The sequence below is a fragment of the Haliotis asinina genome, chromosome 11 (assembly GCF_037392515.1).
Source record: "Haliotis asinina isolate JCU_RB_2024 chromosome 11, JCU_Hal_asi_v2, whole genome shotgun sequence".
In the NCBI taxonomy this organism is placed as follows: domain Eukaryota; kingdom Metazoa; phylum Mollusca; class Gastropoda; order Lepetellida; family Haliotidae; genus Haliotis; species Haliotis asinina.
Window position 1 is genome coordinate 44581264 of NC_090290.1, and position 61212 is coordinate 44642475.

The 61212-nt window shown below is 39.2% G+C and overlaps 1 protein-coding gene across 4 annotated transcripts; it reads left to right on the plus strand.

Moving 5' to 3' along the window:
* The first annotated feature begins 7677 nt into the window (after positions 1–7677).
* LOC137256529 (lysosomal cholesterol signaling protein-like) lies at positions 7678–57462 on the plus strand. 4 transcript variants are annotated; one of them, XR_010954564.1, is made up of 17 exons: positions 7688–7973; positions 10503–10984; positions 22149–22436; positions 26372–26486; positions 27402–27567; positions 27868–28023; positions 29989–30072; positions 31108–31316; positions 35526–35619; positions 40491–40728; positions 41378–41700; positions 42608–42703; positions 43483–43547; positions 45710–45763; positions 49094–49135; positions 51108–51248; positions 53377–53608. XR_010954564.1 is itself a non-coding variant. In XM_067794370.1 (17 exons), the coding sequence occupies exons 2-17, from the start codon at positions 10591–10593 to the stop codon at positions 53591–53593; spliced, it is 2676 nt and encodes an 891-aa protein (XP_067650471.1). In that variant the 5' UTR covers positions 7688–7973; positions 10503–10590; the 3' UTR covers positions 53594–57462. The 4 variants fall into 4 exon arrangements, 2 of the variants coding, with proteins under 2 accessions (XP_067650472.1, XP_067650471.1); XR_010954563.1 differs by lacking the exon at positions 53377–53608 and adding an exon at positions 37977–38024 and having other exon boundaries at positions 51108–51218; XM_067794370.1 differs by lacking the exon at positions 45710–45763 and adding an exon at positions 37977–38024 and having other exon boundaries at positions 53377–57462.
* The last annotated feature ends 3750 nt before the right edge of the window (positions 57463–61212 follow it).

The following is a 61212-nucleotide window of genomic DNA, read 5'->3' on the forward strand; positions in this document are numbered from 1 at the left end:
CTAGATCCTTGTCGTGAGACGCGACTAACGGAATCGTGTGGACTCGGTTACTTTGTTGACGTTTTGGCCATCGTATCCCAATCAATGCTCATGCTGTTGATCACTGGACTGTCTGCTCCAGACTCGATTATGTACATGTCTGGGCGACTGGAGTACTACTGAGTGCGGCGTTAAACAACAAACCAACCAGCGAAACACTCTGCAAGAGGTGACTAACGGGATTGGGTGCATGGTCTGGCTCGCGGACTTGGTTGATACATGTTATGGTATCCTAGTTGTGTAGATCGATGCACATGCCATTGATTACTGGATTGTCTGGTCCAAATTCAGTTATTTACTGACCGACAGAATATTGCTGAGTGCGGAATATAAAGACACACTGACAACACTTCACTCTCCAGCACTCCTTGATAAAGTGAGTGAGTTTAGTTTCACGCCGAACTCAGCAATGTTCCAGTTACATGGCGGCAATCTGTAAATATTCCTGATCACCTAATCCCGTTAGTCGCCTCTTACGACTGGCAGAGTCGCGTTTCATGACAAGCATGGGTTGCTGAAGGCCTGTTCTGCTCGGACCTTCACGGGTCGTCTTGATCAAGTCATAGGTTGCCATGTTAATGCAGTTAAACTGTTTTAGAGGCACTTCAGAAGGTGCTCATGTTGTCTTCAAACATTGTTTTGTCAACCTGGATGTGTAGGGAGTTAGTGAGTGAATTGGTGCGTTAGTGAGTATGGTTTGGGCAACTTTATCGCCTATTTTACCTATACAGGTATTCCGGCAGAGGACACCAGAAATGATCTTCACACATATGGGGAATCTGTCACGTGACGAGCGACCCTTTAACCACTTGACTACCCCATTGCCCAGACAGTAATTCAGATGTTTAGCGGAAGATTGTACCCCTGGTTACTTCAAACATCCCACGAAAAGGTTTATCTGTGTACACGTTAAGTCACCACTTATCATGAACATATAGCGTCACATGTGCGCCCTCGCTGACACAGCCATAGATAACACCTTGACGCCGTGACAAACATGACCTAGATAATGCATGAATAGAAACACTCGATACATCTCACTGTATGGTCTCTTGCTCCTTTTTCCTTTAATTTGTGGTGGGTTTGATTGGACCAGGCAATCCAGTGATCAACAACATTTGTGCGCTAACGCGCTATCTTTTAAAACAAACTAAACATGAATAGGAATATGTTTCATGGATAGAAAAGTTGTTTATTGTAACAGATGCGGTCTTCATCATACCAGCCTCTAAATGCCACTTTTGTGTAGTTTATTACATATTTTTTACTGAAGGTCAGTAAATTAATATTGAATTTTCATTGTGATAATAGGCTGGGCAAGTTTGTTTCTCTTTCGAAGGAAGAGATGCTTTGAGTCTCGGCTCTGACCTTTGCTCTGGTATTTCAGAATTCCGAAAATTCCCAATCGTCACCATTCGAGCTTTTACGGAAGTAGCATTCGTCACCGCTCGCCCCTATCCATAACCAGCAAGAAGCTCGCCTTTTGTTGCCATCCGCCCATGTCTGTAACCTTCAGATCTCACTATACGGCTAGTCCCGGAAAAACCGAGCCGGTATTAAGTGCTGAAATTCCCACACAGCGATACTGTGTTGAAATGTTCATTTTGGGCGCGCAGTATGTTTTAATAAATACAAGGAAGTGGGCGCCATAAACCAAAAGCGGTAGTCACGTGTAAGGCTGACGTGATGACTTGCCCAGAACTCCTCGTTTCGAATACAAGCGCGTGATGTTTAACAAAATTAGCCTATCATAGTTAAAATATGTATCTGCATTACTTTCTCTACTCAAATGCATCGCCTCAGTTGTCTTTTGGGTGGAGCCCATTTGTGAGATCCTGGTTCGATTCCCAGCCGCGACACATCAAAAGACGTTAAAAGTTGGTACTTGTTGATGCCCTTCCTGGCGCTGGAATAAACCATGGCAACTGAACAAGGCCTGGTTGGCTAGGATTCATTGTATGCTGAACGACAAAAGAAACGCAAGTTTCGAAAAGATGAAATCTCATAATAGTTGCGTTTCTTTTGTTAGATAAATATGTATATATGGGTTAGGGTCGATGACTTGGTTTGAACGCTTGTCGTCGTACTCTGATGCAGAGGATGGTTGCTCACAATATCAATCACTTGTTTGTCTGGTCCAAATATTTACAGCAGACTATAATATATCTATAACATATTGTCAATCAATACCTGTGTGTGACCACCCATGATAACCCGCGTTAGAAATGGTCTTCATCAAGCCACGCTTGTCATCGTATCCTTCATGTGCTGGTCGATGCTCGTGATGTCGATCACTGGGTTTTCTGGGCCAGGCTCTTCAGGTTTGTTTTTGTAGAGTGCAGCTTTAAACAACGAACAAAGAACCAGTACGTTTTCGTTTGGTACTATGAAATCCCCTCTGAATGCCGAACTGGCACAGTGCGAAACTGCGTTTTGACCCCCATTTAATCCAGATTTGACCCCGATCCGTCCCTCATTTGACCTCGATTTGAACCTGATGTGGCCCCTAATTTGAACTCTATTCAGCCCTCATTTGACCCCGATTTGGTACTGGTTTGACCCCAATTTGGTCCTGATTTGACCCCGATTTGACCCACAAGTGGTTTGTTGTCTTGTTACACTGTTTCAGTTGCAACTATTGATTTTGATAAGTAATAAAAAAAACATTTACATTTTATAAAATTCCTTTTGTTTGTATAATGAAATATTGACAACCAACGCTATCTATTTCAAACATTTAGTTTCGACATGTGTTGGCAATCAAAATTAGGTCAGTGAGGAAAGGAAGCGATGGCACAAAGTTATGGGAAATCCCTGCACTTTACAAACCTCGTTACAACTCATGAACCATGTGATAATATTAATCACATGACGATGTGTTTAATTTCTACATCTTCCTCTTTCAAAACAACTCTGTTATACTATAGCATCGCTGGAACGACTAACGGTAGGTGAGACATTGATTAACATGGGCGGATTCAAAGGGGTGTGGGTGAGTGGGGTGTTCGGGTAGGGGTGCGCACCCTCTTTTGACCTTTTGTTTATTACATGACACTTATGTGAAAGAGAAGTGCGTACCCCTATCTGGCATTGAGGGTACAGGGTCTGCTTGCAAAACACTAAGCGCTAAGACCACTGTCAGTCTACACTCAAGTAAGGGAAATTATCTTCGCACGGGAAGATATTTTCGCGCATGTTGAGATAATGGCTTCCCAATACCCACGTTTAAAAGCAAATCCAACTAAAATGGGCATCTGTTGGATACAATTCTGGATTCAATGATTCTATTATGCTATCATCAAAGCGGGTACGACCTATACTCGAATAATACACGTTTAGGTTAACGTCACGGACGTCCAGCTCAGACTACAGCTGTGTATCAATGACTGCATGCGTCGTAAAAGAACGTGCGTTCACTAACGTGGAAGTCTTGCTCATACTACAGCCGTGTATCAATGACTGCATGCGTCGTAAAAGAACATGCGTTCACTAACGTGGAAGTCTTGCTCAGACTACAGCTGTCTATCAATGACTGCAGCTGCCTATCTGGGTTGGTGTCTTTAACAACATGCACTCACTCAGGTGGAAGTCGAGTTCAGACTACAGCTGTCTATCAATGACTGCAGCTGCCTATCTGGGTTGGTGTCTTTAACAACATGCACTCACTCAGGTGGAAGTCGAGTTCAGGCTACAACTGTCTATCAATGATTGCAGCTGCCTATCAGTGTTGGTGTCTTTAACAACATGCACTCACTCAGGTGGAAGTCGAGTTCAGGCTACAACTGTCTATCAATGACTGCAGCTGCCTATCAGTGTTGGTGTCTTTAACAACATGCACTCACTCAGGTGGAAGTCGAGTTCAGGCTACAACCGTCTATCAATGACTGCAGCTGCCTATCAGTGTTGGTGTCTTTAACAACATGCACTCACTCAGGTGGAAGTCGAGTTCAGGCTACAACTGTCTATCAATGACTGCAGCTGCCTATCAGTGTTGGTGTCTTTAACAACATGCACTCACTCAGGTGGAAGTCGAGTTCAGGCTACAACCGTCTATCAATGACTGCAGCTGCCTATCAGTGTTGGTGTCTTTAACAACATGCATTCACTCAGGTGGAAGTCGAGTTCAGGCTACAACTGTCTATCAATGACTGCAGCTGCCTATCAGTGTTGGTGTCTTTAACAACATGCACTCACTCAGGTGGAAGTCGAGTTCAGGTTACAACCGTCTATCAATGACGGTGTCGTAAGTGCCATGACAAGACGACAGCTGCACTTCAATGACGGTGTCGTAAAATAACATGCGTTCACTCACGTGGATGTCGAGCTGAGGCTACAGGTGTATATCAGTGACTGCGTCGTAAAATGGCATACATTCAGTCACTGTTGTAAGATAAGTAGCTGTTTGGAATATTGGTTTTTTTCAACTCCACATGTAGCAATGGTAAAGTTATGGCTTTCGTAAATGCAGTCTGGACCAGAGAAACCAGGTAGGCACGTCAGTTCTACCCGGCATCACCAAGCCTATCCGACCGGGGGCGGATACAGCTTATTGAGACGGGGGTGCGGGTAGGGTTGGGGTGGGGTGAGGCGGGGGGTGCGGGTTGGGGGTTGTACACTTCATTCCCGAGCTTCAATGACCATGTAACAAAATTTCAGGACAACTTGCAACCCATAACACACAACCGACCCTACCCACCACGCCCCACCCCCTACTCCGATACCCCATCCACTTCTGGATCCGCCTACAACTCAAGTTCATCTCCGTGCTTTACAAGCACGTGTCCTTGGGCGCAAGGGGCATAAAGGAGACCTCGGTGGTATTTTCACAATCTCCACCTGACGTTAGTTATGGGCGGTGAAGGTTATGAACACGGCGACCAAGGCATCTTAATGGCCAGCAATGGGTTGGAGGCGAGACTTACGTAAACCGGTGCAATTTTACACGTGTAGCCCCACGTGTACCTCCACGTGTACCTCCATGTGTGGACAGAAACGATGTTTACCTGAGACTTCTTAGGAATTGAAATACGATGACATCAGTGAACCAAGTTACCTTACTTTAACCACCCTATCTTGTTACTACCCTCTCGGTCACGGTTTCTGACGATGTATTTATGCTAGCATTCACGCACGCAAACACACACGCGTGCACAAACGCTCCCATATATACATCATCAGACGACACACACACGTGCATGTGCGTCTGTACACGTACGCGTGTACGCACGACGATAAAGCCCACACAATCGCGTGCTCGCGTCCATATGATACAAGATCGATCTCTCACTCTGTGTGTGTGTGTGTGTGTGTCTGTCTGTCTCTCTCTCTCTCTCACTCACACACACAACACACACACACACACACACACACACACACACACACACACACACACACACACCTGCATGCACCGCCATTGCACACATCATGAAAACTCCGTTTAATGACGTTCCACATCACCATCTCTAGATAACATATACTAGTACGCAGAATTAATACCTACCACATAAGCATATCCTGTTATTTAGCCCTCGCTTTGTTCCTATACAATCCATGTGCAATATATACACGAACATCTGTTCTTGTGTATTGACCAGTGTTCGCGGCTGTTCTCCCTATACTCACCAACCATATCAAAAACACGTCAAATCAAGGTTGCTTTGCAACATCTGTGCTTAGTAAAATATGCTGTCAGTACTTTTTAAACCATAAATATGTTCACAGGTTGAATGCAACTGTGAAAGACACGGATTGGATGAGGACTGTATGTATGTATGCATGTGTGTGTGTGTGCGTGCGTGCGTGCGTGCGTGCGTGCATGCATGCATGTATGACCCGTGAAGGTCCCTGTGTAGAATAGGCCTTCAGCAACCCACGCTTGCCATAACAGGTGACTATGCTTGTTGTAAGAAGCGACTAACGGGATCGGGTGGTCAGACTCGCCGGCTTGGTTGACACATGTCGGTTCCCAATTGCGCAGATCGATGCTCATGTTGTTGATCACTGGATTGTCTGGTCCAGACTCGATTATTTACAGACCGCCGCCATATAGTTGGAATATTACTACGACTTAAGTTAAATTCGTTATAACGGTACCTCGTTATTGCCGAGTTTCGTTATGAGCATTGCCACTAAAACATACAAGTCGCCGTGAAATAACTCTCCGTTTATCCATTAGTTCGTTATAAGCGAGTTCCTTATAAGCGTAGTATTGTGTGTATGTGCTTAACCATTTCACTGAGGTATAAATGCCATTTGCCTTCTGTGTGCATTTCTGTAAGCAACTGAAGGCAAGTTTGTTATGTTATACATAAATACGATAACAGCCATATTTGTCAGTGTTTATGATGTCAGATTGAAAACGGTTTCTGGGTTCCAGTTTGTTCTTGTCGTCCTTGCCCCCAATATAGTGTGAGATATAATACTCTAGATAATCGAAAGTGGGAGTAAATCTGGTTGATGTCATACTGTCACACATATATCAGGTATACACTGTCAGTTCTCCTGAATTCACACAGAACAAGTGTGTGCACACACAAAAGACGTGATATGTTCATATAAGGTTAACTGAGGTCTATGAGAGTGGGACGAGAATATTTCACAAGGCGTCTATGACGTACGAATAAATTTTGTGATTCAGTACATTAAAGAAAACAAGCGAAATATGTTTACATAACGTTTATCATTAGCTGATTTTATTCTTGCATTTTATTTTAATTCAGATATACTTTGTCATTGTGTTTTTAATATTACACTGAATCACATCGTGACTAATTAACCGTTAATGCCGATTCCGTTTAATGTATATTGTCCGTAGCTTGGGGCTGTGTGTAAACAGTTATATATATAACGTGTATTTTTAAATCCTATTTTGACACCTTGTAATCGAACTTATTGAAGAGATGGGGAGGAATGTCGATTGTGAACAGGCCGAGATGAAGTCTGCTGCTACAACGATATCATGTTTTTTTTCTTCGTGACATATAAGAAAGTATAGGATAACACCACGCGAACTGCCCTATTAAATCATATTGCGAGTTACAAAACGGTCTTTCCACATTTTCGATTTTACTGCATTCAATATGGCAATTCTGACACATTAGATCAAAACCAAATCTGCTAAAACCCTAGAGGTGAAAGAAGAAAAAATAGGATCAACCTTAAAATATATAAATCACCAGGCGTAAATTATCATCCTGATGTGCGCTTCAGAATTGCGCCATTAATTGACCACTAGCCACAGTCTTGATATAACAGGTTCAGATCAAAGGATCTCCCTTTCGGTTTAAATTAAATTTGTTTGTTAATTAAATTAATTTGTTTCTATCGAAATTTTATAGATTCGTAGACGTACCGTTTGCCTAGCTACTAACTGAAGCCTCACGGAACTGACGAGTTGTAGACTGTTTTCAGTCTCTTAAGAGAGCTTTGGCAATATACAATAATCATTACCTATGATACTTAGACATTTTCTCTTAACGGTGTAGCTAACTTGAATTGGAGTAATATATTCCAATGATACATGCGACATATATTTGGGTTATGTTTTAAAGAGTTTTATTCAGTAATATTTAAATATATACGACACAAGTCAAATTAATATGCGACCAAAGTACGAGCAAGTCACCATTGATTACCTCGCCAGCGCCTCGTAGCGGCGAGCATGCGAACTAGCCAGCATGTGCCCTTACGCTTGTCAGAGGAGAGAGATAAGAACCTGACTGCATGTCAAAATTCTCAATGATCAGATGGTTTACAAAATCCCAACTAGGTAAAATAGTCATAGGGCCTGACGAACGCGTTCCTTCAAGGGCACGTTTCTTTGCTGGCACATATTGTCTGCTTCGTTGAAAACGAGTGATTTGGCCTATGGACCTTTCCTCGCCACACGCAAGCACTAGCAGAGTCTTCAGTCGCTACTGGACCATGTTGATGATGTGAGTTGATATGATACCTGATCTATTTGATAATGTTACTGTTTTGACACTCTTATGTAAGTAATACACGTATTTTCCACAACCTTTGTGAATAGTTACACCGAAACCAGTGTAATTTTGACAGACGATTTTTGTGTTGTTATGACAATGTCTAATTATTTATCATCTTCTTTGCCTTTCACTTCATAGAGAACAACCACATTCGTTTTTATTATGTCTGTGACGTGATTATGCGATGTGTTTTTAAAAAAGCGAAAAACGCCTGACAGTGGTAATTTAACAGTTTTCATCTCCCATATTTCAGCCTTAAAAAATCCCATCTTTCTATACTGTATAGTTTCATTATTTAAGACTTCAGGATTGCATGCTTTTAAAAATCTGCATCAGATCTATTACCTGTCTTTTGCGAAAAGGAGACCGACTGAAATTAACTTTTATTCAAGAGGGGAACATGTCTTTTTTTGTTGTTTATTTCCACAAACCTACTGCAGTGATGTCTGGTTTATGAATGAAAAAGACATGGAGATACATGACGTATGCTGAAAGAATTACACATGTCCATAAAACAGAACAACCCTGTATTTCACCTGTGCTTGGTGGAATTATTAAACCTGCTACAGTGTGCTGAACAGATTGTCATTTGAAATTTCATCAGCTCTTACAATTTATTAAAAAAATAAAGCTAAAAAAACCCCAAAAAGATGAAAAACCCAGAAAAGAAAACAGCTGAAAAAAAGCATTTTCTTCACAGTGTTCATATTATCTGCCAGTCCAACCGCCAAGAACAGGTTATTTTCAACACAGACTGCCAGATTCTCAAATTCACCTGCCCGAAGTTTGGGTTACAATTTAGATGTGTATATGAAGATATAAATCATATTTCAGGATACTATATCTTTATTAGGCCTACCTTTAGAATAGAGCACCACAAACTTTAAAACATGTCATAATACACTTTCTCGTAATTGATAAGGGATAGGGTAAGTGTTAGGGTTAGGTTAGGTTTGGTTAGGTTAACCCTAATGTCCTCATGAGAAGTTGTGGTGCTGTATTCTAAACGTGCTTCCATTATGAATTCATTCATTAAAATGAAAGATGGATCACAAGAGGAAGATAAACTATGTCACTTGTTAAACCTAAATTAATTGTGTAAAGGTAAGTCTTTGTCAGGGCTGGCAAATTTTACATCTAACCAACCCTGTGGTCTTGCTGAAAGTTTTAGGCATTTCATACCAATATTACCATGATGTTCATGATGTATTCAGTAATGCAGCTGCCTCTCCCCCGGTAAGAGTTCTGCCTGTACCCCCACTCCAATCAGAAACCAACATTACAAACTGACATGCACACTTCATCCTGAATATACATTCAATAAACTAGAACAGGTATAAAAAAACAATCAGTGAACTTATTTCAGGGTTGAAAGATTACACAGGGAAAGGTAAAAATATGATATGTAAAAAGAACTCTTCCACCCCCACCCCCCACCCTCCACCCCCCAATATAAAGTCACTTATGTGGTCTGTTCTTTAGTTCATGTAAGTCATCTCGACAGTCCCCTCCGGATTATTGCTATGAAAGTAAGTTAAAAACTGTACTACCACCCCACTTCTTTATCAAGAATGACCTAAATTGACTTCAGCCCTCTTTACTTATTGCATGCAGGTCATAAAGACCTTGTCTTACTTTTTTCTGTAGTATTGATACTGGTCGCATCCCATGGAAATAGCTTTGTCACAGACATATTGGGGTATTAATTTTTTGGTCAGTGTAAGTTTATATGTCCAAATTTGTTTATGGTTGCATCAAATTCTTGGTTGTATTTTTTCTTATAATTAAATATATATATATCAATCAGAATGTTTTTAGTTAAATTACGTTCTGTGTCAAACAAAAAAACATACGTGAAGTAAAAGTATAATTTTGGTTTAATAGTTTGAGATGAGGTTAGTAGGGGGATTACAGACAAACACAAAATAATTCTAGTTGGTGCTTCAACTAGTTCAAGGTGATACCAGTTTGTTACTTTTCAGGATTTTAGGAGATTTTTCAGTTTTCTCTCATTTCCATATCTGAAAATTGATGAAGAGCACAGGTCTGATAACTCCTGTGATTCAGTGAGAATAGGTTAAAATAGTGTCCTGTGCATCTCCTCTTTTAATGATTTTGCTTTTTGTTGAGAAAAGGAAACCTTTTAGTCCTATTAATTGTATTCTTCACCTCTCATTCTTTACAGGTATAATGTTTGTTGTTCTTCTGTCCAGCTTTCATTCACATAGTTGTGTGCTACCTGTCATCTACAACCTGTCGCTATCAGTGTTTATATAGAGCTTATCACCTGTCATGCACATAAAGCCAGTATTTCTTGGTTTGAGTCATTCCAGCCTGGTAAGTGAGTACTACTAGACCCAGGTCATCGTGTTCTTCATAATACACTAAAGACGCCGACATCCTAAAAGTTTCCTCCTTTCAACTAGACGTTCTCGAAAAGTCATATATTTTCACATACGTTTCTTTTTTCTGTTCCAGAATCCATGTGCCTCGGATGACTTCCACTCCAGCCTCATCCTGAACCTGTCACCGAACATTTCAAGACGTGTAAATCAAAATTCTGAAAATGAATTCAACAAATCATACTGGAAACTCAACCGGACCCATTGAGGTGTCCTTTGACAACCTATACCCAGCCATTCTGCAGTGTTTTGTCATCATCCTTGGCGGTTACATCGCAGGTCGTACAAGCATTATAACCAGCACGCAGGGTAAAGGCATTGGGGCGTTCGTCTCCAACTTTTGCCTCCCAGCTCTCCTCTTCAAGAGCATGTGTGAGCTGAACTTCGGGTCTGTCAACTGGACGTTTCTCTGGAGTATCTTGATTGCCAAGACTGTCGTGTTTGTCGTCGTGGTTCTTGTGACCATGGTTGTAAAGCGACCTCTAAATTTGGGCTGTGCAGGACTGTATGGTATATTCAGCACACAGAGTAATGACTTCGCTGTGGGATACCCCATATGTAAGTGTTAGCAGGGACAGTCAAACACTGTTATGTTAAAACTTTGATCTCTCAGGCTCATGGTTATCGCAAAGTACAAACCTTCTCCATTTGTATCGTATCTTTATTGAACATTTTTTGGTTGTGGAGATACTGTTGAATCTCCACTCGAAGTATTTAAGTTCATCCCTGCAGCTTTGACAAAACAGTGTTTGACAGTAATCAAAATCAATCCAATATGATATTGCACAGTTGTTCTTTCAGTAAAATCTGAGACAGTGATTTTCAGGGTAACATGAGCCTGAATTCTAATCAAGCCAGCTGACACCACTGTAGGTTACCTTGTTTGGTTTGTGTGTTATTTAGTGCTGCACTCACCAATATTGCAGCTATGTCCTTTGTATTGTGGCGGTCTGTAAACAATGGAATCTGGACAAGACAGTCCAGTGATCAACAGCATATGTATTGATTTACTCAACTGGGAAGGATGATGTGTCAACAAAGTCAGTGAGCGTGACCACCCGATCCCGTTGGTATGCATGAGTTGGTGAAAAATCAATTCTAATCGGATCTCCATAGGTCTCAATACCTCAGCTGATTTTGTTTCTTTTTGTACATAAATCAAAACCCTGAATCCTTTTTTATAATTAAATGAATATGTGGTGTATGGAAGAGAAGAAAGTATAGGCATTGAGGGCTTGCTGACTTTAATACTTATTGTAAATAACTGGGAAATACCAGAAAATTTGGACATGTTGGTTATTGATCAGTTTTTGTCCCTATTGATGTGTTTGCACCAATTTATCAAATAATGTATCACCTTCATCATGATACAGGTGATATATATATTGTATCATGGACCTCATATTGCCATACAATAGTCATGATAGTGTATAGCCATATCTATAATATTAGTAATAAGCTCCAAGAGCACCTGTTTGTTAATTGTCTGGCTATTCATATTGATCACATTGATTGATAAGTAGGCTGTCCTCTGTTTGTATCATCTCGCACTTCTACTGAACAGATGGCCTACTGTGAAGGGTAATATAAGCTATGTATCACCCATCCATTCCATATCAATCAATATTTATTGGCTCCAGCTGTCCAGCTTGTCTACGGGGACAAGATGGATATCAGTGAAGTATTCCAGTGGTTCCTATTGTTGCAGTTTAGTAAAATGTTATCTTTTCTACTTGCACAACTGACCCCAAAACTGGTTTCTTGCTTGCTTCAAGGGACTCCTTTACTAAGGTTAACCTTAACGCTCATTTTCTAGCAGTATCATTCCACTAAGGTTACCTTAGTGACTTATCACCTTAATGCTTTATGAAAGGTGGCTCAGGAGTTGCAAGGTAGTTTTTGTAAACATGTTGACATATATAGTTGTTCCAAACGGTTAATTCCAACCAGGGGCAGTTGGGCAACCAAGTGGTTTAAAGTGTTCAGTCATCATGCTGAAGGCCCAGGTTTGATTCCCTAAATGGGTACAATGCTGGAAGCCCATTTCTGGTTTCCCCAGCTGTGGTTATGCAGGAATATTGCTAAAAGTGGCATAAATCCATAGACATGTGTCTGACCTTAGATTCAGGATCTTTCTTTTCAACTCTAGTGTTCCCCCTAGGGTTCGGAAAGGGCAGGGTAAATTCATGGAAAAGGGCACTTCATAATCTCAAAGGGCAGAGGGTGAGGATTATTGAAAAAACAACAAAATGTATAAGAAATCAAATTGCCTTATGACTTCAATTCTAAAGTTCGTTTTTACTCTTCTTAGTTTGTATTTTAAGATTAGAATTTGAAAAAAGCATTTCAAATCTGGAAAACACACATTCGTCATAGTAAACGACTGCGATTGAGGCGAAAAAGGGCAGGGCGCAAAAGTCAAAGGGCAGGGCGCTGCGCCCTCCTAAATGTGCCAAGGGGAAACACTAAACTCCAAGGGCACAAAACCCTTTTTATTGATCTGTCATCGTCACCTTGACATTCTTGGTGCTATTTTCTCTTTTTGTTCACTTAATATTCAAAATGACTGACAATACTTTATTTGATTTCATACTGATGTGTTGGTGCCCTTATTTTGAGGTTCTATGTGAGGTTGACCTCAGCGGTCATGTGGACAGACTCTGAGCTTGGAGTGTCCAAATCTAATGCTGCTGCTGTAGATTTGTTGTATTTCCTTATGATTATAGCGTTGTGGGATAGTCCAGTGGGTAAAGTGTTAGCTCATCATGCTGAACAACCAAATTCGATTTTATATGTAGTTACAATGTTTGAAGCCCATTTCTGATGTCCCTATTCATGATCTTTTTTGAATATTGTTGAGCAGTATCAAAACTAACTTTGATACTCGACACTTTGGGGCTCGCAGACTTAGTTGACATATGTCATCGGTTCCCAATTGCGCAAATCGATGCTCATGTTGTTGGTCATTGGATTGTCTGGTCCAGACTCAATTATTCACAGACCGCCGCCATATAGCTGGAATATTGCTGAGTGTGGCGTAAAACTAAACTCACTCACTCACTCACTCACTCACTCACTCACTCACTCACTCACTCACTCACTCACTCACTCATTATTAATGAACATAATTAAGCCTAATTTGAAGAGGCACTTACACTTAGAGGGTTAAATACTGAAAGAAGTACATGATGACAGGTTTCTGACCAAACTTGGACCTTCTCTAACACTTTTACCAGTTTCATATTTATTACTGAAAAATTACAGACCACGACTGAAAAGAGCTGTCAGAAGTCGTGCCCATAGTAGGAAATAGTTATTTTGAATTGTCCGTACAGAGGAAATTGTTTTGTGCATAGTGTAAATGATATGGGTACAGAGGGGTCCAGCAATGTGACTCTAAATGATTATGTAATCTTGTAAGCAGAGTGTTGGATAGAGAACTTCGACAATGGGCCATTTCCTGGATTTAGAATGGGCCACTACCCTTGTATCAATAGTAAAGTTCAAGAATTCTAATGGGCCATTTTTTATTCTTATGTACAAAATGGCCTCTGGTTCCTGCCTTTCCCAACCCCTGTGTGAGTGAACATTTTGTGATATTACCAACTAAACAAAGTTTATTCTCTTTATTTCTTTGCCACATATAAAGTTTAATAGCTGAAACATTGTTTGAATGAATAACGAACCACATCACCAACTCACACAAAAACATGTCAGTACACTTTCAGATTTCTCAGTACACCTCCACTTGCAATCTGAGATGTAAGGTCACCTACACCCCAAAAAGTCATCTGGAGCCCTGGATCCCATTCCTTAAAGCAATCATAGAAATGATCGTGAATCTTTAACATAGACTTAGAACAGTTGTTGCACAACAGTCACATTGAGGAAACGGCCCAGGTGTCTAATGTTCTAGCTACATGTGACACCTAATGTCACAGTGTGAACCAGTGTTTTGTATCCAGCTGACAAACTATGTGGCTTATGGATGAAGGACATGCCTGGTTGTGACATTTAGAAAATTTGAAATATGATAAGGTCACTGATCAGCAGAACTAGTTCACACAACATATATTCAGATGTGTTTTCTTGGAAATTGCATGTTTACAATAAATAGAAATTTATGGTTTGACAGCATTCCAAGAAGCTGGATGATATGCTTCATGAAGATTTCTCCACTGAAGAATCATGATAGAATAGGCCTTTAGAAACCCCAGGGATTGGGAAAGAGAACAATGGGCCATTTTCAGGATTATTAGCCATTTCCAAAATTTTGCATGGTCCACTGCCCTTGTATCAGTAGTAAACTTCCAAATGTTAATGGGCCATTTTCCATTCTAATGTGCAAAATGGCCCATGGCCCCTGCCTTTCCCAATCACTGCTTCATGAAGATTTCTCTTCAGAAGAATCATGATAGAATAGGCCTCAGTCAGGGTCTGATTTGTCAGTTATGTTGATGAGACAACTTAAATGAAAAGTTCTCATTTTGTCCATAAAATTTGTGGTAAACTGTTATACCTCACAGTGTCATGGAAACGTGGAAACAACTGGTTATTGGAAACTGGCGTCTGTAAATGGTGTATCAATATCACGAAGCAGCTTGTTGCATTATCCCAGGATTTTTAATACTGAACAGTATTGCAGGATGTTATTGAAACTAAATATTTGGTATATGAAAACGTTATCGATGTTTTCAAAGACTGAATGAAAGATTGATTATTCAGTTCATGCCAAATGTCAGTACTTTTTTTTAAAAAATCGAATGCAAAATGTAGCATATATTTCATTTGTCTTGTTTCTAAAACATTTTATAGGTTGATAATCATAATATTTTTCACTATTTTTAGCATTTCAGACCTACATATTGCCATGAAACACAGTTACAAATGGAAATGGAAATATTAATCTTTGTCCCTGAAACTTGTAACTGCCTTTCAAGTGTTGTCAAATTATTCATAAGAATGAAAAATATATGCTGTCAGTAACTGAGGTGCTGCATTCTGCTTTATGACAAATTTACAACTTGGCTGCAGTTGTGATGAATGTAATCCTGTGTTTGTCCTGGGGCAGATATTGCACCTTGCCCTACAAATAAATGTCATTATAAAATTCTCTTTAAGTCTTGTCATGCGCCATAATGGTGATCTTCCAATGATATATTGGATATGTTACCAAATGCAGTCAAACCTGCACCAGCTGCTTTTTCATATGCAGTATGAAACAATACTATGTAGATGCTAGACTAACAACTAGTCTCTGAAATGAACATATTTTGCAGAAAAAAAAACAGTTCATAGTGAAAAAAAATAAAAATAAAAAGGAACCCTGCCTCTTTCGTCTGAAGCTGCGAAAACTTAGACTTGTCATATTTCCTGGACTTACGATTATTGAAAATTGATCGAAAAAAGGATTAAAAGTGATTATCAGTTGTGAAAAACTTCATTTCGATTAATCAGAATTTTGTTGTTTAGTTTAAATGAAATAAACCAACCATTAAGTTTGACAAATATTCACTTGCAAACACACATTCAACGGAGTAAAGCAATGCACATTGTATAATTTTAACGGCTTTTATTGTTTAATTACAATTCAGGTGTCTTTCTTGCATGCGTGCATTTCACTGCATATATTATTTTGTAAGAAAAAACATTAGTTAGAAAACCTTGGAAACAAAACCTAAGATTTGTGATTACATTAAAATGTATATAAATATCAGGGTAGAGATTGCAATCTAGTAGAATCAGAGATTCTACCTGTAGGGATTGTGATCTGAGTCTGTACCAGTATAGTCTGTACTAGTAGAATCTCTGATCCTATTAGTAGAGATTGCATTCAGAGTCTCTACTGGTAGAAATTAGAATCTCTGATCCTGTTAGCATGGTTAGTAGAGATTGTATGCAGAGACTCTACTGGTAGAATCTCTGATCCTGTTAGGAGAGATTGCATTCAGAGTCTCTACTTTTAGAGACTCTGATTATATAGAATAACCTATACAATCGCAATCCCTGCCAGTAGGGAGAATGAATTGCAGTGTATATTTGTTCACCTCAAATCCTCAGATAATCGATAGTGGATTTTGTTTCTGATTCCAACAGTAGTTTCTCACGTAAATTTGCTTCAGGGTTTGTATAATACCTTTGTATACTTCTATCATATGTAACAGCTGCTGAGAAATAATACGTAAAGTAAAGTACCATAGGCTTATGAGGTCTCACACCTGCACTATCTCATCTGTGCTTCATATACCAAATTAACAATAATCATTCGGTTTTCATTCATAATCTTGAATGATGATGTCTCAGAAAGAAAGTCAGTTCATTAACATACAAATGAAATAAATACATTTAGTTGAAAACTTCAAACACCCAAATGTAAAAGGGGCCCACCTAAAATTAACCTGGTTTGAAACTTGCACCTTCCTGTCAGGCTTGGGCCCCACCCAAATTTAACCAGGTCGGACATTTGACGACCCAAAAACATTCCTAGGTTTGTCCCTGCTGTTACCAACAGTGTTTGTTGTAATCCTTGTCACTGTCCGCTATCACTAATATCCTTATCGTATGCACCATGTGCCAATGAATATATACATATATTAATGTTTAAAAAATTCCTGTGATGTATAACAATGAGAGAGTACAGTATTGTATCACAATATAATGCTCACTATACAATGTATCAATTTACAACTCCTGTATTGCAATGTATAACATTTATTGCAAGTTTATGGGTGCAATAACATGTAGATAATGACAGAATATGTTGAAGAACTTCTTTTTACAAAATCCTTAGAATTTCTAGATTGGCTATGAATAACTGAAACTGCATGTGTTCCCTAGCTTGTGTTTCTCTCTTTCCTGAAATATAAAAACAAGGTCGCAGTTCACCTTTAGAAAGGGAGTTTCAGTCAGTCAGTCAGTCAGTCAGTCAGTCAGTCAGTCAGTCAGTCAGTTATATTTTTGCAGTGCACGCTGCAATGTTTGAGCTATATGGTGTATAAATAATAAAATCTGGAGCTGACAATTCAGTATGGCTGTAAAGATGTATCAAACTATCGGTGGATTGCAGTTGCTTGAGTCTGGAGTTAATGATTCACTTTTCTTGAAATGCAGTAAATTTGTTCTTATCTCTCTGATCAACTTTTCAAATACATTGTGTGCCTGGGAACCTCAAATGTTTGTAGTGATATAGTACCATTGCTAATTGATAAGCATACAGTCGGAACCTAGTTTATCCAGACGTTTTGGTTTCACTTGAAAATCGTGAAAGCTAAAAAAGATTCATGTACATATATCAATAAATCAACAGTAAGTAGTAATAACAGTGAATCTTCAGATTGTAACTTTTGAAAGACATAAATCGATGACGAAAAGTTTCTATTTTGCCAATTGCATATTCTTTTGTAAATGTTAAATGCCCTAAAAACATACGACATCGCGCAAACTTATGCTGTCTGCAGAAAGTAAACTTCTGTATATACTTCTGTATATGAAGTGTGGACATATAAATATCTCTGTGGATATCGTGTGTCCTCGGAATGTGTACCACTTGCTGCGATATAACTGGAGTGGATAAACTCAAAGTCAGTATGTAGTGATTTTATTTTTAGGTGAGAACACTGGAGCATTGTTCTGAGTACAAGCAGTGTTTGCAATACTTTCATTTACCAACTGGCCTCATGGCCAGCTGCTATCTGCAGGCTTTCAAGTCTACAGGCCCTGATTGAAATCTGCAGGCCCATTTGTTTAAAGTCAAACCAATAAAAACAACATTGTACACAGTTTCACACTGGTCCTATCAAATCAAGCGAAGCCTATGGCACATGGAGGAGTTATTTGTTAGACTGGTGTTGAAATTCCAGACCCAAAGTGCTCAAAGACCAGGAAGTGTAATTATAAGTTCTGTAGCATGATGGATCGCCAATGATTCCTGAATGTTAATAAAGACAAAAAAGGGAAACATTCCAGCTGAAAAATAATTGACAGATAATTTACTGAAGGCCTTAAGGGCCTGCATATATTTGAAACTGTCGGCCCGATACAATAACAACCGGCACTGGGCCTCCGGGCCTGTGGGTCGGTGGTTATTTCGAGCGCTGAGTACAAGAGATATGCCAAACATGGATTTTGTTATATATAAGCATGGTTATAAAACTGTTGGTTCTAAATTCGGCATTGCAGGAAATACTCTGCATGTATTGATATATATATGGTTAGTTTCATTATACACTGGAAAAAAAATAATTCAGGAATATTGGTATATTTTGATTGATATGTCTTCAGATTGTCAGTAAATAAATAGATCATTATTCAAAATTTGAAAATTTACATATATCCCTATTTTTGTCCAGTATATCTGGATTGTCTTGCTAGCTTGCTTGCTTCCTTGTTCTTTCCTTCCTTCCTTCCTTCCTTCCTCCCTTCCCTCCTTCACACTGGTCTTCAGCAAATTATGCTTGTCAGAACTTGCAGGATTGGGTGGTCAGACTCACTTGTTTGACAGATGTGGTTGTATTCCTGTTGTTTCGATCAGTGCTGTTGATCACTGGATTACTGCAGTATACAACCAAACAAAATTCATTATATGTATATTGTACAACATTGATAAAATCATGCTGAATCACTCATCCATGGTCTGGATTTATTTTTGTAAAATAGTTCAGGGATTTACTTTGAATCTTGTATTTGAGGTTTCCTGTCTTTAATCTTCAACAGTCCTGTACAACAAATGGGGGTCCCAGGCACTTAAATATTGATAATAATACTGTTATTGCATTGTGTATCATGATAATCACATTAGTTGTTACAGTAATTAAATTGCTAATGATACCATAACCCGGCTAGCTAGTAGCAACTTATTGTTACTTGATAGGAATTTGTACAAAAGGTATTTGGAATTTTCTGCATCCCTGTGGATGTGCTAATACATTTTGTTGCGTTCCTTGTCAATTTTTATGCCTATAGGACACTGGAATATATGGGTTTATGGCCCAATTTATAGTTGATATATAATGTGTTTGTAATGTCACGTAAACACAAATTATAATAGTTATCTAGCAATAAATATGTGTTTTAACAAAGTTTTAACTGAATGTATAGCAAGAGGATTAACATGGTGAAATCATAATTGTGTATCATTGCAGTTCTTCAAACCTTAAACCTCCATCCAGCTTGAGTAAACACAATTGCATTAGTGGGGTAGCCTAGTGGTTAAAGCATTGGCTCGTCACTCTGAAGTCCCAGGTTTGATTCCCTCTATGGGTACAATGTGTGAGGACAATCTGTGGTGTCCCCAACCATGATATTTCTTGCATGTTTTGTTTGAGGGGCATTTTAGAAGTTATGTAGGTGAAGGAAAACCAAGTTCAGTGGATGGTCAGTTTGTGATGTTTCAGTCCAGGTATTGACATAGAACTTATTTTTTCCTTGAATATTGTTGAAAGCGGTGGAAAACCATACACGCTAACTCACTGACTCAAACACAATCACAATAGTCACCAGGCCATCTGAAGTTAGAGTTGAAGTATGGGCGTGAGATTTTGTCGGCAAAACCTGCCCGTTTTCTTATCATTTGTTGATATCTAATCTAACTTCATATTTTTTTGGCATCCAGTTCATCGTTGTGAATTTGTCTCATGACATGGCCAGTGTCTTATCTCAGATACTGCGATAGTTCACTTCTCCACTGTTATTGTATTCATTTGTCATCATGATTAATCATGATTATCGAAAACAAATTGGTACCTGTTACATATCCGGCCATGAACTATCATATGCTAGCCTTGTGTATGAGCATTTGCCTGTCACTGCCTCTGATTCTCTCATTATTGTCATGGTCCACAATGCATTTGACTTTCGTAAGTCTAAGATATGCAAAACGTTACAACAGGTCATATCATTACAAAAAGCTCTTTGGACTTGGACCCAAGGATTTACCAGAACAGTAAATTGTTGTCGAAATTCCCTATTACTATTTTAATTGAATTAATTTATTTTTACACTGCCTTTTGCAATATTCCAGCAATGTCACAGAGGGGGAACACCAGAAATGGGGTACACACATTGTACCCATATGGGGAATCATACCCAGGTCTTTGGCGTGATGAACAAACGCTTAAATCACAAGGCTACCCTATGTTATGTATAAAAAGAAATGTTTAGACTTTAAATACCTTGTGTACATTTTAAGTACACCATAAACCACTAATCTTGGGTTTGGGTAATAGTTAGCCCCATTAGGTTTCTGAGTTCCTATGCATCATGCCTAATGTCATTATCTGATGAAGGGGCAAGTATTAGCCCAACCCTTATTTGTAAATAGTAGAGAAGTTGCACATCCATAACAGGTTGTTCTATGATATCTGTACTTGTTCATTCGACTGAAGTGGTAAATTTCTTTCCCACATTCCACTTCATGATGATTTGGTGTGATCACTCACTCACTCACTCACTCACTCACTCACTCACTCAAACACACTCATTCACTCACCCACTCTCCCACTCCATAGTGTGTAACAACAAGTCTTCCGCACCACCCCAGTGTGGGGTGAGTGAATCGTCTTGGACATTGTTTTACCCAGTGAGAATTGATCTTCAGCAACCCATGCCTGTCGTAAGCGATGACAAATGTGATAGGATGGTCAGACTTACTGACTTGAGTGATACATGTCATCATATCCCAGTTGTGTTGATTGATGCTCATGCTTCTTTATGTGGCGTTTTAGAAGTTGGTATGATGAGATATCATGTCAGACATCTATCAAGAAAAAAGACTCCAAATCAGCCATTTCCGTCCACTTCCAAGCCCACTCAAACCATGCCATACTTTTGAACAACATCAGCATCTTAGAAACCAGCCAGTCAGATTATAAGACAAGGAAACTCTAAGAGGCAATTAGCATCAAATGATTCAGCCTGACAGTCAACAGAGATCAAAGTTATTACATCCCCACGACTTACGATCAACTAATCAAGAATAACCCACCCTTGCCCACTGGCTTAATGGTCTTTTATCACAACAAGCTTTATGTCAACACACTGTACATAACCCCCTCTATTGTATAAACTCACATCCCTGCCATGTATATATTTCTCCCTGTGCGTCATTTCCATCTTTTGCTTGATAATGGTGTTAGAATCTACACCGAAATGTCATATCCATTGCAAGTAAGGAGTTGTCTATCCATAAAGTCATCATCCTCCTGATGCTCATGCTCTTGATCACTGGATTGTCTGTTCCAGACACTATTATTTACAGACTGGCATTTTATGACTAAAAGTTTGCTGAGTGTGGTGGTAAACAGTCAGAATTCATTATATGTGTATTGCAGGAATATTGCTAAGATCATATTCTGTCACTGATCCATGGTCATCCTTGGGCTTGACCCGTGAAGGTCCCAGGGTAGAATATGCCTTCAGCAACCCATGCTTGCCATAAGAGGCGACTAACTGGATTGGGTGGTCAGGCTCACTGACTTGGTTGACACGTCATCGGTTCCCAGTTGTGCAGACTAATGCTCTTGCTGTTGATCACTGGATTGTCTGGTCCAGCCTCGATTATTTACAAACTGCTTCCATATAGCTGGAATATTGCTGAGTACAGCGTAAAACTAAACTCACTCACTCACTCATCCATGAACTGCTGCCATGTGGCTGTAATCAGACTTTGACCGATGATGTGTTCCAATTTTCACTCCTATCCTAAGACCAATGTTGTCTGTTCCAGTACAAGCCCTGTATCAGAACAGCCACCCCGACTACCTGCAGTACATCTACCTGGTCGCACCTATCTCCCTAGTCTTCCTCAACCCGCTGGGCTTTGTGTTGATAGAGATACACAAAGGACGCTCCGAATCAGTGGACTCGCCCCACTCCACACGTCAACTAATCTGGCACGTGTTCAAGGGAATCATCACGAACCCCATTGTGTTCATGACAGCTATCGGGATAGCAGGAAACTTCATCTTCAAGCAACACGTGCCTCGCATACTGGATGACATTCTGACAGTACTAGGTAAGTCGTTGAGACAATTTGGCTTTAGGCTGATTCAGCAATGTTCCAATATGTTGCAGCCCTGCAGGCATGTTAACAGTGTTCGATATGCCTTCCTGGCACCTGTCCATTACTTGTAACAATTCTGTTGTGTAGGGTATACCATGTTGTTATTTTCCCTTCCTGGAAAAGGTTTAGTTTAGATGAGTGAGTTTAGTTTTTAGTGTGTTTTTGATTTAGCAATATGCCAGCAGGGAACACCAGAAATGGGATGCATGTATTGTACCCATGTGGGGAATCAAACCCGGATCTTCAGTGTGACAAGCGAACACTTTAACCACTCTGCTACCATCCCACTTCAGGCTTAGATGGAGATGCCTTACACCTGTCTGCAGTTACCATTTTATAATATGATGTACATCATGTACATCATGTACACATGGTTATGGGGTAGAACAGGTCTTCAGCAACCAATGCTTGCCATAAAAGGCGACTATGCTTGTCGTAAGAGGCGACTAATGGGATCAGGTGGTCAGGCTCGCTGACTTGATTGACACGTCATCAGTTCCCAATTGTGCAGATGGATGCTCATGTTGTTGATCACTGGATTGTCTGGTCCTGACTTGATTATTTACAGATCGCCGTCATATAGCTGGATTATTGCTGAGTGCGGCATAAAACTTAACTCATTCACATGGGTAAGGCATGTTTTGTCGCACCAAGGCCAAGTAGGTCTTGGATGACTAACAGTGCCGTAGGTTTGATTCTGATTTGGACATCTGAATCAAATCTTAGTGCCTCAACAATATTAGTCTGTGTTGACTGCAAACAGGTCCTGGAATGTCATTACCACCTAGAGATTGATATACTACCGACAGAAAATAAGGGAACCAAGAAATTGAATGTAGATGACTTTGACTGTGACAGGGTCCGTTATCATGGCGTATCTCCCAAACGCAACATCCAATGACAATGGAATTTCGCATAATGCATGCCCAGCACGTGCTACACGTGCATACAGAAGTTAACTCCTGTAAATGTACTGGAGAAGTCGCAATCACTAATGCAATAGATTACCGACAGAAATGCCTCCGAGGCAGTATCTCGGTGAAGCAACAAAATGGAGAATTGTGGGGATGATAGAGGGGGGGATATCATTATGTGAAGTTGCCCGGCAGATGGATAAATCAAAAAGTGTAATTTCATGCCTGTGGGATAAGTACGGTCACACGGGTGGGGTTGCAACGAGACCTGGGCGTGGTAGACCAAAATCAATGACACCACGACAGGATCGTCTCATTACGTTAATTGCTCTACGCGATAGGTTTAAATCGGCCCCTGCCATCAATAGAGAATTTCGCACACTCACTGGAAGACGCATTTCAACCTCAACCGTTAAAAACCGACTCTATCAAGCTCGTCTGAAAGCAAGACGGCCTTTTCAGGGTGTCACCCTTTCAGCTCACCATAAGCGCGAAAGATTGGCATGGGCTAGACAGCATCAGGGACAGGCTATGCGCCACTGGCGTTACACCATGTTCTCTGATGAGTCAAGGTTTTGCCTACGATTCACAGATGGCAGAAAACGTTGTTGGCGTCGGAGCGGGGAGCGATATGCCAGAGCAGCAATTCTTGACCATGATCGATATGGAGGTGGTAGTGTCATGGTTTGGGGTGGGATTACACATGACAGACGATCAGATTTGGTCATCATTAACGGAGCCATGACTGGTCAGCGATACGTTGACCAAATGTTGCGTCCTGTTGTGGCTCCATTGGCTAGAGTCATCGGCCGAAATTTTGTATTCCAAGATGCCAGACCACATTGGGCCCGAATTGTCTCCGCTTATCTCCGACAAGAAGGTATCCAGACAATGGACTGGCCCTCTAAGTCCCCAGACCTGTCCCCATCTCTGGGACGTTCTTGGTCGAAGGGTGTACGCCAGGGACCCAGGACCCGCCAACCTGGCCCAGCTTGGTGCAGCTCTCCAAGAGGAATGGCGGGCAATACCATGGGCAACCATCCGGAAATTGATTAACAGCATGCCATCAAGGTGCCGTGAATGTGTTGCCCAACATGGTGGACACACCAGATATTGAACTTTACGCCTAAAATTGATTTAGTGGATATTTAAAGCAGTTTCAAATTCGCTATTATTTCATTAGTTCCCTTATTTCTTGTCGGTAGTATATGTCTGCCCAGACACAGACTTGTTTGACAATAAGGCATTGTACTATTCCCCAAATAACTGTTCAGAAGACTACTTTTCAACATGTCACTATTTATGTGTAAGTTTCTTGTGCATAAAAATTTAAAGTTGGAATAATACACGCCACAGTTCACTTGTCAAGTGAGCTGACATGGTTCGGAAAATAAGAAAGTTGTTCCGACCTGACTTCATCCTTTTAGTATCTCTTGAAAATTTTATTGCCACACTGACACTGACACCAGACACTGATGTGTGACTTGTGTATGTGAAGCCAAGAGCTTCCATTGTGATAATAAAACTGGAAGTTTTGGAAGGAAAATATTAGACTGAATCTGAGAAAGGAAAGGGTAAAGTAAATATGAAGAAGAAAGTAAAAGTAAATATAAGTAAGAATAACTAAATATGAGGAAGGTTAAGTAAACATGAAAAAAAGTAAAGTAAATTTCAGGAACAGTAAATTAAATACGAGGAAAAGTTAAGTAAATTTCATGAAAAACAGAATTAATATGAGGAAAAGTTAAGTAAATTTCAGGAAGAAGACACTAAATATGAGGAAAAAGTTAAGTAAATATCAGGAAAAAGAAACTAAATATGAGGAAAAGTAATGTAAGTGTGAGGTAAAGTAAGGCCAGTCTGATGCAGGAAGAGAAAGGCAAATCACATCGTTTCCAAATTGCGCAGACTGATGCTCATGCTGTTGATCACTGGATTGTCTGGTCCTGACTCGATTATTTACAGACCGCGGCCATGTAGCTGGAATATTGCTGAGTGCAGTGTAAAACTAAACTCACTCACTCACTCATTCATGCATCATCTCTGATTCCACACAAACTGCAAACTCAGCCTTTGACTCAGCTGTGGGTTAGCTAGAGGAAAATTTCATCCAGCCCAACAGGAAAGTTCCCAGCCAAAAGAAGGCAAACATTGATTGACAGGAACTCATCGATGTTTATTCCTTATTTCAGTTTGCCTCCCAGTCGGGCGTGAATGTTACTCGCCAGCTTTAACTGGCGCTTAAAACTAAACTGAAGATTTAAAAAATGTGAAATACCATCATTTGTCAGGTCAAAATCTTGCATGATGTAAAAGTGTGTTATAAAATCACATGGTGCAGAGGGTGATATGTTTAGAAAATGACCTCGTGAATTTCACTAGCATGTCAGGCCAGTGAATATGGAGAGTTACTGGCCTGACTGGGCTATTACTAGTCACGATCTAGTGACCGAGTGGCTATTTCACACACTGATTTTGAAGTATTATTATTGTTATGTAGCTTCATTAAATGAACATCTACATTGTAATTATCCATCATTGATGGTATATATGATAGAGAAAACACTTCTCCTTGGTTTTGGTTTGGTTTTATATATGATAGAGAAAACTCCTCTCCTTGGTTTTGGTAGACAATGTAAAACCGGAGCGGGAGGGAAATCTCAAGGGGCAGAGTCTGATTACATTGTAATTACCCATCAGTGACAGTATATATGATACAGAAAACATGACCCTGAGGATTTCCCTCCCCTCCAGTTTTACATTGTCTAACAAAACCTCGGAGATGTGTTTTCTCCTATACATAACTAACAAGACGTAAAACCTGGGAAGAGGTCTCACTAACTAAAAGTAAACCCTGTCCCTGAAAAAAAAAATCCAACTTGGTTATTGTTATTCTGGTAATACAAGAGATGACCTAATGTATAGTGAGAAGCACATGTCAGGTTTATATCACTGGTTTACTGTCTGTTTCAGGGAATGCATTCAGTGCAGCTGCACTGTTCTACCTGGGCCTCAATCTGGTGGGGAAGGTGAAAAGTCTCACTGGCATCGCGCTCCTCGGACCAGTCCTCCTCATTGGCGCAAAGTCGTAAGTTGGATCATGATGTGAAGTCTGCAGACACAGAATGGATGTTTTGGGACTTGATAATCTCACAATTGATAATTGGCTCATTACTTCGTCCAGTGTAATATGATACAATTTGGAACTTTAAAGTGATGACTTATATGTTATGAACGTAAACTTCCTGGAGTCTTCAAGAAATATTCAGTCGTGACTTTACTGTATGTAAAGAGTTTTCTAAGAATTGAACAGGTTTTCAGACGCTGACAACTTCTAAGATATGTTCCATTGTCAAGTGTTTTAAATGCTCTAAGAATACTTCAAAAAATGAATTGTTGTTTATGAGAAAATGTGATTGATTGCTGGGTCGATTGGTCACTGCGAAGAATGTTTTATTGGAACACCACTGACATGAAGAAAGATCATAACCATCAGTAATGATCTATATGGTGATGATGACGATGATGATGATGTTGATGATGATGACGATGATGTTGATGATGATGTTAATGATGATGACAATGATGATGTCGATGTTGTCGATGATGATGTTGATGATGATGATGACGACGACGGTGATGATGATGATGACGAGGATGATGTTGATGATGATGACAATGATGTTGATGATGATGTTTATGATGATGACAATGATGTCGATGTTGTCGATGATGATGATGATGACGACGGTGATGATGATGATGATGACGACGGTGATGATGATGATGATGATGACGACGGCGATGATGATGATGATGATGATGACGATGACGATGATGTTGATGTTAATGATGATGACAATGATGTCGATGATGATGATGTTGATGATGACGACGACGGTGACGACGATGATGATGATGATGATGATGATGATGATGATGATGATGATGATGACGACGACGATGTTGATGATGATGATGATGATGATGATGATGATTCCAGACTCCTGCTTCCACTAATAACGTGGGAGGTGATTGGCTGGCTAGATATGCGGTCCACGTGTAATGAAAGTGAGGCTCTCAGCATGTATGGCTTTCTGTATGGTACATTCCCCACAGCGGCCTCTGTCTTCCTCTACGCCAGTCAGTACGGCATCGCACAGGATGTGGTAAGACTTCCGCAAATAGATAGAAACTAGCACCACCCAGTGACCCAAGCAGCAGAATTAACGTTCAAGCTGCTTAAGAACTACAAAATTTCTAACATTTTTGGGACATTTCTAAAGGTTTTTATTCCTTGGCCTTAAGTAGATGTTCTTGCAGGGGCGGATCCCCTTTCTGGATCCACCCCTATCTTGGATAGTGTGTTCTGTTTGTGAATTATTAAAATAAGTAGATTCTTTTGTTTGTCAAGTAATGTGACAACATGATTTAAGGTTGAACTCCAACAATAAATGGCATGTCTTCAGATTGCAACTGGCATGGTGGCTGGGACGTTCATCTCGGCACCCCTGATGTTTGTCTCAGCGAAGATGATGACTGTGGTGGTCAGCAATGAGCTCGACTACAAGGCCCTTCTCCTCGACACCAACTTCGACACCAGCATCGTCAGCATAGTCTGCTGTGTGAGTCATTGACACTTGCGATTTGGCAGTCTTGGAAAATTACTTGCAAGTTTGCAGTCTTGAAAATTTGCTTGCAATTTGACCCTGAAGAAGCCTTTCAGTTTCACTTTAGGATTTAGAAATTTACATGTAGTTTCATCACTGGAGGATTTGACAGCCATCAAAATTGACTTGAAGTTTTGGCTCAAAACTGAGAGTGAGATAGTAAGACGTGTGATGTGTAGGATCAGAACATTTGGTGTGTGCATATACTCATGGAAACAAATAAGGGAATGCAAGAAAGTACAAGTGTTCCTTTATTCTTTTCCCGGTTTCTTTACATGTATGTGTTGCATTGTAGGTGAAAATTTGAAATTGAATTAAGGAACACTTGTGCTTTCATATGTTCCCCTGTTTGTTTCCATGATCACAGATCAAAGTTTATAGGTTAAAGTCAAAAGCACATCTGCAATTTATTGATACACCCCACCCACCCACCCCCACCCTGCCATTGCAGTATGGATGCTAAATATATGTTAGTCATTACTTAATATATTTTACATTACTCTGACATGTTGAAAAATGCTTAAAGAAACTGTGAGTGGAAAGTCTGTTTATTGTCATGTATAAATGCCAGATATTTTTCAGATCCAGTGACTACTGCTAAAGTCGAGAACTAGAGATTATTTATACTCATCTGCAGTATTAGTGCAATGTTTTGTCTTTTTTGATCTAACAAACATTACTTCCCTCCTCATGAGATAATTGGTATACACTTCCTCTTGCATATTCTGTATTGTTAAATTCCAGATATTTTGTCATGCATATTTTCTAGACCTTCGTCATATTCCTTATACATGTTGTAACATTGTTATAATTGGTGCAGCTTGATCACAAAAACAATTTTATGGATGCACAAGTTCTTTACTACAGTGAAACTTCCCTCTGTAAAAAAGAAGCTGCCTCTCTCTCTGATAGAAAAGTTGTTCATCCATATATTGTTGTCCTTTTTTGCAACTCCCAAGGGAGAACATATTGTTATCCATCCTTCCTGGGAAATCTGTTTGTGTGCTGTAATGATGCATCAAACTATCAATGGATTGAAATTGTCGAGTCTCTGATAGCAATTAATCGATGGCAGAAAAACAGTTGATACATTGATAACATGTGTGCGTATCAATAGTTTAAGTAATTGACCCCCATTGATAAATGCGGATTGCAAAATACAGCAATTACCAGATAAGTTCACTTTGAATTAGTTATCTACCTGTTTTACCTCGTAAATAAATATCCCAACAAACAAGGCATGCGACTTAGAGTTTGAAATTGTGAATATGAAAAAGTTAATTGTTAGCTGTTTACTTGATCTGGGTTTCAAGTCTCTTGTCAGTTATCAAAAGATACTGAAACTACTTTGCCTTGTTTTATTTCATATAAACTACACATTCAGTTCGGAAATGACTTCAAATGAGAGAAATTTTTACCTTACCTTACCAAAGGGCTTATGGCAAAGGGCAAACAGTCAGTCGTGGTACGCCATTCTAATAGCAAAATTGGAGTTTTGGATTGTTTGCTCTTGCACAGATAGGGAGATCATGTCACTTCCGTTCCTATACAACCATCGATACATGAGGTAGCCATTTGGTAGAAAGGTGTATCAACGACTGTCTGATCTCTTTTAAGCGATGCTTGAGGTAATATGTATAAGCCCTATGGTAAGGTAAGTATTTAAATATCTAAAATATTTAGATTTTAATCATTCAAGAAAAAAGACAATATTGCAATAGTGTTGCAATAATTGGTCAAAATAGTATGTTGCAATAGAGTACCGCTATTGCAGTGGTTGTTTCAATATTTAGAGTCTTTTTGTGGTTTCGGAGCAGGAAACTACTTCTTTGATAAAGAAATCTCCATTTTTTCGTTGTAATGCTGGTTGGCATGTGTTTACATGTGTTTACATGTGTTTACATGTCTCTTGTTCCACAGGTGTGGGTGATGGGGGTGTTTATTCTCAGTGGCAAATGGCGGCGTGTTCCACATAGATTCACGTTGTGTCTCGTCTTTTCTCAGGTTGGTAAAGAAACCTTGATCCACTTTGTTGTAGATGTTAGATGTATCAGTAATCTAAACGTAATTGTTGCCTTGATACTGGATGTGATGAAATGATTGACAGTGCAGTGTTAAGTTGTTTGTAAGTCTTTGTCTTCATCTTTGGACACACATTGGGAACTGTACAATATTATTTGGTTTTGTATATAAGCCTGTTTGTTTGTTGTTTTAACGCCTCACCCTGCAGTGTAACAGTTTCACCATCTGTCTGGGGTGGTACAATGATCCAATAAGCATCAACGGACCATGTTGTCGTTTGTGTATGTCGGTGATATCTATGTGGATGTCATGTGTATGTTGATGTCTGTGTGTTGCAACTGGTGTGGTGTGTGGAGATGTTGATGTACCTGTTTCACAGCTGGTGTCGTGTGTGGGGATGTTGATGCATGTGTCCTGTTTTGCAGCTGGTGCTGTGTGCATGTTGATGTCTGTGTGGGGGGATGTTGATGATGTCTCTCTGTTTAGCAGCTGGTGTCATTTCTGGGGTTGTTGAGGATGTATCTCTGTTTTGCAGCTGGTGTTGTGGGTGTGTTGATGCCTGTGTGTGGGTGTGTTGATGCCTGTGTGTGGGTGTGTTGATGCCTGTGTGTAGGGATGTTGATGCCTGTGTGTGGGTGTGTTGATGCCTGTGTGTGGGGATGTTGATGCCTGTGTGTGGGTGTGTTGATGCCTGTGTGTTGGGATGTTGATGTCTGTGTGTGGGGATGTTGATGCCTGTGTGTGGGTGTGTTGATGCCTGTGTGTAGGGATGTTGATGCCTGTGTGTTGGGATGTTGATTCCTGTGTGTGGGTGTGTTGATGCCTGTGTGTGGGGATGTTGATGCCTGTGTGTGGGTGTGTTGATGCCTGTGTGTGGGGATGTTGATGTCTGTGTGTGGGGATGTTGATGCCTGTGTGTGGGTGTGTTGATGCCTGTGTGTGGGGATGTTGATGCCTGTGTGTTGGGATGTTGATGCCTGTGTGTTGGGATGTTAATGATGAACTGCTGTTTTGCAGCTGGTGTCGTGTGTGGGAATGTTGATGTACACCAGCGCTACCACAATACACACATGGCAAGAGTATCTCCAGATCACGCTGCTGCTAGTGGGCGTGTTCAGCACCCGCACATGGACTGCCATGGTGTCCGTGGCACTGTGTCTTCTCCATGTACGGGGTCTCTGTTTCCTGCTTCGTGTTCAAGTCTGGATCATTCTCTTTGGATTTGGGTAAGTATTGCAAACATTACAGTGTATGAATTCATTTGGGAAAGTCTCTGACCAGGAGTACTAGTTAAGTAAAAGTGTTGCTAGCCCACATCATACTTCACTAGCCCTGCAAAATATCAAATTTTCCCTAATCCTGACTCATGCATAATTGCTTATCTCCTCTTCCAGTTGAAGGTAGTGGAACGCCTGAAATCCCTTGAAGTTCCCTTGTAAAAGAAGCGGATGTAAAATTCACACTCACCCATGTACTACCTCCCTTCTCAGGAATTGTGAATTTTACGCATGCTTCTTTTAGAAGGGAACTTCAAGGGATTTCAGGTGTTCCACTACCTTTGCCAGGAAGAGCAGACAAGCAATTAAGCATGAGTCAGGATAAGTATAAAATATCAATTTCATTCAGAAAATTACATTATCAAAATGCACATCAATCAGAATTGGTTTGATGTTTGGTACTTACAGATGTTAAACGTTAAATTTGTATTGTATTGGATCCGGTTTCACAAAGTTCTCGCAAGCCTAAGATCTTCTAACTGTTCTTGTAGCATTCTTACCTTCTATACTGTGACATAGGAGCTGCAGATGCAACAAGAAAAGCTGTGAGATCTTAGGCAATGAGAGATTTGTGAAATGGGACCATCAGTTTTCACATTTGTTAGATAGCAATCTTCGTGTGAGAAGAGATAATATACATAAACTTTGGTGAAGAGTCTTTTAGCACCTGGATAATTGACTTGATCATATTCGTGTGCATTGAATAAAGAACATTATCAGAGATTTTCAGCTAGCTAGTCAGGAGAGCTTTAACAATATATACTGAACATCATTTAAAACGCACCACCCCTAAAATTGTGGATTTCTAAGAGCAGAAGTGAGCAATCTATGTAAATTTTACATATTTGTGTAGACCAATGTTTGATAAAGAAAAGAAGCAAAAAACAATCAAGCAAAACAGTGAAGATTTAATGCAGCTGACAATGAAATAAAGATGGGGTCAAAATGGAAAGTCAGTAGCGTGTATGACCCCCGTTAGCAGCAACACAAGCTGTGCAACGTCTCCTCATTGAACGGATAAGTCTCTGAATAAAGTCCTGAGGCACTGCATTCCACTCTTGCTGCAAGGCATTGTCGAGTTCCCCAAGGTTGTTGATCTGCGGATGACGTGCGAGGCGTTGGCCGATGTAATCCCACAAGTGTTCGATGGGTGACAAATCTGGTGACAATGCAGGCCAATGAAGTAGAGGAATGTTGTTGTTAGCCAGATACTGTATCGAAACACGTGCAGTGTGGGCTCGTGCATTGTCATGTTGAAATGTGTGCAGATCTTGATGCTGGTGAAAGAAGGGAACGACGTTGTTCTGAAGAATGTTGTCACGGTAGTAAACGGCATTCACTCTGCCACGACAAACAATCAGAGCGGTTCTGTGGTGATAACTTATCCCTCCCCACACCATAATGCTGCCTCCACCCCACCGATCAGTTTGCACAACACAATCCTGATGATAACGTTCACCCCGTCGACGCCATACCCGTAGACGCCCGTCAGCATTTCGCAAGTGAAAACGCGACTCGTCGGAGAACACCACACCATGCCAACGTCGTAGCAACCACACACGATGCTGTTCAGCCCATTGTCGGCGTTCACGGCGATGCCTGTCAGTCAGGATGGGTCCAACGTAAGGGCGTCGACAACGTAACCCTGCCGCACGGAGACGGCGTCGGACGGTAGAAGCGCTGATCAAACCACGTCGACCCTGGACAGCGTTGGCGGTTCTGGCAGCGGGCAAGGTTCGATCCCGAATATGGCGCCGTATAATGTCTCGATCTTGACGAGGGGTGGTAACACGTGCCTGACCTGGGCGTTGCCGGTCCCTGCTGGTTCCTGTTTGTTGGTATCTGTTAGCAAGCCTCAGAATGGTCGAATGATGACACCCAAATCGTCGTGCAATGTTTCTGCTTGAAGCGCCGACCTGCAACATACCCAAGGCCTGTTCTCGTTCCTCTGGTGACAATCTTGGCATGGCGAAAAAACTTTACTTACGAAAATACTGCAAAAATGAGAACGGTTTCACCTCATATTTGGCTAGCGCTGCAGTATCTATTTCAAACAGTGCATATCCTTTCAAAAGACCCCTGCATCCCTATCATGCTTTAAGTACTAATAGAATATCAGAATATTCTGAATGCCTTTCTAGAGTTGAGTGCTATATCTGTTGGTTTTATTTTACAGAATACAGTATTCTTAACTAGAGTTGAGTGCGATGTACGACAGTTGTTTCAAAACACCTGTACCTACTGTACTGACAAAGTTGTTTTTCCCCTTGTTTGTTCATATGAAACAATACAATGTTGTTTTCTTACTGCTCCACCAGAAAACAGTTTGATGAAAGTGTTACCTGCAGTTAAGCTGACACTCTTCTACAGGCTGCTTTTGTTTGGTTTTCAAAATTTGGCATTTCTATGTAATACACCTTATATCATCGAGACCTATAGGTGGCATTATTCATTTATTTAACCAGTATCCACTGAATAACATAATTAAATCCAAAACACATGGTCTGGTTACATTGATTAATCATCAGTTTAATCAGAACAAACAAGTACATGGGGAAAACATTTTTCCCTATGAGCTCAGATTGCAAAATGACCCTGCTTGGTTGGAGAATGTCAGATCTGCGTGATGTGCTTGAGTGACTTTTTGTCAAATACATCACCTCTTAGATAACTGATCCTCATTTCAGGAATATGAACCCCAAAATTGGTATTCTTCGATTTTATACAACTGCAGTAGGAGACTGACAAGAAAGTTTTTCCCCTGCTTGTACTTGTTTGTTCTCATTAACACTTATTTATACCGAGTCAAAACCAGGTAATACCAAAACTAAACACAAACTAAAGGGGTAAATTAATCGGTCACAAATTCTGTAGTATGAACAACTCAAGTTTTCAGTGTATATTCTTAATCTGTCAGTTGAATCAAAAACTGTGAAACAAATATAATGTACATGTGAAAATAAAATGTTAGCAAGCAGTAAATTTCTTTACAATCTGTAATTTGAATCACATGTTTGTACAGGTGGGAATTTGAAAGTTAACACAGCTCACTGCCCACATCCCCATTTCTTTACTAAGAAATTTACTGGCCACTGAATAACAGCCTATACTTCCTTCTGACTTAAAACACTCACTATATGTAATGTTATGCACTTATATGCTGGTGACCCGTGAAGGTCCCGGGGTAGAATAGACCTTCAGCAACCCATGCTTGCCATAAAAGGCAACTGTGCTTGTCGTAAGAGGCGACTAAGGGTATCGGGTGGTCAGGCTCGCTGACTTGGTTGACACACGTCATCGGTTCCCAATTGCACAGATCGATGCTCATGCTGTTGATCACTGGATTGTGTGGTCCAGACTCGATTATTTAGAGACCGACGTCATATGGCTGTAATATTGCTGAGTGTGGCATAAAGCTATACTCACTCACTCACTCACTCACTCACTTATATGCTGGTGATGAGATCAATACAATTGTATATTTTGTGGGTCCATAAAAATATGTATAGACTGAATTCATGAGTCTGTAGTTGTTTTATTGCATAATTACTGAAGAAAAGCTTCTTGAAACCAAAACATGTCCATTTAGTCAAAAGTAATTCTATTTCCACTGCAAACCAATAACTTTGTCAACAATACTGTAACATGTAAACAATGGAATGACGTCATAGCAACTTAAGTCTGTGAGTTATTTTCGTACCTGGGTTGGAGTTGATATGTTTTTCTCTCGACTGTCATGTGACCGCCTCAGGACCAATCAGGTAGCTGGAAAAACGTGCTTACATAATAAATATATATAGATATGCTGACATCAATGATTGATTTCTCCAGTAACTATGGGAAACCAGGTGCAAACTTTTGCAGGTGAATTGCACGAGGATCATGCATCTAATTGCTGACAAGTATCTTCAGCACAGCCTCATTTTGGTGTAAAGTTTTCTTAAGATTTCGCGAATTTTTACTGATTTTAATAATTTACTGAACTTACAACAATAATTTTTTCAACATGATGGATTTGTTTTACACTACATCAGTTCATGTGTAAACAGTACCTTTAAAAAGTATGGAATATTTGGCTATATTTACACTAGCGATTTAAAGTGGATTTAAGATGCTATCAGTACCCTATTTAAGGTTGATGTTTACACATTGTTTCAGATTACCGTTCGTGGTTGTGGGGTGTCTGTTCCTGCTCGGTCATGATCAAATGGTGCATGAGATAGACCCATCCTTTCACATGGGGGAGGTTCAGGTAGGCCTCACCTGTATTTAAACCTGACCTGTATGTTTTCTCTCTCTCTCTTTTACACTCTCTCTGGTCTTGTAGTCCTTATTCTCTATTTGCCATTATAGCTGTAGAAATAATGCATAGTGTCATTGAGATTTAGTAATTAATTGCTGAAGACCATGGAAATTCTGAAAGGAGATTTTTCTGGAATATAAGACAAAAATGATTATATATGTATATTGTGGTGATGCTTCTAAGATTAAGCCATTGTTATTTTGCTGGAAGATTTCCTTTTGAAAGCATTAGTGACAAGCTGAAAACTTGAGCTATTGTTTCATTAACTTTGCTGAAATTTATTGTGAGTTTTCAAACATGATTTGAATTAATATTGTCATAATAAGTTTTTCCATGGTGTTTACTTGCTTATCTAACTGAGCTTACAGGGATAGAAATTAATCAAAAACTTCTCCTAGTCATAACTGGAATAGTGCTGACATAGCAATATTCCGCACATAATGTTTAGAATCGAACCAGCCCTTCGTGTACCCTGATATTAACGAAGCAGGCCTTGGCAAGTGGGCCTGTGCTAATTTCTGTCCCTGACATTGTAATTTATGTTTTTAGTCAGTGTTCATGAAAAGCGTCTGACCCTCTGACAAATCCGGCAGACTCGCCAAAGGTCAGATAAAAGGCACCAACCAACTGGCCCCAGTGTCTCATTGAGTACATGTATTTCACAATGACTTTGTCTGAAGTTGCTATTTGTGGCATGTGCCACTTGTTTGCTGTTTATAAATCCTTTGTCTGTTATTGTAGAAAGTCAGTAACTACAGTGCCACTTACGAGAAATGTTATATTTGAAACGTGTGCCTAATTTTATTGTATGGGTCCTGTGAATTTTCACGGGGTCAGACAAACATCTGAAACTTACAGGACCCAATGTCCTGTTACTTTGGCACACCATTCGTGAACACTGTTTGCTATAAGAATAGATGAGAGTTTAGTAGCCTATGTCCTGACTAGTCACAACAAAGTCTTTTGTATAGGCTTCCTGCCTTCCGTTTTTGGGTCAGAGGAGGTCGGAAGTGGTAGCTTGTCTAAGGAAATGGACACTTGGCAGAAGTGGCAGGGTTTGATTTAGCAATGTGTAACATGCGCCAGTGCTACAGATATTGAAAAATGATTCTCCACATGGGTACAACGTGCGAAGCCCATTTCTGGTGTCCCACAGTGTCATGTTGCTGGACTGTTTGTAAAACATGGTGTAAAACTAAAACTCCCCTCTTCCTTCAACAAAATATGCAGTAGTTAAATCAACATTCACAAAGTGTACATGAGAAAATTCATGTTTGTGTCTTACAGTTCTACACACCATCAATCTTTGGAGTCATGTAATACCTTTGAGCTTATTTACCGTACAAAGTCCATCCCTTTTTTATGTGTACTTTGCCACAGGGTGTTTAATCATTAAATAGAACTTCAAGATTATGTGTATGTTTCACATATGACAAATTTGGAGGACCAGGGTGCAACCTGGTTTTGTTTAGTGCAACAAGGTTTTCATGTCAACTGGTGCAAGTTTAACAAAAGTTCCTTAAATCAAACCCTGAATAGACTTTACTTAGTCTTTTATTCTAGGTACTCATTCTATCAAAAGTGACATCATCTTTTTGGAACTTTCATTAAAAAAGTAATCTTTACTTGATTTTGTTGTGTCTGCAGGCTTTTCCATTAACCGAAATTAATTTGTAGATTATTTAAACATCACCAAATGCATGCAGAGTTACAAGTTCTTTTTATTTATGCTTTTAATGATTGTTGCCATTATTTTTGTTTATTAACACATTACAAACAACTGAACATGTATGATATTTTTTTTGATTGACCGTTCAGTCTGTATTCAAATTCAGATAATTGTCACTTTGGTTGACTATTTAGTTGTCATTACTTTCAAAATCATCTGAAATGAGACAGCACTATTTGCAAAGCAGATTTATCTGAACACAAGTGGTTGTTTCTTAAACTTTTCTTTAAATGTGAAAGTAATCCCTCGGCAGTATAGGGGCATTGGAGTAACCCACTGATTAAAGCTTTGCTCATGCCAAAGATCCAAGTTCGATTCCCCACATGGATAAATGTGTAAAGCCCTTTCTGATGGGCCCACCATCCCCTTCATATGTGGCTGTATTATATTGCTAAAAGCAACGTAAAACCCCTGCTCACACATTCACAAGCAGATGTGTAACAATAATTTCTCGACTGAGGTGACGTGATGTAGTCACTGTGTGTTGTACATGTTCAGTTGTTTGTTATCACAGTTTAAGACCCTTTCTCACTCTCCTACTTAACCTCTCCCTTCGGATGTGGTTTCTGTTTTTCAGATGGTATTGGGACCCAAAAATCAACATCGGGATCTTGCACTGTTACTGGTACTTTTAGCATGTTCGGAAAAATATCATTGTCTCCTTATATCTTGTAATGTACATGACTGATCATGATTACGTGGGATATCATTGACAAGTTTAACAGATACAGTGTAATAGTTTCAAATAATATTTTTGTTGAAAGATTTCAACTTTGTTTTAAAGTTCCATCGAAGTTGATTGTTAATTCCATGCATGGCATGAAAATTATCAGCATGAATGACTGGCTAATTACATTAAATCTGTTGTCAAAGTCATGACCATATTAGGGTTCCATGGGGTTATGAGTATGAGAGCAGTGGTGCAGCCTAGTGGTTAAAGTATTTGCTCATTACACTGAAGGCCCGGGTTCGATTCCCCACACTGGTACAATGTGTGAAGCCCACTTTTGGTGTCCCCTGTGGTGTTATAGCTGGAATATTGCTAAAAACAACATCAAACCCAACTCACTCATTCAACAGTCAGCTTAGCCCACAGCTTGAGTTGTTGTTCATAGTATCAATCACTGGATTATCTTGTCCAGGTTTGAATATTTACGTGCTGCCATCATAGAACTGGAATATTGTTGAATGCAGCAATAAAAATAAGAAATAATCACACACACATCTGTTGTCAAATGTTTGTTGCTGATGAACATGAATCATCAGCAGGGAACTTCTGAGCTTGTTTCTGCTTTGAATGCTAGTCATGTTTTCCTTATATATGTTTAGCATGTTTGGATGAATGAAAAATAATTCAAACCGGTGCTAGGTGAATTGCTTGCTCTTCTCATTGTACTTTTGTGTTCATGTTTTTCACTTGTACCCTGTATGTAGAGTATGCCATTAAATTAAGAGTATTTGAATACTTTCAGGATATGTTTTTGATTGTGGAATAAATATGTTACTTTGATAATATTGAATTGAAATATGTGACAGTTTCTGACACATCCAAATATGCTTCTTGAATAAGCTTTTGCTGCTATCTGTTTTGTCCGTTCCTTTATGCTTAAGCTAAATGGACCCTGTCAGAGAAATATTCTTGCTTGTACTGTTGCTACAAATCCTGCATTTACTTGTTAAACATTTTGAACCCAACAACCTATACATGTTCGGAACTTGGGTAGTATGTATCCTTGTGGTTAAAATGTTCATTCATCACACTGAAGACCCCTTCTGTTCCCCACATGAATACAATGTGTGAAGCCCAGTTCTAGTATCCCCTTTCAAAATGCCATAATGTTGCTAAAAGCGGCATAAAACTAGACTCACTCACTCACTTGACAATCACTTAATGAGGGTTTGGTTATCAGTGTAGGGGGTCATTTGGATAAATTTCAAAAACATTTTAATTTAGACCTCCTCGATCTTTGACTTTTAACATTAACGTCATGGTGCCTTGAATTTCACATTATTTGGTCCACGTCTGATAATGGTGTGATGATGATGAAACTTTCGTCCGTTCATGTTCATATTATGGGGTAGCACTGTGGATGGAGTGTCAGCTTTGTTTGAGAGTTCCCGAGTTTGAGTGTGAGATCTGTTGTTTATGATGGGCTACAGTAGTAAGTGATACAACTCACTGCATTGCTGTACTCTCAAGCTTTGTTTCTCAGGAGTGTGCTGTTAGTTGATGTCTTTGCCCTGAAGTTTTATGTACCTGCAGTCAATAAAATCTTAGAAATATGAAAGTTAGCAGGAGTTTAAATCAGTTAAATCTGTGTAAGAAATGAGTTTCTATATTCTTTCAAAATGCCATCTACACAGTGGTAAAGAAACTGTCACAAATTTACTGGTCAAGGGCATTGATTTTCGAAGCTCACATAGCGCTAAGATAGTCATAAGTGCCATACAGTAACACTGACTTACGACTATCTTAGCACTAAGAGAGCTTAGAAAAACTAGGCCCTGGATTAGCAGGCTATGCCGATGTACATAAAGGCAAGAATTTATGGGTATCATTTTTGACATCTTTAAATTCTTGCCTTATCTGTGTCACCTCTAAAAGCTGTTCAAAGACACTATTTCAATTTTCACACTATCGCCTTTTCGGCTTAAGGTAATCAATAAATTGGTAAAGTAAGTTTTATTGTTCCAAGTACTTTTGTTTTTGTTTTGTTTCTAAGGCAGCAGATTCAATGAGCCATTGTTTTGAGTTTGTGAATCAGTCTTCTGAAGCCAATATATTTCAAAAATGGTGCTAATACCGTTTCACTCACTTGCTTAAATTAGCCTGCTTACCAAGGTATGTGACAATGAGTATGGTTCACAAGTTTTGCTGGATAAATGATTCAGCTCTGAATTAGAATAAACTGAAATTTGATAACTTTTTCAATATTGTTAGGGCAGTGGGTTCGATTCCCCATGTGGGTACAGTGAGTGAAACCCATTTCTGGTGTCCCCAGCCGAGATATTACTGTTATATTGCTGAAGACAGCTAAAAACTATATTATTATCAAATTTAGACATTCACTTAGTTTTTCTTTCCTTACAGTCTATGGTGTCGATTCTAGTCTTGGTTCTTGGTCTTGGTATTTCAATCTTTGCATTGGTCATCCGTCAGAGAAATGACCGATTGTATGTGGTTGAAAGCAAGGTGAAAGCAGAAAGGTCACCTACAAACGGTGTCTTCCAGCAGACAGAGAGAAGTCCTGTCAGAACTAACCCCAACCCCTCTGGTGACAACAATGCTACATCAACTAAGTATGACTCCTGTAGTGGACTTTCAAGAGGTAATAGTTACCATGGTATTAGTTTTATGAGATGCAGTACAAGAACACTCCTCTTTCACCTTTCTGTCCAGTGAAGGTCCGGGGTAGAATAGACCTTCAGCAACCCATGCTTACCATAAAGGTGACTCTGCTTGTTGTAAGAGGTGGCTGACAAGGTCGGGTGGTCAGGCTCGTTGACTTGGTTGACACATATCATTGGTTCACAATTGTGCAAATCGATGCTCATGCTGTTGATCGTTGGATTTTCTGGTAGACTCGATTATTTACTGACTGCAGCCATATAGCTTGAAAATTGCTGAGTGTGGCGTAAAACTCAACTCACTCATTTTCAGCACTCTGCCAAACTTCAATGTCATTTGAAATGTATGTTATTTTTACTATTGCATGAACACTCTTTTCCCACACACCCACAAATATTCACTCATTCACTCACTCACTCACCCAGTCTCAACCAGCCACTCATCCAATCACTCACTCACTCACCCACCCACCCACCCAGACTCAAGCAGCCACTCGTCCATCCTCTTGCTCACTCAGTCACTCACCCACACTCAACCAGGCACTCACTCACTCACTCACACTCAACCAGCCACACACTCACCCAGACTCAACCAGGCACACACTCACTCACTCACTCATGTATTGACAGTGTCAAGCATAGAGGACATCGTCCCCTTCCCCAGTGCCGCTAAGAGAGAAGATACAGGCAGCGTCTCATCCGACCAATCAGAAGGCTCTGATACCATGCTGTTCTCCAGCATAGACGAGCGGACATGTCTGACCGGACGGTGCAGTACAACCCAGAAGCGACAGTGTATCGGACGACTGCGATCCTACATGAAGAATGTTAATGTTCAAATTCATGACCCACAGGCAGAGAAACCGCAGCCGACGTACTCCATGTTGCAAGAGGAATACCAGACTGGGCACCATCTTGTGTTGCTGCTGCTGTTGATCCTGTCCATGTTCATAGTGAGTAGTTCGTCTGCCACCATCTTGGTCATTAGCATAATAACAATAGTGAGCAGTGGGGTGGCCTACTGGTTAAGTGTTCGTACGTCATCCTGAACACCCGGTTCGATATGTGAAGTACATTTCTGGTGTCCTCTGCTGTGATATTGCTGGAATATTGCTGAAAGTGGCGTAAAAACTCATCTCACTCATGGCCATGTACCACTGTGAGACATTGAGAGTAACGTCCCTTTAAGATGCTAGAAACATATAGATGTGGATTCTGGTTTGATCCGAATATGTTTGAATGTGCCCGACAGTCATATGCATTCTTGTTGAGCCTGTGACACCAGGACACTCTCACCTCAGTACGATATGTATTGTGGTACAAGCCTTCCACAAAGAAATGCATATATTTTGACAAAATGATTTGATTTCTGAACATTTAAGAAAATATTTTTAAATGTTAATAATGACAGTAGGAAACCAAAGATACTGAATTTTTGGATTGCATTACTGTGTACCAAATCAAAAGGCCAAATACAGCAGTTCTAATAATACCATTTCACCCCTATGTAATACAATTAGAGTACCCTCGCAATGTTCAAACAGTGATAAACCCAACTCACTCACTCTTAACAATAACTATTAGTTTATATATACATACATATAAAAGATGGCATGACAGGGTACCTACAGTGACATAAATCTGTTTTGCCATGATAGATCGAGAGTCATATATATCTCATATGACATCTTCTTCCTGAAGATACGCATTGAAACATGTAGGAGAAGATCTGTGTCATGTTATTATTTCAGAAACTACTTGTTATATATGTACCACTGTACCTCATATATGTATCTCAAGAAGATACAAATTAGTAGTTGATCCAAGCTTTAAAATCATTCATTTCATTTTAATTTTCAGGGTTTATTTTTGTGTGTATGGCGATTGTTCAACAGTCATCCAACAGGAATATACATAGAGGTTGAGTTTCTGGATGGTGTCTTCAACTATGGACAGGTAAGGTCTAAAAGCCAAAAATATTGTGGTTCTGATTATCTGGCTGAATTCTGGTGCCAAACCTACATTTTCAAGTCTTATGAATAAAATGAAAACTCTTAGATGCCATTGTTTTCTCCCTGCACCAACAAACATCGGTCATTCTGACAGTGGCCATGATGGTCAACATGCTGGTTTCAAGCTTGATTGAATAAACAATTGTATATTGATATGTGTGTTATTAGTTTGTAGTTTACGTCTTAAAGAAAATACTACCTATCTAACCTAAATTTTAGAGAGGTTTTATCAGAACCACAACTTCTTTGCCTTTTATTTGGCCTAATTAGATTTGGATTTTTAATGGCACCTCCAACTGGGAGCTGAACATCGAGATGCTACATTATTATCACATTTATATTTTGTTTTATTGCAATGTGTATGATCTAAAGATAGAATACCAAAGAGGTAACGATCACTGATTAACTTTGGCACATGCAGCAGGCCTTGATTATTGATGTCTTTTAAAAGCATTTGCTTTGTCATTATTCTTCCCATTAACTTCTCAGTTATTGACCAGAACTTCCCAATATAATAGGGGCAGTGGGGTGGCCTAGGGTTTGAGGTGTTTGGTCATCACACCTAAGACCTGGGTTCGATTCCCCACATGGGCACAATGTATGAACACCATTTCTGGTATCCCCTGCCACCATATTGCTGGAATATTGCTGAAAGCATCATAAAAGCCAACACACTCATTCACCCCCAGTAACTGACCAGTATATTTTGTATGTTTATTTCAGGGATTCTTATCATTTGCTGTTTTTGGTTTTGACACCAAACTTATGTTTGCTCCTATAATTAGAAGGTAAGTGACACTGTAAATACACCATTTCTACTTATAATGTTATAAGATTTAGGGACAGTTATTAAAGTCATTCAAATGCTTGGTTATCTTGAACCCTGTTGATTTCTCAAAGACACATGTAGACAATCGTATGAGGGATTGCCTTTTTACTGTGCAGTGCCAACTAGGATCCAATGCTGGGTTGTATCCCCAGTTCTGATTCAAATACCTAGTTGGTGCTGATGTGCTATTCCTCTTCAACATGCTTTGTATACACCAGCTAGCCATTATGTAATGTACAGGGATGAGAAATTTCCGCGGATCCGCGGAAATCCGCGTTTTTTTACATCCCCAGGGTCATTTTTCTGAAACGTCTAAATATATATACAGTGTTAATATTGATTTTAGAAGCCATATTTAGTGTGTAAAATGCCAAAATCCCCCAGACCCCCGACTAGTTTTCAGCTGTAAATGAAAATTTCCATTCTCATCCCTGAATGTAAATATTGTTTGTAGTGGTATTAACGACATATGTTATTGTACACATTGGATGTATCCGTTGATACAGTGCATGTTACTGAAATTGAAAACACTCCTGGGCACCCAAAATAACAGTTTGTTCCCTTGTTCCATAGAAGTGCTGTATGTACTCTTTTTGGCGTGTGTGCTTTGTTTTTTAAGCTTAGTATCCACACCTATTAAAAGGTTGATCTGTCTATTTGTTAGGGTATTGCGTTTACAGGGATGGCAATTTTCAGCAAATCCTTGGATTTAAATGCAAATCAATCGATCCTGTTTGTGGCCTGTGCCCCCCAGACCCCCAGCTGTTTTTCAGCTGAAATCACTTTCATCTGTTGCCATCCCTGCATGTATGACATGTTGTTTTATTACTGCATATCAATATATGATGTTGTACAGACTACATGTCACCTTCACATTTTATTATGCCATTTAGATACCATCTGCAGCCCTTTTACGCACTATCTACATGCCATCTACTTGCCATATGTCATTCTACACACCATGTACCCAATATTAGTGTTGGGAATTAAAACCTTGTAATTGATGGTTGATGCATTACAACTGATCAATCATTGAAAATAATTGATTATTTTCACTTATCAAATTTTCCTGGTTATATTTGTTAATGCAAAACAGTAAGGAAAAATCACACAGTTCTTTCAACTTTTTGGGCAAAATATTGCACAAAATGCTTTTACAAATTTTTCATCTTTGAAGGATGACTAGTATCTTTGGAACCTAAAGTTTCTCTTGTCTCTGTGATAAATTCAGCCCTAGCTGGGAATGAACTGGAGGTGCTTACGAACTTAACCAGAAAAAACCAACATTGTGAAAAATGTTTAAGCAAATGTGTGTTCCAAAATTGTTTGTGTTCGATGATGAGAAAACATGATTGCTTGTTTGTTTAGTCATTGCAACCAGTCTTTGATTATTTCAATTAATCGGACCACCACTACCCACTATCTACACAAAAAAGTGCCATCTACATATCATCTATGCCACGTCTACACCATTATTTTCGTCTAAAACATCGATCTATGCGCCATCTACACACCATATACATGCCATCTATGCCTATCTATGCACCATCAACATGAGATGTCTGCCCCATCTACACACCATCTACATGCCATCCATGCACCATCTACATGTGATCACCTCCCCATGTACATGCCATTTTCGCCCCAACTACATACCATCTATGTACATGCCATCTACACACTGGCGACATGTCATCTACATGACATCTACACCCCATCTACACGTCATCTACATGACATCTACACACTGGCAACATGTCATCTACATGTCATCTACATGACATCTTGACCCCATCTACAAGTCATCTACATGATATCTACACACTGGCGACATGTCATCTACATGACATCTACACACTGGCAACATGTCATCTACATGACATCTTGACCCTGTCTACAAGTCATCTACATGACATCTACACACTGGCAACATGTCATCTACATGACATCTACACCCCATCTACACGTCATCTACATGCCATCCACACCGGCTACATGTCATCTACATGCCATCCACACCGGCGACATGACATCTACATGCCATCTATATGACATCTACACACTTTCTGCATGCTTATGTAGTATTGCTGTCTTCTCTGACTGTTGTTATTTTCCTTGCAGTAAAGTATGGAGATACCATGTTAAAGTTTCGGTCTAAGTGTTGTGTTTTTTAGGGTAAGGTTTGATGATTTTGAAAGTATGCCTGTGGTTCTGGTCACTGGAAGTGGGTGTACAGATGTCTTGAAAACATACTTGTGTCTCAACATGCCTAGATAACATTGTAAAAGCTGTGTTTCACTTGGCAGTTGTAAAGCAATGACCATCGTACGACTGTTAAAAAGTAGTTCCCTATTCCAATTGCTTGTCACAAATGCCCCTGCTCACCACATGTGAGTGCTGAGGTAGACTAGTGCTTAAAGCATTCGCTCATCACGGCGAAGACCTGGGTTCACTTCCCCACATGGCTACAGTGTGTGAAGCCCATTTCTGGTGTCCCGTCTTGATATCACTGGAATATTTCTAAAAGTGGCTAAAAACTCACTCACTCGTCAAACCTGACCAGGGCCTCCTTTCACAAAGCACAAAGGTGATCGTAAGTAACTAAGGTAACCTTAGTTCATTGTTACAGGATGGGATTTGAAGTTCACCTTAGTAAAGGTTGCTTCGTAAAAGGAGTCTCTGGTTGATATGTAATTGTTCCCTGATGGCTTGATCGCGATGCTGTAGCCTAGTGGAAGATGTGCTTGCTTGCCTCGCTGAAAGCCTAGGTTCTTTGAGGCCCACTTCTGGTGCCATCATCCAATGATATTGCTGGGATATTGTTGAAAACTACAGAAAAGCATCTCACAGCCAGATTACATGGATTGTGTTCCTGTTAATATATCACCAGTTTGCCTTGTCAAGACTTAATCACACAGGGCCAACAAGAAAACTTTGGATATTGGTGTCTGTTTCGGATGGAATCAAAGACTCGCTCACATACAGTCTGTTTGAAAATGTACCGATGAATTTCACTTTTCAATAAAATATAAGTCAAATATCATGAAATTTAGATTGTGAATCCTCATACTTTTGCCTTGCTAAATGAACATTTAAGTCTCAGAATTTTATTTGACTGAGGAAAAAAGCTGTTTACAAACGATCATAGATTCAAAACACTACTAGTGTATTGTATTACAAGAGGGTAAGCACAGTAGATGGAACAGTGAAACAAATGCACTTGCGGTATGTGATGAGCGTTAACTTAGACCAACCCTATTTGTTGGTGTTTCATTTAATGGGCATACCACCTTGTATTAACAACCTTTAATAGCAGTTTTGAACTATGGTCGTTTGTTATACCACTTTTATCCTCAGTTGAATAAAATTAGAAGGATTAATGTTCACTTGGCAAGGTAAAGATGAGAGGATTCGCAATCATAATTTCACTTTATTCAATTTACTTTTTTGTTTTAAGTGAAATTCATCGGTACAGTTTCACTACAAACAGACTATAATACTATAATTGCTTTGTGAAACAGCGAAAAACTTTTTCAACAAGCACTGCTCATGGTGATGAAAGATACTGGTCAAATACCTTGATCTTTGCATGTTGAGAAGTACTCACTAAAGTTGTCGGTATGTTCTGTTGACTGTGGTTTCCATGGTTACCCGCATGGTTCAATATGTAATGGAGTTGGGTTTGTGTCAGTTTTCACATTTCTTGTTTTTGTCCTTGCCTTTATTGTGCACTTTAACTGTGTTGTCTCAGTCTTCTCAGCAAACTACATTTGCCTCAAGGGAATTATGAATAATACTTTTTCATGGTCGTGGAACATTATTTATGGATGAAAAATTGACAAGAATATGTTGCTGATAAAATCAGTAATGTATTTGAGATATTGTGTGTAATATACTGAGGGAAAAAAGTAAGGGATCACATGAAAGTGTTCCTTTATTTTTGTCCAAGGTTTCTGCACTGGCTTTGTGTTGCATACCTTCTGAAGAGACCGGGAATAAAAATTGGAACATTTGTACTTTCATGTGATCCCCTATTTTTTTCCCACCGGATATTTTGCTTTGTACCTTTTCGAAATTGCTTGGTGTGTCCGATTTCCTTTGCCCCTGACTCCGTCACCCTGGCTTGGGCAGAAGAGCGTCCCCTACTGCAAAGTGAATTAGCACAGGGTCATTAGGAACTCCCAGGCATGAACATACACTTACGACTTGTCTGTACGTCACTTTGTGGCACTGAGTTCAGGGTCCATGTGCACAAAGTGTTCTCTGCACTATCACTGTCTTATGGCTGTATTGGAGTAGCATGGGAGTTATGATCATTTTAACTCAAGAATCTGGGGCCTGATCCACAAAGTGTTCGCAACAGTATGACTTGCTACAATTTATCATAAGCTTGTGAATGTTACGATCATCGTAGTGCAAAGATCTGGGTCACAATCCAAAAACTGTTGGTATCATTACAACTTGTCGTAAATCTACAGTATTTCATAGGCTTAAAAGTGTTGCAATCATTGTAGCGTTAAGATCTGGGCCCTGATCCACAAAGTGTTGGTATCGCTATGACTTGTCATTACTTTACAGTTTGTCATAGGCTTAAGAATGTCATAGTGCTACGAAAGGTTTGTTGATCGAGACACCAGTCCCCATTTACCCGTTCTGTGGCTTAGTTGATTGTTTGCCCTTGTACATGGAGTGATGTTGTGCGCTGATTTACCTTTTCCACAAATATGTGCACTTGATTATTTTCATGCTCACAGTGGCATTATTTCACTCACTCACTCACATACACATTTTCACTTAAATTATCTTGTCTGTTGTTACTGTGGTGAAGCCAGAATACTGTTTAACAAAGCTTAAGATCTCGTAACTAAGATCTCGTAACTAAGATCTCGTAACTTGCCTTGTAGCATTCGTACTTCATATACTTTAACATAGGTCGTATGAATGCTTCGAGAAAGGTTACGGGATCATTGGCTTACCAGAAATTTGTGAAACAGGGCCCACATTGCTGAGGACCCGTGAAGGTCCCGGGGTAGAATAAGCCTTCAGCAAACCATGTTTGCCATAAAAGGCGACTCAGCTTGTCGTAAGAGGCAACGAGCGGGATCGGGTGGTCAGGCTCACTGACTTGCTTGACACAGGTCATCGGTTCCCAGTTGCGCAGTTTGATGCTGATGTTGTTGATCACTTGATTTTCTGGTCCAGACTCGATTATTTACAGACTGCCGCCATATAGCTGGAATATTGCTGAGTGCGGCGTAAAACTAAACTCGCCCACTCACTCACATTGCTGAGGTATTCACCCATTGCATCTAAGATCTGTTGACTACCTCTGCCATGATTTGGCTGCAATATTGCTGATATAAGCACCAGAAAACAATACTCCCTCGTTGGATAGTATTCCAGGTGAGCATAATCTGTCTACATTGTGTACTCTTCTCACATTGGAGGATATTGATTAATTTCATCACTCATTCATGATTTGCCATTTCTCATCTTCTATTGCAGATACATATCTCGATACAGGTGGATCAATATTCTATATGTTAGGTAACCATGACAACATTTGTAAACATTCTTGAGTTTGTTCAAGCATGGGGTTTGAGTTGAACTATTTGATTTATGGTGCACTTATGCTTTTAAACACTGCATGTTATTTATTTGAGCTTTTTTTACTAGGGAATTTTATGTTTGGAATGTGATGTCAGTATAGACATCTAAATGTACAAAGTTGTCTATCGTATTTGACAAATGGAGGGCTAGAAGTGTAAGTTAAACATCTACACTACCTTAATGTTTCAAGTAAATATGCTGAACAGCAAAAGACAAGCAACTTGGGCTTTTTGTCAAGTGTTTGAATATAAGACATAAACGTGAATGCTTACTTTTTATGAGATTTCAATTCATTTTGAAAATTGCATTTCTTTTGCTGTTCAGTATATGTAGGGATTGGTAGATTTAATTACTGTAGACGTACTCATGAAGACTGATCCCAACTACTGGTCATTTGACCATCCATGCTTTGCTAGGAAATAACTAGAAGCAGAGGTTTTATTTGAATTTACAGTTAGTAAATCATTGGTTAAACAAGACCTTAGACTTATAAATGTAGAGCATTGTCTGTCACTTTAAACAAATGAAGAAAGCAAATGACATGAGAGACATGGGGTTGATTCCATCAGGAGATACCGCGATTTAAGTACTGCAGGTATAAACATCAAAGATCCTTTCTAACTGTGAACACATATACCAGTAGTTATGTAGCCTGAACCTTGAGTATCTATTTTATCTTATTGATTTTTTGGAGTGCTGCAAAAGCTTCTGCATTGTTTTATTTTTTTATTTTTTCAAAATATTTATCTGAAAAATATGATAAATTAACATGTTAACATAACTAACAGTTGATTGTTACATTAACCCACAATATGTAAGAGCACCACTGTTGACTGTTAACATGCATGGTTTATATGCTTAACCACTAACTGTTACTAACTACTAACTGTTAATATGCCTAATATAGGACCACAAACATCTAACCAAAAGCCCTTCACAACAGATGATACTGTGTTGTTTATCATGCATGATCTGCACTTGTGTATGTGTGTGTTCATGAGTGTGTAGGAGAGATATCTTTATCAGGATGTATTTGCAGTGGTCATATTTGGCACAATGAGTATAATTATTTTGGGCTGTTTTTTTTTTTTTTTTGTTGGTGTTTTTATTTTTTTTTTTTTTTATGGTTTTTTTTGCATTTCAAAGCCGTATTTGATAAACAAACGTTCATGAAATTTGAATAAGGAGTTCTATATCTTCACTGTAATAAAATTCTGTAAACTGTTCTTGAAAATCGGCCAGGGAGGTGTTAAGAGACTGCAGATTTATTCAGCAAGTCATCAGTTGATATGAAGTTGATAAGATTTTAATGAATTATAATGCTGGGAAAATATTTTCTTGCCACGCAATGTGTCATCAGTCACTTATGAATAGGCCCTGATCTACTATTCACACTATACATGGATATTCTGTTAGATTGGCTACAGTAGAAGAACCTATACTGAAACATTGCTTCATAATATCCTAAAGAAGTTGTCCATCAAGTAGCATACCTTTCTTATTACACGTGGATGTTAGGCCAGACCAATTTTATTTCTTGTTTTATAGATCCGCCGAAAAATAAAAAATAAAATTTGGTTTTCCACCTCAAAAAAGAAGGTAAAATGTTTGTAATGGCCACAAATGTAAACTAGCAAGAATATTTTTTAGATTGTTTTTTGCCCCATATACCCTTCATCAACTGTCAAAAGTAAAATACTTTTAGTGTTTAGAAGGAATATTGCTTTGATTGGTGATTTTGTATTTTTTTTTGCCCTAGTGCCTTTAGAATTTCTGAGGACAAAAATCCATAATGCATGAAATAGAAGTGGTCTGGATTAACCAAGAAACATGCGGTAAACATTTATCTTCCATTCATTGTTATGGGTGTTTCCACAAGGACCTTTGGTGCAGTTTCAGTGTGTTTCAGAGCGCGACGTATCATTTATGGAGTCGAGATTGTCCATTTGCCGAAGCAGGATGAGATTAGCGAAGAGACCAAGTCTGTTTGTGATCAGTTCAAGGAATATCACAAAGAAAACTGCGAGAAGGAAATAGTCAAAGATCAAAGGTAAGATTACAAATGTTTAGTTTAACATTTGATTCACATTGGAGGCATCTTCAGCAAAGACTGTCCGCAGTGCCTCATGTTTGTCTCACTGTTTCACGTATTAGGCTTGTCGGAGAGGTAGCCTAGTGGTTAAAGTGTACGAAGACCTTAGTTTGATTTCCATACATGGGTGCAATATGTGAAACCCATTTGTGGTGTCCCCTACTATGATTTTGCCCGGAATATTGCTAAAAGCAGCATAAAACTGTATTCACTCGCATCTTAGACTGAGCAGGGCCTGTGAACCCCTCATGCTCATCTCTCTGCGATACATTTATTATATCTATCATATGTCTGGTCAGTTTGTCTGTTCCTGAAGCAGTCTGTTACCATGGTTACTGTGGTGTCTATTACTGTGTAATTTTGTGACCATTTTACAGAGATGCTAGCCCTCCTGAATTGATAGGAATCATTCCAAAGAATCCATGTTGATTCCACCATTCCAACAAAGCCATATTTATGCAAATAATAACATAACACAGAGTGCAATAAAATATTTATTTAACAAACCGCATTGGGAAAAGTAGGGGGCTGATTGTCAAAGAACACACTAGGGCTAGATGGTAACACACCGAATGCGACCTATGGTTACCCTTAGCACCCTGGGTGCTTATGCTTTTTGGGGCCAAAACAGTTTCTCCTGTGTGAGAATGTTTTGAGGCCCAACAATCAGTCCCTGACTGATAAGATGAACAATGAACATGCATAGATACTAGTGCCAGAATGAAGCCCCTGTATAAAGGGAGGTGGGTGGGTAGTAGAAAACAATGTGAGACTTCAATATGGCGTCTACCCTGGCCGAAAGGAATTGTGGGTATCTGAATAAAGCATTGTGGGTAACTGTAGAAGTATTATGGATAAGTCATTGAAGTATATGTATAGATACTTGTGCATTGCATGGTAAGTGAAATATTAGTCACATATACAAGAAGAAAGCTTTGATATAGTGTTCCAAATAGTACAGTATGTATCGTGCTTGCCGTACATTAGTGACTGGGGTAAGGCCAAGACTGTGGTAAAGCGGTGTAAACAAGCGTTTGAGACGAGCATTAGGCTTAGCATTTGACTGTGCACGCTGTTTAGACTACCTGAGCTGGCCATAAGAGAGGAATGTATTATTGCATAAACTCATAAGCAAGTTGTGTTTCTTCATTCTGACTATGTTTTTTTTTCAAAATATAAAAAAGATATAGATGGTCCTACTTGCTTGATGGCAGGGATCAGATTTGACTAAAAGTAATGATAATTAAATAAATATAACACTTTATTTACTGAAGTTCTCAAATTGTTCAGGCATTATTTATGTAAACATTAATCAAAATATGTGTGAAAAAAACTAATTTGTTCGGAAAATATTAATTTTGTTTCTGTTTTAGGAAGCTCAGTTTAATAATTGCATCAGTTTTAGGGTGGGAATCGCAGATTTTAGATCATTTAAGTGTATTTTCCAGGCTTGGTATCAGGTTGTGAAATAGACAATGGCCAGCTAGCCCATGGCTAGTAAAAATCTAGTTGGGCCAGCAAATCTCCAAGTCACTGGCCTGACTGAATAGTGAATTTTCATGGGGTCATTTTTTTTTAAATATATCACTCTCTCCCAATGGTTAAAGTATAATATCACTTTTAAACCATTTTGGGCATGTGAATTATTTTGTGGGATTTCACGCATAGCTAGACTGGCGGGCAAAGAAAATTGGGAAACTAAATCGCACACAGCTTAGTAGTTCCCAAGTTTCCAAGGTTACAGTGAACACACTTCCTAGAGAATGTTAATATGTAATTATAAATTAGGAGTCTAGCAGTTACCATGATTATAATACAAGTTCTTGGCCTCCTGTTTAGCAGTCACCATGGCTACTGCAGTAAACATTCATGGCCACCAGTAAAATGGTTGCAATGGTTACTGCAGTATCTGTTCCTGGGCTTTTAGTCCAGCAGTCACAGCTGTGGCACACAACACTAGAGTCTGGGGTTTGATCCTTAGTACAATTTGTGGTGCTTGTGACGTATAGGCATCTTGCAATGTTAATATGACACACTCAAACCTATGAGATAATCGAATACAGCTACATTTACTTTTTTGTTTCAGATACCGATTAAGGAAGTACCACAATGTATTTACTGGAAACGAGCTTTGTGATTGGCTGATAAAAGCTGGGCTGTGTCGAGACCGCGGGGAATGCATCACATATGGTCGCAACTTGGTCCTGGGGCGCAGTATTTCTCATGTGACGGGGGAACACCACTTTCACGACTTGCCCTACTTCTATAAATTCCTCAACACTGATGACTATGTTCCTTGTTAGAGGTCTTATCTGTGATAACTGACTTGGATATTTTGTCTTCTTTTGTTTGAATCAGTCCCATCAGTTCTAGTTGTTCGCCAATCTGGATCAGCTGTCTTCAGCTGTCTTCAGCTGTTTTATCTGTCCAGTCAGTGCTTGGCTATGTACAGGAACCAAAATGTCACTTTGGATGAGCTGAATATTGAGGTATTACATATGTTATGTAAGAAAAACACAAAGGCTCTAGAGAGGTGCTGTTTACTGTGATACAATAATCTTGAAAGGGACACTGGAATATCACACTGAATTTAAAGCATGGCAAACCACGAGCGGCACACAGAAAGCGTTTACGAGAAGTAGGCAGTGCATGGCAGTAAGCAAACCCATTTGGGTTGTGAAAGGTAGAGCAGATTTAGGCTAGTGCACATGCAGTGCATGGCATTGAAATTGGTTCTGCCCATAGCTGCACATGCCTTGAACATAAGACTGTTAAGTGGGGGTAGCACTTGATTGCAGGCAACCCCTTCGCTTACAATCACAAGTGCAAGTGGATTGCACTCTTACATGCCAACACAGGTCAATTGTCAGGTCGGTGCTCAACTTATCCTTGTTTGCCAGTATGTAAAAGTCATTATGATGATTTTCTGTACCATTTGCTGTAAACAAACTCCATCTTTTTGTATGTAATTATCTCTAGCCTACTGTCATCCTCACACGCTTCAATTTAAAACTATAGTGGGGTCTGTGGCTGATGGTGCAGTGAAACAATTCCAGGATGACACCTGCCAGTTCATGATTGTTAAATTTTGTTGGTTTGTTCTGTATATTTGTTGATGGGAGTTTATTTATTCAGTATTATGTTGTTTGTTTATATAATCAAGAAGTATACTGTGAACAATCTTTTTTTCTGAGATACTTGTAAGATTGTTTCAGGTTTCAACAAGGAGCAGATACATGCATTGATGCAAGTAGAATGATTGGCCAACAAGAGGATCCTATGAGAGAAGATATGTGTATCTAGTTCCAGGCATTTCTAATTTGTTTATTATCTAGTGAACTGAACTGGGCAGATTGATACATCAAAATTTAGAATGTCACAATTATTAGCTAAAAAGTAAACATGCTTCATGAGTTTGGGTACCTGCATGGTGCACCTTTGTGGCCTGATGATTGTAACACCTATGTGGTTTCATGATGATGACAGATGACACCTGTATGGCCTGATGATGATGACACCTGTATAGCCTAGTGATGATGACAGATGACACCTGTATGGTCTGATGATGGTGACACCTGTGTGGCCTAATGATGACTCCTGTATAGCCTAGTGGTGATGACACCTGTATAGTCTAGTGGTGATGACACCTTTATGGTCTGATGGCGATGACACATGTATGGTCCAGTAGTGATGACAGATGACTCATGCATGGTGTGATGGTGATGACACCTGTATAGTCCATTGGTGATGTCAACTTATTGATCTGGTGGTGATGACACCAGTATAGTCTGATGATGATGACACATATATGTTCTGATAGTGATGACACCTGTATGGCTTGATGGTTATGACACCAGGATGACCCAGAATCAAACCATATGTTTTCAGCTACTGCTTACTAACATACCAGCAGGGCTATCAAATCAAAATCTTTACAATCAAATATACAGCCCATGGCACCTGCCCTGGTAGCATTTTATGACTATTGTTTTGTTGTAATTTTGTTTTGTTTATGGCCTTTAATATTTATGAGCATGTTGATAAACCATTCCATGGATTCTGAGGGTACATGCGCCAAGGACTGAGCACAGAAATTTTCAGAGTTTCAGGCCCCAGCCCAAGATGTTCTATAAGGGACTCATAAATCATTGCTATTTGGGTCATCAGTAACTTATATACATGTACATATGGAATGTTCAGATTACAAAAAATGTATATAAGTGTCATGTATAGCAGATTATTTTTTAAATATTGGAGACATGGATGTATATAAATATGAATATTTTTGAGTGTGCTTGTCTGCATTTAGTATTGAAATGTTTGATTGAATTAATTTGTGCAATAATGAATTCTTTTTTTGTACATGAATGTATATAAAATTGTGTTGATTTACTTACTCTATTCAGTGTAATAAGGGTAGTGTTCAAAATTTACATTTTGGTCCTTAGGCTCAAAGCCAACTGAAAACCACACAGATTCTCGGGTCCTTTTGGTCGACCATTTTTTTCATCCCCAATAGCTATGATTATTATTTCCATATTAAACTGTAGAACCTACACATTCTGATCAGGACCCACAACTTTTTATGGTACTTGACCATTAGGGACCTGCAGCTTTTCAGGGTTCAGGGCAGATACTGGTCCTTAGCACTTACAGAAACTGCAGGATTTCTTATGTAATTCAAACACAAAATTGATTGTTGAAGAACCAACTTAATTCAAACATCTTTGAATCTAGAACCTTTCAGATTGTATTTAGTAGCCAATGATGCCACTACATTTGAAAAATCTCAGTCAGGTAAATATCCGGTATTTTAATCATGTATTTATTGGGATAACTGACTGGTACAGATATTGACTGAGAATATGATTGATTTCACCATTGACAGAAAATTGATCATTTTGGTGTCTCACCACTCAAGATGGTCAGTATGTGTTTGACATAGATACTGTTATCTAACTGACAATTCTTATATAGGCTGGTAACATTTTCATGAAGTTGGCCCAAGTGTACCTGAAATCTCTAGTCGAAGACGTATATATGTATTAAATATTTAAGCCTTTAGTGTAAATTTCTGTTTATTTCTGAACATCATCTGAAGTGTTTGGGGCTAATCAGATATATAATGGAGACTTGTAACACATTTCGAAATTTATTTATACACAGATGATCTCAGCAGTCCTACGTTCAATCATTGTAGTGTTTGGCTAGTCGCCAGGGTTCAGTTCCCCACGTTACAGTGTGTAAAGCCCATTTCTGGCTCAGTCAGTCAAGAGACGAATGTTGGTGTATCGACATTTAACCTTTACATTTACTGCCATATTTGGCGTGCGACAATAGAGGATAAGAATACTTAGAAAAACTTTAGATTTAACACATTTGGGAATTTGTACGGAAATGATTAAATGTTTATTCTCAATATGTGTGTGTGTGTGTAAGCTTGTTCTAATATCCACAATATTGTCAATGGTTGCTAGGGTGATGCGTGATACAGAGAGGTCTGTCTGGTCCATACAAATGTATAGAATAGATGACAAGGAATGCAAATTCTCCACAAGAAATATAAGTACTGGTATTTACTTCATGAGAACTGTGGGATGTGAGATAGTCTAGTAGTTAAAGTGTTTACTTGTTGCATCCACGATGTGGGGGCGGTGGGGTAGCCTAGTGGTTAAAGTGTTCGCTCGTCACGCCGAAGACCCGGGTTCGATTCCCCACATGGGTACAATGTGTGAAACCCATTTTCTGGTGTCCCCTGCCATGACATCGCTGTTATATCGCTGTTATATTGCTAAAAGCAACGTAAAACCAAACTCACTCCACGATGTGGGTTCAGTTCCCTGAGTGAGTACAAATTGTGAAGCCTATTTCTGGTGTCCCCAACCGTAATATTGCTGGAATATTGCTTAAAACGGCTCACAATTACACTCACTCAATCAATCATTATATCCCAGAAAACAGTACTTAACATTACTTTTCAGAACCATATTTTTCCTGGAAGGGTTTTTCAACTTTATTCTTAGTGGCTCTCAGGTGCAGACAATAGCCTGAATTGCCAGCATTTATTATGATGTTCATTGCATTGCCACATTGTCAAGAACCAGAAGTTCTTTTGCTTTGTAACAAATTGATGAAAAATAAATAAATGAAACTTTGTTTCATAAGGAAGCTTGTTGCAAGAGTTTCTTTGATGAGTGTGGCTGATTGTGACACTGAGGGAAGTGGTTGCCAGAATGCAGAAATATCCTATATTTGATTTTCCCCAGTAGAAGTGTTAGAATTGCCTTTATATTGGGGGAATGGCTTGTTGACCTGGTCTTTGTATTGGATTGACTGGATTGTTTGGTTCGCTCATCTCCCTGAAAACCATCCGCAGGAATATTCCAGGAATATTGCTGAAAGTGTTGTAGAACCATACTCACATACAGTCCGCCACCATATTACTGGAATATTGCAGAGTGTGGCACCGAGTGACAACCAAACATCTGCTTGAACTGTACAAAAACAACTTGTGCACTCCATGCGTTGACAATAAAGACAATGTCCATTTTGACAGTTTATTCAAAAATTAGATTTGTTTGCATGTATATAACATTGCCCCTGAAATCACAATAGTACAGACTCTCAGGACTCAATACACACAATGCATGCTGTGCTTGTCTGCGAGGGTAGGAAGTTGTCCAAGAGAGGACATACATTAAGAAAGAAGATGAAATCTTAATGATACAGGAAGTTTGTAAGAAGAGTTTGAACATTTTATTTAACATCCCCTTAGACATGGTTCAGAAATGGACTTCTTACATGTAGTTTTTATATATTAATTCTGCGAAAAAGGAAACTCTTTGGACCAAATTTCACCTTCTGAAGAAGTCTTAAATGATCCCTGGATAATGTGTTCTCATTTCTACTTGGAGAGATAAAAATATTAAAATAAAACTTGTTGAAATATCAATGACCAAGGTTAGATTCATGTTTGTCAACTGCTTCTGTAAACAAATGCGTGCCTAATCTACACTGCCTAAAGACTGCAGCATCTGAAAACAGAATGGAGGTAAAAACATTTACAAACACTTCAAAACAACTGAATTTGAATACCAGAATATCTGAAGTAGGCAAAGAAAAATCATTGTAACCGAAAAGAAGCCATCACATTAACAATCTCAGACACACATGCTCAAAGCAACGGACACCTATTGACAGCTCAGAGCAAAATTTTGTTTTGTCTGAATAAAATAGAAAATCATGATTTTCTGCTTCCGAAGACAATACTTCATGAGATTTTCACCCATCACACTTTGAAATATTTTTATTGACATTCTGATCAATGTTATTTCATAACACTTACATTGACAAAAATATTTTGTACTTTTGTATTTTGTATTTTTGGTACATGCAACCAGTTTTCAAAACCACAGAAATATGCTTCACAAATATCATATCAACTGGCCAAAACAATAATGATCCTATTGTGAAATTACCAAAGCTTCCTCTACAATAGAATGATTGTCATTCAAATGTTTTTTCCAATACATTGTTCATTACACAGTCGTCCTTGATTGATCATACAAGCCACTCACAAGACTCATAATCTATGATAGTTATGTAAATTCTTAAAAAAACTGGACCCATCACATGTACAGAATTTCAAATCACAAATGAATCAACTAAACCATGTTTTAATGCGCCAACTTCATCAATACAGGTTCAAAATCACCCCAAATTACTCATAAATCAATTAGGGTCTAGCCCATTGCACAATTAATTAACATAAAAATTCTATTTTGAGGGGTGGTGGTTCTGTGCCACACTCAGCAATTTTTCAGCTATGTAACGATGGTCTGTACATAATTGAGTCAGGACCAGACAATCCAGTGATTGACTGCATGAACATTGATCTACACAAATGGGATATGATGACAATAGTGATGTGTGTCCACCAAGTTGGTGAGTCTGACAACCAGATCCTGTTTGTAACCTCTTAGGATAAGCATGGGTTGCTGAAAATCAACCAAGATTCAGGTTTCCATGTTATAAATACATAGTGACATCAGTGACATCTGAACACATTGACTGGAACTGCTAGATCACAACACCTTCCCAACAAAACACAATATATTTCTTTTCTTTTACCTAGATCTAATTTTTATTACCCTATGGGAGAACTGCATATAACAACAAAGCTTGAAAGGAAATTACTCATCAGGTATACACATGAATTCAAAGAAAGAAAATATTGTTGTTTCACGTCACACTTGACAGTATCCAAACTATATAATGACAGCTTGTAAATATTCAAAGGACCAGACCACCCAATGACTGACATTGTGAACATTAAACAGTAACCTTTTGTGACAGGGATGGCAGGCCAGGGTCAATGTTATACCAGAATCCAAACAAGATGGCTGCCAAAACAAATTGATAATTCCCAAGATCTGATCTTTATATTGTCAACTAGACATATATTGTCAATATTCTACTCTGTCAAAATGACTACCCCTACCCCCAATAGAGAAAAATATTCTAAAAGTCACGAAAATGTGATCCTTGTTTGTCATGTTCATTCCTAAAACATAAAATAAACCAGACAGCTATTCGAAATTTACAGAATGTCTGGCACTATGAACAATCTGTGTGAGTGAGTGAATATAGCTAAATGCCGCTTTTGGCAACATTAATGCAATATCACAGCAAGGGACAGCAAAAATGGGCTTATTACATTGTACCCATGTGAGGAATCGAACCCAGGTCTTCGGCACAACAAGTCAACGCTTTAACCACAACTCTACCCACCTATCTTAATCAATATCAGAGTCAGCTCCTGAAACAGTCCCAGAATTACGAAGACCAGAATTTATGGATGTCAATGTCTTTGTTTATGAATTTGACATCCATGGATTCTTGCTTTTTTGTGTATCACTTTTTCGTGTCATTCCATGAATCAATGTCAATGTGGCTTCTGTAGGGGAATATCAGGATGCCTGTCTAATATCTCATGATCTGCATCCACCAATTCCACTGCCAGTACATTAAACTTGTCCCTAGTTCTTCAAACTCCCACTGTAGAATTGCAAATAAACAATTACAAAGATATCAACACACAAAGCTTTAAAAGCACATTTTGGCAATCAATACACCCTCAAACCATCAAATTTGTTCATGAAAGTCTTATAAAGACAAAAGTAAAAACAGATCGCACCAGAGGCCAAAGCAAACTATTTACTGTTATGATCGAGATGCTTGTATACTTTTTAATCTTCATACACTAGATTTTGATGGTTAGTCTCATGTGTACACCAGCTAATAATACACATTCCAGACATTCGTAGTTACACGAGCAAAAGTTGAAAGGCACAGTGAGTGATCAGTGTTCAATATAGTTAGCGAGTGAAGTGTCTTTTAAGTCACAATATTCCTCAATATCACACAGCACCCATGTGGGAAATTGATCCCGGGCCTTTGGCATGAGGAGCAAACGCTTTAACCACTGGACTAACCCATCAAAATAAAGCACAAAGACACCCATACATAAAGAAATGGAGACCAGTTCTTTGTCTTTAAAATAAACCTAAACAGATTAAGTCACATTACATCATAAGGTTTCAGTTACAATAAATGCCACAATTCTGCAAATATTTATTGCAAATCAGCAAAATCTCTCAACCAAGTCTGGGAACATTTGAATATATGTTTGAATATATACTGGACAAAAATAGTTAGGGATATTTGTAAATTTTGAAATTATGAATTATGATGTAATTATTCATTGACATACTGATGAAATATCAGTCACAAAAATACCAATATCCCGAACTTATTTTGTCCAGGATATAAGGATTCAGGACCCTACTCAGCAAACTTTATAACCCTAACTAACAACACAATTCCTGAAACTAATTCTTAATGCCTTCATGTGATGAATAAA

Coding starts and splice junctions, on each gene's coding strand:
- LOC137256529 (XM_067794370.1), top strand. CDS start 10,591: ATGAATTCAACAAATCATACTGGAAACTCAACCGGACCCATTGAGGTG. Junction 27,568..27,867: donor ACGGCATCGCACAGGATGTG/GTAAGACTTCCG, acceptor GCATGTCTTCAG/ATTGCAACTGGCATGGTGGC. Junction 30,073..31,107: donor TGTGTCTCGTCTTTTCTCAG/GTTGGTAAAGAA, acceptor GCTGTTTTGCAG/CTGGTGTCGTGTGTGGGAAT.